Genomic DNA, 72,089 nt, shown 5'->3' on the forward strand with positions numbered 1-72,089 from the left:
ACACACTGGGGTGAGTACTAAAGAAATTTACTCTGTTACCTACAAGTCAGAAATTATGAAGCCAGAATAAAGTCCTCCGTCTTTTGCTTTGATGACTTGAGAACTGTAGTATTAAACTTAAAAATATAAAATATCCCTTTTTGTGATAGGTTGAACCCAGCCAGTAGCTAAGTCCCCACCAAGTCATTTGCTCACTCCCCCCAGTAGGATGGAGGAGAGATTTGGAAGGGCACAGGTAAAAAATGTTCATGGGTCAAGACTAAGACAGTTTAATAAGTGAAGAAAAAACAGACCCCACAGGTGATGCAAAAGCAATCAACTCTTCACCTCCCACCAGAGGCCAAATTATCACTTGTACGAGGGAAACACCCATCAGGAAAAAAAAAAAAAAAGCCCTCCAGGTGATGCCATCACTGTGCTCATGGGAACAGGCAGAACTGAGCTTATGTTTAAGTACGGAGTTGCTTGGTACTTGCAAGATGGAGATGATTCTAGACTGCCCATCAGTGAAACGGTAAGCACAGGTGGAAATTTCATGTTGAAATACCAAATGCCTGTGGGGATTGGATGCCTTTGGGGGTAGGGAATGACTGAGAGAGTGCAAGAATGTGGTTTTGGTTTCAAGAGTGAGTTCAGTGAGATATAGACACCCAAATGTTTTTCTTTGTCCCTGAGCCCTTAACCCCGTTATATATTATGTCTACCTGTAAAAAATGCAGCTATTTAATGAATAGCTGTTAGGCTGTAAGAAGGGAATTGAAAATCGTAAATTATGCACTGAAGTATTTCAGAGCCTTGCTAATTCTGAGGTTAAAATCCATTTCTGATCAGCCATGTTATTAAGTGTCTATTGTGGAGTGCTGATAAGGTACAAAAGATTACCTTTTGAATTACTGCATTTTAACCTATGAATACAGTTAACACCTGGGGACTTCTTCACTTTCTGTGGGAATGAAAAAGCCTGCCAATGAAATGATTGGTATTTCGAGCTAAACTCTGCAGAATTAATGCTCTCAATTTAATGAGGATACATATATAAAAAGGAGTGTTTAAGTCACTTCCTGCAGTGTGGTTCCAGCTGAAACAATGTTGTTGCAATCCTGGAAGCTTTTCTGTTTCTCTTTTTTTTTTTTTCTGTGAAAAGGCTGATGACCAGGACTTGCATATTAGGCTGTTTGCCACACAAGCTCTGATCCTGCAGGAGAATGTTCCCTGCCCCTAATGACAACAGCGGAGTAGCTGTTATTCTTCTTTCCACTGCACAAAATAGGTGTTAAGGCTGCATGAGTCTTCAGCTGCTTCCTAAGGAAAATCAGTTTCTTCCAGGCTCAAATCCAGTCTTAGATGTTATTACTTTTTTTTAATCCTGATTTCACAGGAAGGTATAGGAACTCTAAAGCTCTTCATTCTTTGTATGGTAATTAAGCTTGCTTCTTATTTGAAATTGCTGTAAGCACATGTAAGTAAAGGTGGTTTTGTGCTATATATACAAAAGGGGACTGAACTTTGAATTTTAGCACTATAATTATAAACTTGAGTGAAAAATAGTATTTTTCTATTTTATGAGAATTTAAATTTTTTCAAATGAAATCTGGGTTTCAGTCCTAACTCATTCATAGGCCATTTCTACCTACCCACTCTGACAGTCACTGGGGGAATGTAAGGATTTACTGTTTCAAAATAAAATGTCCCACAGCTGCCACTTTGTGCTATTAGTACAAGTTAAAACAGAAAAAAGTTATTGATTTAATCAGCTGCCTGTGAGTTTCCAGTCTGGAAACTCTAGTGTCTGGAATGTGGTGGAGGATATGACTGAACCCAATGGAGATGAGATTCAGAAATCCCCTGAGACCCTACCTTTGAGTGTGCAACTGAAAATTCACCTGTAATGGCTGAATAAAAGTGCATCTGATTCAGTTAAATGGCATTTTCTGGTGAAACATTTGTTTCACTTGCAGTTCTATTTCTTTTTTTCTAACCTAAATATATCACATGTGCATACCTAATAATGACAGAATTGTACAAGAATTCTTAAAACAAAACACCACCACCTGCCCTACCCATCAAAGAAAAGAAGAAAACACATGTAGATGCTAGAGAATGTTTGAGCTGTTTGAATTTTCCTGCATGACTACATAGTAAAAAAGTTATTTTGGTGAGCTTCAGTACAGTATATAGGGTGACAAGGTGTATCTGTGTTCCCCAGTTTTGTGGGTTGATCACAACCAGCAGCTAAGCCCCCACAGAACAATTTTCTCCTCACTACCCCACCTCCCCAGAAGGAAAGCAGAGAGAATAGGAACAGCAAAAGTCAGAAAACCTGTGGGTCAAGATAAGGACAGTTTATTAAAGTGAAGGAAATGCAGACAATAATAAAAAATTGCAAAAGCAACCACTCGCCACCTCCCGTAAAATCAGGGATGCCTTGCCAGTGTCTGAGCAGTGGCCACCTTGGAAGCTCAACCCCCCTCCATCCCCTTATTCCTCTACCCCATCTGAGCATGATTGTACATAGTATGAAGCATCCCTTTGGCTAAATCAGGTGAGCTATCCTAGCTGTGTCCCATTCTAGCTTCTTGCTCATATCAGTCTACTTGCTTGTGAAAATTTTCACATACATAAAGTTGATCATTTGGAGTTGTTATTACTTCTATTATACTCCCTTTGAGATTAAATGTAATTTAATGAAAATACTCTGGGGTTTTGGCTCTCAGATATGAAAAGCAGCAATTTGGCAATATGCTCTGAAAGGGTGGCTTGATATCTGCTTACACTGTGGTGTCTTTGCAGTTGTATCTTTTCTAACTGTTGTCAAAAAAAACCCAAAACAAAACACTAATAACAAACATCTTGACCTTTTATATCTGCCAACGTCTTTGTTTATAGATTTTGAATGATGAGTTCTGAAGAAAGTTGTTTGTCTCAAAAATGATTCTCCAAACGATTCTTGAGACATCAACAAAAACATCCAGTCTATTGGGTAAAATCTTTATTCCTGTGACTCTTTAAGGAAAAATGTTCATATAGCAGTGTACATAAAATATATAAAAGATATATTTTGCATAATTATTATTACACAACTTTGATGATGATTCTTTCTTATTATTGTTGGCATCCTCCTTCCACTTACTCTATAGATGCTCGGATAGTAGATCACAGCACTAGATCTCTGTTCTCTGAGACCGTAGACAGAGCAAGCCTAGAACTTGTGGTGAGTGCTGATCCTTATACAAATTTAGGAAAGTGAAAAGAACAAAGGTTATAGAAGTAGGTTTTTAAGGTGCATATTAAGGACATCTTGCCTGATAAAAAGGATTCTCAGTTTACTGCCTGGCAAGCTGTTGGCATTCTCATAAAACTGCATCTTGAAATGTCTTTGTTTTGACAGCCTATAGAGATGCTGTTGTGAGGTAGATGAGTTAAAAATGCATGTGTCAAATGTCTACTAGTCATTCTCTAGATCCCACATCAACAGCAGAATAACAGATTAGTGGGTATTTTTCACTTTTTCCTTAGGTAGATTTTAATGGCTGGGTTGTGCTGATGTTGCAGATCTGTAAAGGTTCTAAGTACAGAAGGGAAGAGAAATGATCCCAATATTCAGTGTATTATAGCCATTGTAAAATAACTCCTGCCAGTTAAGTCACTGGAGGTACAGTCAGTATCTCTAAAAATGAGTTTGAAAAATAAATTCCTGCAACTTCTCCCAAAATACTGTCGGTTTTTAGAACCAAGCTGCCAAGTTTTTCATCCCTCCATCTACATTTCATTCATCAATTTATAATAAAAGCTTCAGCCAACGCTTCCTCTGCATCTTTTCATTGTCATTTTCATTTGAATGATTAGCTGTCACACTGGAACTTTTAATTGTGGATGCTGGTTATATGTTTGTGTGTTTTGATGACTAGTAGAAGGTTGCCTGGTTTTCTGAGGTGAGTTGGATGTAATCTAGTAGTGAATGTTGTGTATGGCACATGTTGCAAAGGGCACTGGTAGGTGAGGTCTCTTTGGCACTATAATGGTTTGTGGATTATATGCTGTTATAATGTGATAATCTATTTTTTAGGCTACAGTGTTTGGTATGCTGTGCTGTTCTAAACAAGATTCTGGCTTTTATTAGGGAATTACAGAAATAAAATCTGAATCCGCATTAGCGGTTCTATTTATGAGTTGAATTTAAGAAATAAAATACTTTGATGGTTTTGAGGTATGATGGAGACATGTGATTATGCAAAAGTTGTACCTAAATGCACTTTACAGTGAAGGTGAAGCGATAGACTGCATGCCGCTCTGTTGCGGAGTAGCGTTAGGTTTGAGCTGCACCTCATTCTGCTCTAGAATATTGCTAACAGTCAGGGCTTTTTGCAGTAGATGAAGAAACTTGTTTTGTTTTTTTTTTGGGAAGGAACTCTTAATGCACTAACAAATGACAAAACAGCTCAAATAACCACCAAATGCTGATCATGAAAATGTGTAGTTTAAACCCTCTCAAAGTTTCTGGATTTGGCTTTCAGCAGGACAAAAAATATCATTGACTGCTGAATTCAGACTTTCCTCACATCACTTTGCAGGAAAATTAGTCTCTTACATAGATTGATTGCTTGCTACGTGACTCAGTTGCTACTGATATCTGTTATTGTTTTCTAAAGATGGAACACATCCACTGACACTAGCAGGGTTCTCAGCAATCGTTACACCTGAACCAGCACTACTACTGTCTCTCTGCCTCTGAGTAATCATTGTTAAATTCAGTACTTTTCTCTGTAAATTTCAGTACCTTCCTCTCTCTGAGGAATGGCATGTTTTAAATTAGAATTCACCAGACATGTTTAGTAAACCTTGTTACTAGTTGAAAGCAAAAGCTTTATTCTCCTGATTTGCCAGTGATCACAGCTACTAACTACTGAGATCTTTGCCCCATGATACCAGAAAGAATAGTTCCCGAAGAGCACCTCTTGTGCGATATTCTACAAGGAATTTAAAATTCACATGCTCAGTCTGAATGTGAATTTTATATAAATGCAAATTTTATTATGACAATGATTTTCTTTTCTGCCATTACATTTTTCTTCTTTTAATTTTGCAGCTTATCCTCTAGTATTTGAACTGTGCTGCCAGTCACATTTTAGTTAGTTCTTTATGTCTTTAGTTATTTGACTTTCCACATTTTTTTTTCTTTTTTAAATTTTTTATTTGAGAGTATATTTAGAACATGTAATTTCAGTGGTTTCTTTCTGGCTACACTGTAGGTTGGCATGTTATTATTAGTTATGGTATGTTATTACCAGTTATTCAGACAATTCAGTGACATGAAATTCATCTATAGATAGCTTTGGAAGATGTTCTTCAGGTGAGCTGTTAGGCCAATAAATATACCCTGGTGTTGTTAAATGATTGTTTAAAGCATTTTGAAAGAATATTATAGCAGTGCTGGAACAAAATAAAGGATACTGTATGAAAAACTAGCAAATAGATCACCATCCTGAACAGACACAGATTTAAAACCATAAACTATACCAGCTCTGCATTGCAGCTGAAATTGTATCTTTCATAAGCAAATCTCTGCCTGTACCTGTTATCTGTGTTTTCTGTCTTACTAGATGCTAGGGAAATGGCTATTACATGTGACCAGATTTTGCTGCCTAGAAACTGTAAGCTTGTAATTGAGAGACATCAGCCAATAAAAACCACCATTGGTCTATCAAGCTCAAGTCACCGTCTATCCCTTCGAGTTTCTTCCTAATTAGTCTCAGTGCTGTGCTTAACTTAAATAATTATCTGTTTCAGTCATTCACAGGGACTCTTCCATACCTTTCCTTAGTTCAAAGGGCCATCCATAGACTTTTGATCATGTGTGTAATTGTTCAGCATAGTTCTCTGGGGATTTTGTGTGTTTTATCATAGAGAAGAAAATGCTGAGGTCCAAGTATAGATCTGTGGAAAGGAAAGGACGTGGCCGTTAGCTTCACCATTCATTATCTTTCACCTGTGACGTGCAGTTTCATTCCTCCTTCTGCAACAGATGTCTGCCAGGACTGGGTCTGATTTCACTGCAGCACAGTGGAGCCTACTTAGTGCCTACCCTGCCATGGATCAGCAGTGATCAAGACCATCCTACTGCCTTTCTGCTACCATCTTCCTCTTGAGACTGGTAACCCTACTTCACTATTTGAGCCATGTTAATTAGTAGGTAGCTTTTCAATGCTTTCTTCCTTCTACAGTAAATAATTTTCATTGATGCAAATTATTGCATTGGCCAAATATTAAGGTCTGTTTTGCTAGTAAGGGAAGAAAGTGGGGCATGAAAGCAGAGTAGGAATATTGATCCACGGAACAGTAAAAATATACAGAATTTAGCATCATGTACAGCTTCACTTCTCTATACCCTCAGAAGGGGGAAAAAAAAAAAAGAAGATAAAAAGAAAACCAGCAGTTAATATATTGCATTTTTAGTGTAAAAATCTCCAAGAGTAGTGTAAACATGAGGTGGGGATTTAATCTGCATTGTGAATGAATCTTTTAAATCTGCATCTTAGCCTGAAAACTGTAATGACTTCATTCTGCAGCACTCTACTGCTTCTACTGTAAGATTTCATTAGGGTTTTTTTTAAGAAGCTGAGAGACAAGGCCATATTAGATTTTAGAAATTGAATTTGGATGAACCCATATTTCAGAAAGCTGACTATTTAATGCAATTTCCAGACTGCCTGTTTGACTGTGAGCCAAAGACATTGTTCTTTGTGGACACTAAACCGAAAGTTGAAAAGGAATTTGTAGTTAATCACTCAGTTCACCTTCATAGTCTAAGAAATGACATATGCAACTTGTTAAGATCAAAACCCTAAGCAGCCAAACTTTGGAAAACCATAAGAGAAAATTTGTTTATGCAAACTTCTTCTGGTCTAGTTGCTAAGATGGGCCAAATAATTGCAATTTTTTTTCAAAAGCTACTGATCCACTTTTTTTTTTTTTTTTTTTTGCAAAAGCTACTGTTAAATGATGCAGTAATTTTTCCTGCTAGACAAAGATTTTAGGATTTTATCTCTAGGCTGCTTTAACAATAATGTACAAAGTTCTAGATAAGAGATGGGAGAGTTAATAGGAGAAATATTTCTTTGGAATTTCATAATACATAACAAATTAAGATATTTAGATCCATGGAATGTAGCTGTTCCTTTAATTTAGAGAAGGGAGAAAAAAAAAAAAGCAGCAAGCCCCTAGAGGTGATGTAACATATGCTTCAGCTGTTTATTATCAGTTGACAAATAGGCATTCTCAGGAATTTTGAATGCAAACTCAGTTAGAAGTTGGATCTAATTATCTAGCTAGAGATGGGTTTACTATTGTGCAGTCATTTGTCTCATATTTCTTTCACTTCTGTACATGCCTCCTTTCCTGTCTTTTCTTTCTGAGTTCACCAGTTGCTGTCTCTATAGCCCTTGCTCTTTGATGCCTGCAACTTAATCCTTCTACATACTTCCATCTCGTTCATTAGACAGACTCTTCACGTATGCAGCCAGAGCATCATGAGGGAAACTGTGGAAAGTGCATCCTTTTTCTGATGTTCAGTGATTGGCATCAGCAGAGAGAGACCATTGATGGAGGGTCTCCATGGATCCAACACAGGCCATTGACAAGGGCCTCTTTGGTCTCCACGAGCCTGAGTTGGAACATTCATAAGATGGAGGGGGAACACTCTAGGAATATGCAGAGAAGCTGGAGCATACTGTGTATGAATAAAATCAGAGGTCTCTTTAAGAAGTGTGTGCTGCGCACGTGTGAGTGTAAACCTTCTTTATAAGTTGCTTGTAAGTTGCTGATGTTTTATAAGGATGGATAAAGGTGCAAATATATACCAGTTCCCTTCTTGCAAAAGTCTGACATTTTGTCCGCTCAGTAGAAGGCTAAAATCTTAATAACAAAGAAGTTAGAAGCTTATTTTATTCAGAGCCTAATTTTAACTGAATGAAATAAGGCTCACGATGTTATACTCTCTTCCTGTTATTTTTCTCATAGTCAACAAGATATAAGAAAAAAGTCCCAAAGTATGGATACAGACTCAAAAAGAAGAGTTCAAAGTTGAATATTTCAGTCTGAAGAGTAAAATGTTGCCAGAGATATAGGAAACTGCAAACCCAATCTCAGAGTGGAAGTAGACAGGCATTGTGGTGCACACAAACTACCTGATAGCCAACTTACAACCTGATAGCTTTTTGTGCTGCACTATCCTGCAGTATTTTACTGTCTTTCTGCCTCCTTTATCTGGCATGTTATCTTCTGACTTTCTCTGAAGTTTTTTTTTTTTTAATAGTTGCTCTCCTTTATGTAGTTTTCTTGCTGGTTTTCTCCTCTCTCTGCATTTCCCCTGCCCTAGTCTCTACAGGGATGTATTAAGTTTGGGACTGTTCCAGTTGGTCTGCTCAAAGGAGAATGGCTATTTCTGAAAACTCATTTGTTATGAGGGGTGGAGTTTTCCAAAGTGCCTATTCAGCTTAAGGGACAAATAGTTGGCTTGCTACCAATCCTAAATGCATAATTGAGCAATTGCCCTAGACAAAGCCAGGATGTTGAGAAACTTCATGATGAGCTGAAAGCTGTGTATTTCCTCTTTTTATTTACTAATAATCTCCTTATAGTTTAGTTAGCAACATAAAGCATAAGTTAGATTGTTGTGAAGATAGTATTTGGTATAAGAGACTTATTACAACCCTGAGGGGAAAAAAAAAAAGAAAACAATTATTCTTTTTCTCCATGAGATTACTCTTTGCCTCTGTATTTGAGTGAATTACTGACAAATAAATAATCATGGAGTTTTTTCTTGAATGGAATTCTCTAGATATCTCTAGGCATTATCATGAATTGCACTAGCACAACCTTAAGCTACCAGGTCTGTGAATAATAGAAACAGGCAACTAAAATGCTATCATTATTCATAACACAGAAAAAAGGCCCCTTACTGATAGTGATTACAAGTGACAGTTTCTTTCATGTAGTCCATAAGCTGGGGTTCGAACTTGTAGTAGTGCCACATCTCATTATGCAAAGTGACTGTGGCAAGGGAGAGCAAAACAAACAAAAAATAATATTCACATAACATTGATGAGCACTCAGTTGAATAGAAATGTTTAACTTGCACTCAGGAGCATGTTGCGACAAAGACCACAAACAGGTGTCTGATATAAATCAAATCTGTGTGAAAAGCTCAGCTGACACGAGCATACACTTTTAGTCCCTATAGTGTAAGAAATGGCAGCAGAAGTATTAGGTCAAGAAAGCCTGAACTATATAGTCTTTCAAACAAAGTTATAGTCTCAAAAAATAACCAAACAGGAGAAATCAATTGATCAGAAAAATTAATAAAAGGAACTCTACATTCTGCAGTGTAGTAAGATTCTGAACCTCAGCATCGAACACGGGGATAATCAAAATCCAAATGTGTCTCAATGAAAATTTTTTGCCCCTTTTTTTTTTTTTTTTTAACCTTTCAGTTCTAGTAGATTCTCCTATAACGTGACCAAGCATGCTGAAAGCTAGCTCTGAAATCAGTTATGCTTTCCATGTGCTCTAGCTAGTAAAATGGGTTTGTTCTTGCTCACTTTCCATTTGACCTCAAGACTCTATCTGGCATCACTCCAGTTTGATTTCAGGAAAAGTATTCCACTTGTTGACCTTGCCTGATACATAACATTTGTAACTTCAGTGGCAATTCTGGTGGGTTTCAGCCTGGACCTCATTTTTATGTTCTTGGAGGAAAAGGTTTTTTGTCCTTTAGATGATCAGGCAAAAGATCAATCTTTTCCATGTCAAGAAAATACATGCTACTTTATTTTCTCACACAAAGAGAATGATGGATAATGTAGTACTGTTAGGGACCAAAAGAGAAGTGGGGAAGCATCTCTTGCCTGGGTCTCCATTTGAAGGCCCTCAGAAACACCCACTAAACACCACTGGTTGTAGATGAAATATGGAGCTTCAAGGTTTTAGACAACACCCTTTGACAGGAGGCAAGGTTTATTGCCTCTATTCATTCATACCAAATATATTCTGATTATTGAAGTAAAAGTGCACCTCAGAAAAATGCATCATGCTGTGCTCATGTATATTGTGTTCCATTCATTGTTTAAAAATACACTTTCATCTGCTGCAGACAGGCTAAGAAATTCTGAAATGTATATCTCTATGAAATTTCATATCACACTGTGGATTTATCCATAGTGTTTGTCTGAAGAGCAAGCAATCAGGCTTTGATATCCACCTTACTTTAAAAATTCTTTTGGTATCATCTCGGATGGTCATCAGCAAGAATTGGAGTTTATCATGAAATTAATCTGTTTGTCGGGCTAGGCTGTTGACAAAAAGTTTGTTTGCAAACTGAAAATATGGCAGTTACTCATCTCCTAGTATGTGGCATTGTTTTTTTGAGGTTCTCTATCCTTTAACACCATAAGGGAGAAGTGCACTAGAATGAGCCTTACGATTCTTGTAGTTCTTTTGTTTTGTGAGTGTGTGTGTATAAATATTTGAAGCAAATCTGTGCAAAGGAAAATTTTTACTTAAAAAATAAAAAAATGGATCCATCACATACTCTTGTCAGAAACGCTACAGAATATTCTGAAACTCTGATATTATGAGAACTTTGGTCTACTTCATAACTGTGTAGTTTAGACTAGATAAATTTTATAATTGTCTATATAGAAAAAATGTAGTTCTGTCTTAGTATATATTTTCTCTAGTTCACCATTCACAGACAAAAGTGATTGCTAGAAATATCTTCAGAAATTTTTTCAATCTATTTTTGAAATAGACATTTTTGAAATGAAGACATTTGATATCTATGAATATATATATTTTTGTATATACTGGCTGGATGGTTGCACTCAGAGAGTGGTGGTCAATGGCTTAATGTCTGAGTGGAGACCAGTAACAAGCAGCGTTCCTCAGGGGTTGGTGTTGGGACCTGTGTGATGCAGTTGACACGCTGGAGGGAAGGGATGCCATCCAGAGGGACCTGGACAGGCTGGGGAGATGGGGCCATGGCAACCTCATGGAGTTCAACAAGGCCAAGTGCAAGGTCCTGCACCTGGGTCGGGGCAATCCCAAGCACAAGTACAGGCTCAGTGGAGAATGGATGGTGAGCAGCTCTGAGGAGAAGGACTTGGGGGTACTGGTGGATGAAAAGCTGAACATGAGCCAGCAGTGTGTGCTGGCAGCCCAGAAAGCCAACCGTATCCTGGCCTGTATCAGGAGAAGTGTGGCCAGCAGGTCGAGGGAGGGGATTCTCCCTCTCTGCTCTGCTCTTGTGAGACCCCACCTGGAGTGCTGCGTCCAGCTGTGGGGCTCCCCCCTTAAGAAGGATATTGACTGGTTAGAACAAATCCAGAGGAGACCACAAAGATGATCAGAGGGCTGGAGCACCTCCCCTGTGATGAAAGGCTGAGAGAGTTGGGCTTGTTCAGCCTGGAGAAGAGAAGGCTCCGGGGAGACCTTATTGCAGCCTTCCAGTACCTGAAGGGGCTACAAGGAAGTTGGGGTGGGGGGACTTTTTACAGGGGTCTGTTATGATAGGACAAGGGACAATGGGTTTCAATTAAAAGGAGGTAGATTTATATTGGATATCAGGAAAAAATTCTTCCTGGATAGGGTGGTGATGTACTGGAAGATATTCCTCAGAGAGGTTGTGGATGCCCCATCCCTGGCCATCTTCAAGGCCAGGCTGGATGAGGCTTTGAGCAACCTGGTCTAGGGGAAGGTGTCCCTGCCCATGGCAGGGGGGGTGGAACTAGATGGTCTTTAAGGTCCCTTCCAACCCAAACCATTCTATGATTCTAATTTCTCCTTTCTTATTTACACAAACTATATTGCTTTTCAGCTCACAGTTTCATGAGTATTTTAAAGAAGTAGGAAAATAATACTCGCTGGTTTTATTTAGATTAATATTCATTGATCTGTATTATAAAAACTATAGTACAATCAATGCAGTATCAATCTGATTTCTGCAGCAAAACCCTGAGGCTAACTGGAAAATTAATTGATCAGCTCTAATAAGGTATGAATCATGCAAAACCCAAGTTATGGGTTTCAACTTGAGTTACGTACACTATAGTTCAGATCATTAATGAGTATCTGCTCTGTATTTTGAAAGGACTAACTTAGCAATTAGAAAGCAATTATAAAGCCGTTCAGGTGGAAGACAATTTAAATAGGGTGATATTAATTGGGAGCAGTTTATAAACATTTAATTAGATGCCCCCAAAAACCCCAACTCTATAATCAGAAAGGAAAGCCATGGTGTTTATAAAAGAAACTATCCTATATAGAGAATGAAGCTTATTTATAAAACACATCCCAGAGAAGAGGTGGAAGAGAGGGTAACTGGATAAGAACCAGTATAATCTTAAATTCCTAATTTCATTTAGAAGGTAGGAACTGGAGGAAAAACAACAGAAACAAACAAAAAAAATTAGTGACCAGTGAAGCAAGGGCCAACGTCTTACTTTCTAAAGTATAATACCATCATATCTACCCATTTTATTCCATCTGTAGCTGCAAGCTGTAGTAATCTCCACCATAGCCACCAAATACAGACTTTTTTCAAGAGCTATTATTGGTTGTCGTGGTTTAACTCTGGCTAGCAAAATACCACGAAGCCGCTCTCACAAATCCCCCTCCCCTCCTCTATGGTGCCGCGGGCAAGTCACTGGCACATGTGCTCCAGGAAGGTGTCGGCCATTGGTTAATGGTTAATTGGTTAATCCAGCACATTGGTTAATGTTTGTGGGTGGGAGCCAGATACTTCCTTAAGTCCTGATGAAGAAGCAGCAGTTTCTTCTCAGTTAAAACTACTGTGAATGAGAAATGACAGCTAGATGAATTTTAAATAGGAGAATGATTTTTTAATTTTATTTTTGTCAGAAGAATAACAAAATTCCTGTATACCTGATCTTTTTGGCTTGCTAAATAAGGGTAAGTGTTAATGGTGACACTTTAATATTAATTTCTTGGTGCAAACCTTTCAAAATTCCACAATATATCGGTCTGTCTAAAGGGCATAAGAGGCTGCAGTAGAGTGTGACATATTTTCTGACGCGTTTCTGATAATGGTGGGAAATGGAGAGAATTGTGTTTTCTCATGTTTCCAAGTAGTTTTCTTGAGAATTTTAGTATAGTATTTACTTTCCTGTTTTCATGTGAAATCTTGAGAGACAGAAAGGTCAGTGGAGTTGTTAAATGCTGTAGAAAAGGTAAACAGACAAGAGGAATTGTTAAGTTAGAAAAGGTCATGTTTGGATGGATTGAATTTGAGATAAGACTGTTTCTAAAATGTGATGTCTGAGAGGGAGAAAGGAAAAACTCAAAGGCAACCCCTGAAGATCATCCTTACAGGTTTCTATCTGAACTACATGGGATGTGATGATGAAAGGAAGCCATCTTCATACTTACAGTAAGTCAATGGCTTTTCAGCTTTCCATGCTCTGTCAGAGGGGAGGTGCATCAGAAGCTGGGAGGGATGATAGCCAGGACAGCTGACCCAGACTGGTCAAAGGGACATTCCATACCATATGACATCATACACAGTATATAACCTAGGGGTAGTTGGCCGGGAAGTAGTGACCACAGACAGACTGGGCATTGGTCAACGGGTGGTGAGCAATTGTTTTTTTAGTCTTTTATCATAAATACAATTACTATTTTCTCTTTTCTTGATGTCCTAATAAACTGTTTTTATCTCAACTCATTAATTTTACCCCTTTTCTGATTCCTGATTCTGAGTGAGCAACTGGCTGCACAGTGCTGAGTTGCCAGATAGAATTAATCCATGACATAGCCCTAATGATTTTTTTAATCTCTTTATTTAGGAGGATGGGTTGGAAGATCTTTCTATTAAAAAGGTTTCCACACTCCCTCCTAGCCAAATCCGAAGTCTTTTTCTTATTACTGTAAAAAGTTTTAATGAACCATCACACTGATGCATGTCCTTTGGGCAGCTCTGAAATTCACAGCCATTCTGATTCAGAGTCTACTCCAAGATTTCCTAATTCCTGTACATTCCCTGAGAAAGTAGCAATGCATATTGCATTATCCCTGTTACAATCAATTAGTTCGCAAGCTTTCTATAGAAAGTTTTCTATGTCAATAATTTTTCTGCAAAAATTTTCCAGGAGTATAAACCTATGACGTTACCAGGCCTAGGTATTTGCATGGAATGTTCTCTCTCATTGTTGGAGTTGAAGTCAAAGGCAAGATGAGGCTTTGAGCAGCCTGGTCTAGTGGAAGGTGTCCCTGCCCATGGCAGGGGGGTTGGAACTAGATGATCTTTAAGGTCCCTTCTAATCCAAACCATTCTGTGATTAAAAGTGATGATTTCTGGGGGGTTGGTTTCAAACCTTGTATCAGCATTTGACTGATGAATACAATCACTAATAGAAGTGTTTGCTTTACATGTGTCGTGTCTGATTACCCTGCATTGCCTGTCTCAAACTTCTGAGCTGGCCTAACAGGAGTATCTAAAGTGAAGAATATGAAAGTATTAAGAAGCAGGTATTCAAAAATTGCTCAGCTCTGACTAGCCGAAAATCTGCTTTAGGAAAGCTGTAGCTGCTCGTTTTACTAAGGAAAGCAATATGACAAAGAACAGAAGCTTGAGGGATGGAATTGCCAAAGCAGAAAGGAGAGAGGAAGATAGGTAGGAAAGTCCCAGGGTAGGCCAGCTGGACCCAGCCTTTACCAATGTTTTTGTTTCTAAACACAATTGTGTACCTGTCCTTGTCTTTTCTGTCTTTTTCTTTTTGTTTGTTGTTCTATTGTTTAACAACTTGATTACATCTATTTGTTGTTTGTATGACATCCTGAATACTTTTCTCTGGGGAAGAGTCCTCACAATACCTGAAGCAGGTTGTTTTTAAAAGCCTTATTGTTTTCAGGTTACGCCTGAATAACTCCTTCTTGACATATTTACCTTGATAAACAACCTTTTTTTGAGTCCTGAAAAATATTTCCCAGTAGACCAGACAGGAGCTCAGGATGTTCCCTGAAGATTGCTTTGTTTAATGTCAACTTCTCCTCAGTTATCCATCTTCATTTATGAATTAATCAAGGAGCACAATTTTTATATCCTTACCTACCCTGATTCATGGCTTGGTAATACCGACAGTGGGACTTTGGGCATTGTTTCCAGCTGATGAATGTGACAGGTTTAATACTAATGAGCATATTCCACCATGCTTTTCATAGAAGAATTAGTCCTGATTAAAGATAGAATATTGCCTCAAATGGAACCCACTTTAGAATAGCAGTAACTGTAAATAAGCTCCTTAATATCAGTCCAATATCCTTACAGCAAGATAATGCAGATAGAACTGGTGGCTACCCTGAAAGGAGTGAGGCTTACCCATGAAGTGCCCCGTGAAGGGGGCAGGTGCTTTGTTTGGGTTGCTCAGAGAATGAAGAAAACCATAGCACATCATGTCTGTGCTGTTCTTTGCTATTCCTACCTGCCTGCCAAGTTGATGCTCAGCTTGCAGGGTTTTCAAACCCGGTGCTATGCAATCTTGGAGGGTAGAGGTGGCAAACTGAATAAGAGGAAGAGGACACTCCTGCCCCAAAGACCTTTTGTTTTCTTGTATAGGAGTTCTCTGCACATTTTACCCCATGGCGAATGTGGGAAGAAAACCTTGTAGGCTTCATGCACACAGAGAAATGGCTCTCAATGTTAGAATGTCTTGTTTTATTTATATTATGATATTCTGGACAGGGCCTATTAAGGGAGAAGAGCAGCTTGACTGAAAGACAACAGGAAAAGTTAATGGAGAAAGGGATAGAGTGGGGTACTGGAGACATAAGTTTGGGTTTTTATGGATATTCTTTTTGTTGGCAGTTTGGATTTTGTTCATTCTGGTTTTGTGTGGTTATTTTAATTCTAGATTTGTTGTCCTGTTCATTGGTGGTCATAAAGCAGCTCTGCATTTACTAAGGGTGTGAGGCAAGAATGAATGTCTGGGACAGACAGCATGGCAAGGCAATGAAAGGGGACATGAAAAAGGACTGGCACCTCTAAGGAGAGCAATGTCCATAGTGTTCTAGTCTGAGATCTAGGAAAGGAGTATTTAGGATGGACACAGTAAGCACTGGGTGGAGAGCATCCATATTGTGGCTTGTGGAAAGAGGTATGGCAGCATCTGAATGGCATAGTTCCTGAGAAATGCTGTTGATCCTTTCCTAAATATCAGAAATATCTCCTGTTTCTGTTCTGTTGACATGCTTTTCCTTTAAATAAATAAAAAGAACTCTGGTTGTTTATTTATTTATTTATTAATAATGATGCATGCTTATTTTCTAGCAAAATAATTTTATCTTTTCTCTTCCAGATATTTTCTTTGTGGTCTTCTGTTGGGGGCATTTGGGTAATTGATGAAATAATTGGAAGTGAGCCTCATTATTTGTTAATTGTTTTATTTTGCCCTTTAGATCATACTTCATGCCAAAATTACTTTTCTTAGAGTGATTATATCTTTTGTTAACACACAACAAAAGGTTTCATAGCTCATGTTTCAGGTATTCTTTGCCTGCTTTTAAACACTGATCAATAGATTAATCAGTTATTTCCAGTATCTGTGTAACCAGCCAGGTATGTCACCATTTACAAAGATAGAAGAGGAAAACAAAGTAATCTCTGTAGATCAAAATGGACAGTCCCTAATTAGTGTCTTTCTCATGCATGTGGGCAGGAGATGTTCCTGCCATACAAGCCCAGCAAAGCGAGGGGCTTGGCTGACTGATGCTGAGTAGGAGGTTTCAGAGAGAAGCAAGTTTGCAAACCTGTGTTCAGGAAACTGACTTTTCTCTCTTTAATAGATGGGCTTTTTAACTAAATGTTAATTTAAATAGATCATTGTAACTTGTTATGAGTAAGACAATATAACTGTCAGGCACACAATATGGTCCTTCATCTCTGTCTTCAATTATTGTGCTTACAGAAGTGTGAGAAGTAAAATGTTGAGCTTTAAACATAATGTAACAACATTGGTATTTTGGCAGATATTCTTCTGATCTTCTGTATGAACAAAACTATGAAAAGCAATTTGCTTAATAGTTATGCACAAAGCATAAGACTATTTTAGTGCTTGTTGGAAGACAATGCTGAGGAACCTACTGGCACCCCTTCCCTACCTGCCTTTATCAGCAGAAGAGACAGAGAATCTGAGTTACTCTGTGCCTCATATTTTTCAGATACTCTGAGCCTCTTACTTTCCCTTTTGTTTGGAATAAAATTTGCATCATTTCAAATGCTATGAGCAGGGACAGATTAGCCACTGCAGCATGATGTGAAGCATTGCAGCCCCAGGACACTCATGTAAGATCAAGGTTTTTTGTGTCTGTGAAATTGCCTGAGTAAATGTTAAATGTCAGACTCTCCGCTCACCTGTGTGAGGACAAGCTCTTGTGCTGGTCATATGGAAGCTGTATAATAGCTAGAGTACTTTGGACAATACTTCTGCAATCTGTTTAATTCTTCTCCTCCAAAAGCATACTCAGCATAGCCCACCCTTGCTCAAGGTCTGCTAAAGGAAGAGTACTAGTGCTGTTTCTTGTGTTGCAGGACATGCAAAAACCAGGTGTGTGTAGCCTGGATAGAGGTTCATATGTCACCACAACAGCCCTCCCTCCTCCAGCAAGAGCCTGGCTTTGCCTGCCTTCTAGGCTGTGCTTTGAACACTTGTGCCAATGTTTTGTAAGCATCCAGGGGAGTCAATTATTCAGCTGTTCTCTGAACTGATCCTTTCTATTTCACATGTGATTTTGACTAAGTGTACTTTGGAACTGCATTTATTAAGGTAACTTGTATGAGGTAGTAGCACAGGGACTCTGGGAGTGGCTTTGCCCCCAGAATTAGTTCAGGATTATACATGCAATGCAAAAGAAGCTACTTCACTTTGAGATGCAGGATGGCTTTCCATGGAACCAGTTTAGTCTGGCACAGTTCATCCCACCTGGATGCAGCACCCAGAGTGGATGGATAGGGTTTGTATAGTATGTTGAATTAACAGAGTCTGTCAAAAAGCTCTATCTTCTAATGGAACTTGCTATTAGACTTTAATTCTATGGTCAGAGTATTAAAGTGTTCCATATAAACTTAAGAAAATTACTTTCATGGTAACACAAGGGCAAGTATATTTATTTTCCTATAATAAATCCTGAACTGCATCCGAATGAAAATTTTCTGACTTCTACTAACTGTGCCAAATAGAGGAATTTCAAAGGGTGATACTATCAGGTAACAGATTCAAAACTGCAAGTTAACTGCAAGTTAAAAAGAGAAGGCAGATGAACTGTAAGGAAATAAAGGTGTTCTCCATCTGTTTCCTGTGTTAAAACTGTTTGCAACGTGTTCCTTGACATATGCTGAGTACGTAGGTGGGTACTGATGTCCTTGGTTTAGCATAATGGACATTATGGAATTAGATGTTGTTGTTGAAGCCGAACAATGGTCTCTGAGCTTCATTCATAATCACTGAAAAGATCAGCATCATCAGTGAAAATTAAAGCAGTTCCATATTTAATTTATAAGTCTTAAATTATTTTTCCATTTTATAGGAGCCACCTGTTGACTGCTGAGATACTTGCTCAACAGATTCTGCTATTCAAAGCACCTCATATGTGATAAAGTGGATTCATTTAAAAAAAAAAAAAAAGAATTTGATCTTGTATTGTTTTAGCTTTACAACTTTTTTCAAGTGCTGAACTGTAGGCTTAAAAGCTTATACTTATTTTGTTTGAAGAGTTGTCTTCAAAAATTCATTGCACTCCCCTGTGAAAGTTGTTCTTGCTGGTGATCTGATATATGAGCACTCAGGTTCTTTCATAATATCTGGACCAACATCTTTCCCAGAAGAATAGATTAGCAAGTTTGAGGTCCTCCATAATTTCTTTAAGTTTCTCAAGTTATGATGTGCTGCTTCCTGGAAGTGCAAATGAACAGAGCTTAAAGGGAATATTTGGAAATTTCAGACTGTGTCACAATGGTCTGAAAGGGCTTGTTGCCTCCTAACACAAAATGTAAATGCATTTTATGAATAATACACTTTATTTATTACTCCCAGCAGGACATAAGTACAATTGAAAGCAAGTAAAATAACTTCTTAAATATCAGGCTGAGGAAGCCTACTGCCTTCGCCTCAAGATCAACCTGTACAGGCTAGTTCAGGAATAATTAAGGAAAATTTTATTCTCTAGTACATTCTCTGGGATGCCTGTTTTCTGTAACTATCTACTAATGAACCACAAGAGAATTCCAACAGAGCAGAGAAACAAATGTGATCCAATTTATTCTCAACAATTCTCACTTCTTTCATAGTAATATACTACATAATTAGCAAACTTCTTGTACTGGGATTTCATAACATTTAGACTGGAAAACTACAAACTGGTTTTACAGTATCCTTGATGAGATTTTAATGTAATATATTGAAAAAAATATTTGATTTCTGTGAAAACTAGGAGAGAGCTGCTTTTAGAGGTGAACTATTGCACTAGTTCTGTGACCAATGATAAATGCTAGCAGTATGAAAATAACACTTTTGTGAATTCCTTCAGTCTCTTGGACAGTCTTGAACACAGCCTTAATAAACACCCACAGGCATTATGGCATGCAGAAGCCCAGAGTATATAGTCCCCAAATTACATTAAAAGGTCCAAACTAGTAATGCCAAGTCTTTTAAATGATGAACTTTCTTGAATCCACTGAAACATTCCAGAAAAAGTGAGACTCTGGGGAGTAATGCATAAAATCAGTTGTATTTCAAGCAATTCAATCGCTTTAAAGAGAAAGTACTTCACTGAAAACGGATCATTGTCTAAACTGCAAGTAGTTTGATAGGACTCATTTCTATATCTATGTGTTATGTAAATCTCACTGGCATTATATTCTCAACTTGTAAAGATACTCTGTTTTTGCTGCTCTGCTGTATTTTTGCTGCTAAACAATACAGTGAAAGAGAAAAGCACACCCAAGTGTACAGATCAAAATTAAATGCTTGTGATGATATGCCTTTGAAGTTTAAGCCTATATAATAAGTATGATTTTGAAAAAAATAACCTTTTTGGAGCCTTAGGTTTTTTTAGAGTTCATAAAATTGTGAGTTTAACACTAGCCTTATAGTTATCAGAACGGTGGTAAAGTAGTAAAGGAAAGCATGTTATATTTTATCTGACGTAGTTATCAGAGTAACAAGATAGTGACCTTCAGGAAAATACCTGGACTTTGTCTGAACTGACAACTAGTGATATTATTAACTCACATATATGTCCAGCAGCTCTTCCAAGATCTTTGCTTCTATTTTTTCATCTTTAGCTGAAGGCATGATTAGTAGGGTCTAATAGCTGTCTGAAAGCATAATGCAACTTCCCTCACAAGAACTGTGTTAATTATTTATTTTTGCTTTACATCTTGCACTGCTTCAGGATTAACAGTGTCTTATTAGAGAGACACTGTGAACATGCTTTTCTTTCAAAATCGGCTATTTTTAAGATATACTTGCCTGATGGAATACCACTTAATTAACAGTTTCTAAAACACATTGGGTGTTTTGTATTTATGATTTTGCTTAATCATTCCATAGCAATGCTGAGTTTTGACCTCAAAACAATAATTCACCACTATAGTTAAATGTGAAGGGTACAATGAATGACTTTTCAGAGATTTCACAGATACACTTAATGAGGGATATTTTTGTTCTTTTTGTACCATCTTGGGTGAGCCATGAGACACAACAGATCTGCTCATGACTGATGTTTTCTTTCCATGACAGAGACCAACTTTATTTAGATTCTGGAACTGCTGTTAGAAAATCTTACTTAAAATCTGGGTTCTGGATACAGCTTCTGTCATTGTCTCCACAGCTGTGTTACTTGTTTTCACTTTGTTACTGTATGACAAAATTAATGTTGGTATGTGCTTTACTAGATAAATGAAATCGCTGATTCAGACACTGAAAAGGTAGGTTTCCAAATCTCACATGGAATATCCTCGTGTCAGGTTGGAAGAAGCTGTATAGTGGAGGAGGCTGCTCAGAAACATTCTGGTGACTGCATCAGTTAAACATCTCTAATAGTTCCTCTGTTGGCAAAAACTTGGAGTTGTCTCTTTTAGGTAGTTCTATTAAATTGCCTTGCAGGAGCTCAGAAAACCCTGTGTTTAGCTCCCACTATTTGTATCAAAGTCTATGGGACACCAGTTTCTGGGACTCCCAAATCAAGGTTCCTAAATAAGAAACAAATGTTACTCAAGGAGGGGGTCTTGAACAGGCAGAGGTGCGTAGCTGCTTTGTCAGACAGGCACACCAGGATTAGGTGCTTAAGCCCCAATCCTTTCTCAGTGTATAACTTTGATATTTCATATCTTCCTTATGTGAAATGATCAGCTTGTAAGCAACTCTTCTTAGCTACTGCTGCTCTCATGATCTCTGTAGGGAGCTGAGCGGCTAGCTCAAGACGTCTGGATTTCGTTTGATGATGAGCTGCCAGGCAGTTATTTGTTGTAAACCTGAAAAGGGAATAAAACCTAATTTATTTCTCATGCATAGGTTATATCAAGGAAGTGTGGTGGTAATTAATGTATTGTGCAGTGCTGTTTCTTGTTATCATAGTTTTTATTCAGTCATCTGGATTTAGCTAAGAATCATAGTGTAGAATAGATAAAGATGTTAAACAGTTTGTACCTGCTTAAACAGAAGTTAGTTTGTCTACATTTCAGAGCTTTAGATATTACATCCAGATAATTTTTCTCTATATTTGTCTTGTAGATAAGAAGAAATTTTCTTGCATAGTTTTCCAGCAAATGTTCTGCTGCTAGCCAAATTGTGAAGGTATTTCTGCTGGCAATGCTGCCATAAACAACTACCTCTGGGCAGGACACATTACGGAAAAAAAAAAAAAAATTGTGGCAGTAGAACTTTGAAAAGAAGTCAGTTCAAAAGGGGAGAGAGTTCACTGGTGGTGAGAGTGATATATATCTACAGATAAGAGACCAAAGTAGCTTAAATTTCATTTTTATGGTTTTGGGGATTTTTTTTTAAGTAGCTGTTGTAGGCAACCTAATCTTGGAAGTTAGGTTGTCTCATTTCCCCCTGCTGTCAATGAAGAGAGAGAGGCCCTTCTAGGAAGCACGTTGGTGCTGTAGCTGGGCTTACAAACCCTGAATGTGTCTCTGGGGAACCCTACCACTTTCCACTGACAATAGATAAAGAGTTATGGAGAGAGAGTATAAAAATTAATAGCCCAAATCAAACACTGGGATGATAGATGTCTTTCACCTTGTCTCAGCTGTGTTGTATACTATTTACTGCAGACTTTTTGGGCCATAACAGTCAATTCAGTCAGCCATTGACCTTTCTCAGTAGCCAGTTTGTATGCAATTGCTTGATCAAGGGGAGCTGATGAGAATTCTGTGTCAGGAGTTGGGCAATGGACCTGCTGATTCAGGAAGAACTCTGTCTGGTCTTCTTAATCATAAATGACTTAGCCTGAAGAGGAGCTGGAAATTAAAGATATTACATTCAAAGGGTAGCATGGGTGTTATAAGAGAAAATGTAACATAAAGGGAAAATCTAACTTCCACTCTCTCCTTAACAAAATGCTTAATAAATAACTTTCATAATCAGAGCTTACATGTTGAAACATATTCCTTGCAAATTAGATAGTAGACATATCTGTAGCACCAATACCACACAGAATTAGACTAGAGTGTTTTCCCACTCAAGCTCTTTGCACCTTGACATTTATTATCCTCATTATGATTGTACATTGAAAGAGTTCAGTATTTCCTTGTTTATGAAACTTGCTTGGACATAATTGTGGTATACATGTTCTCCTAGCTTTGTATCATAGTCTTATGTAGAAAGAAGGAAATTTATGGGATTTTTCTATTAAAAATGAGTTGGAATCATACTTTGGAAAGGCAGAACCAGTCTTCAGAAGTCTCCAATGGTAGAAACAATGTGTTGACAATCATTCCGTATTATTTTCTTACTAATTTTATCTCAAAATTATGTGGAATTTAACTATTAGTGTTTGTGTGTTGTTAATTACTTTTTCAGGATCCTGGGCCAGTTAAACACATTAAAATTGCTCTATTTCTCTTTGTCTTCTACTCATGTGGATTCTCGCCCCCCCCTTGGTTGCACTGAGATATCCCTGAAATAATTTTTCAGTTAAAAAAAGGAAAGTGTTTATCTTCTAAAAGAAACCAAACAAACAAAAAAACCCAACCCCAAAACAAGCAAACCAACCAAAAAAAACCCCCCTATTTTGAATCTCATGAAGCATTTAGATGATTAGCATAATATACATGCCTGAATTTAATTACAAAAATACATAGTTTTTTATCCTGAAATAATTTTCATAGTTACAGGGAAATCCTTGATAAATTTCATTACAGTTGTTCAAGTAGCTGTCCAGGTAGATTTTTAAAATATCTAAGGGTTTGTCATGTCATCATTTTTTCCAGTTGATGAAAAACTGGAAGACACTGACTGAGGAAACAAAGGAATCTTGAGAGCTGACAGCCTTTAAGAGCAAATTAGAAAACCATTGGTTAAGGTTCATGTGAGTGTTGTGATCCTGCCACGTAGTGAGGAAAGGACTTTGACCTCTTGATATTTCTTTTAGCCCTATGATTTTAAGAAATACAGCTAGATATTTGAATATACAGCATCAGATATTAAAGCATATGCCTTTTAGATCATAAGCACTTAATATTTGATTTAACAAAGGATAACAAACTAGACATCTAATTCCAGTCCTCTTGTGAAAAGCTTGGCTTAAGATAAATGGAAGTGTAACAGGAGATTATAGCTGTTGCTTTTTCAGAGTGAAAGGTCAAACCCTCAAAAGTTTATTTTTCAGCCAATTCTGCAGCAATATGAGCCTCACCTAATGAAGTTTTTTAGCTTGTTTTATTTCTGTACTACATTCTTTCTGTTTTCTCTGTATAGATATTTAAGTTTTAATTATAATTTTTTTGACTAATCATGTTTAAGGTGGTGTTCTTAGAGTATTTCCTACCATAAAGAAATTCAAACAATATGTGCAAAACTGACTTAATTATTTGGTGTGGTTGAAAGTCATTGAAATATGGCATAACAGCATAATAAAACTATTTTCTAATAGCATTAGAATTATTTTCTTTTTCTAGTAGCAAATAAGTCCAAACTTTTATGTAATCCTGTAGTCTGTCCTGTTTGTAACAAAAGACTTGAAATTGATGTTTTGTGTAATGGTTTTACAGTATGGCCCAAGACAGGGAGCTTTTGGCTCCCAGTTCCCATTGACTTTCAGAGGATCAGCAGGGAAATCACTGAACAGTCACATGGTAGCAGAGAAAACACTTCACTGTTTGTTGCCTCAGGTTAGTTGGAAGATGCCAAACTCTAAAATGTTCTCTGTCTTTTTGCTGCTTCTGGTGCCTGATGAACAGAGTAGAGGCCATCTCAGTTGATCACCTCTGTTATTGGGGTATGGTGTGAGAGGCTGTGCAGCCATACCACCTCAGCTGTACCCTATGAATCCAAGAAGTCACTGCATCTGTAGAGTTTAATGCCAGTCGGCAACTAAGCACCATGCAGCCACTTGCTTGCTCCTCCACCACCCTAGTGGGATTGGGAAGAGAATTGAAAAAACTTGTGGGTTGAGATAAAGATAGTTTATTAGGACATCAAAAGAAGAGAAAAAAATAATAATGATGATAATAATAGGATATACAAAACAAGTGATGCAATTGCCTACCACATGCTGACTGATGCCCAGCCTTTCCCCAAGCAGTGATCCCCGCAGTTTATATACTGAGCATGATGCCATATGTTATGGAATGTCCCTTTGGCCAGTCTGGGTCGGCTGTCCTGGCTGTGCTCCCTGCCAGCTTCTTGCGTACCTCCCTGCTGGCAAAGCATGGGAAGCTGAATTGACTTAGTATAAGCGCCGCTTAGCAACAACCAAAACATCAGTGTGTTATCAACATTATTCTCATACTAAATGCAAATCACAGCACTATATCAGCTACTAGGAAGTAAGTTAATACTACCCTGGCTGAAACCAGGGCAATCAGCTTTTCTAGTTTCCTCTCTCTCCTCCTAAAATTCTATTTCTACGATTCAAATACTACTGAAGTACATGATCATAGTAGCATGTTTCAATTTGCTTGGATTTCTTGTACTGTTTTCTTCTGGATTTAATAATCAATGCTGGAAATTAACTTTTTCATACATATTGGTTGCATGCTGGCAAGATCCCCTTTCTTACATCTCTGAAATTTTATGATCCTCAGCCTGCCTCAGTTTCTCTAACAGATTTTGGTGTGCAGTGGAGATAAGCTTCAATGTATTGAGATGCTTTGTAGATACCAGTACTCATTATTCATTTGTTCAAGTTGTTAATTTCCACAAAAGAGCAATTAAAAGTAGTACAGATTCAAAATCTGCAAAAGCCCATGTATGGGTTCTGGGGACACATTAGTCCACCTTGCGTGATTTCTAATATTGTCCTGAACATGGGTACGTGTTCTTCTTCCCTGTAGAAGCAGGTGCGTGCTGTCAGTTATTCTTGTCTGTATTTCCCCACGGGATGTTTGCTGTCTTAAGACTAATTAGTGGGATGCTGAAAGCAACTGCAGGCCTTCAAAATCATGAGCTAAGATAGTTAGCCTTCTGTTTTCTAGACATTTTCATCTATCCCTATGAATTCTTACATACTAGTGAGTTCCATGTTCTGTACAAAATATGGCTCTGTACAGAATCATCTTGAAATGTCTCTCTTGTCATTCTGAAGGAATAGAATGAAATCCAGCAGATGAAAATAATTTCTGGTATCAGCGTTCTTTAAAAAAGTTCCCTGGAAGTTACTGAAGGTGACTTTGCTTTTGAATGTTTTGTTTCTCACTAAATAATAAAGCTTGTGACAATATATATCTATCTATTTAAATTGGATTAACACTTCATGTAGTCCTACGAATACAAATGCATCTATTTACAGTAATCTGGAAGTTCTCCTTGTTTCAGAAAGAATAAACATTATTTTTTACATATCTCTGCTCTAAAAGGTGCTTGCACAAATATTTCATTAAAAGTATAATTTATTTTAAAAGTTTTGTTTGACCTTGTCCACCTAAAATGTATGTGCAGACACAAATCTTCAATGCAAGAAGATCTTAATTTTCTTTTTCATGTTCTCCCTGGTCCTAGGGAATTTCTGTCCATGAGGTCAACAACAAATTTATGATGGAGTTTCTGGTATTTTGTTGGTGTTTTATCCTGATATTTGCATGTACATATCCAGCTCATTAAGGGTTTGAGGTTTAAGGTTCCTATTCATGTAGCCCTCCCTGTTAAAGGATTTGTGATAAATCTAATAAACTGTTGTGACGGTATGTTATGATGTCAGAGAGAAAAAAGGAACTTAAGGGCAGGGGTTTTTTATTTAGTTGGTAAGCAAGGTGATAGGAATATGGACAGAAACACTCCCTATGCCACACTGTTTTTTAACCCAGCTAAAATGCTGATGGATGAAATATCTTCTCAGTACAACTCTCTTTTTCTTTTCTTTGCTATTAAAGTGGTCTAGACAATCCTCACAGTACACAGTTGCTTTTAGATGGTTGCACTTAGGAGAAATGAATCTTTCTGTAAGTGTTGCCATTTTTATTTTCTCTAAATATTTTGGACTTTCTTCTTAAGTGCATTATGGATTTTATTTACTGATTTTGTTAAGCATAGCAAAAGGTTGCCAGGAGAGCTTGTGAATATTGGTGGATATGTTCAAAACTCAACAGGAGAAGCCCTGTGCAGCCTGCTTGAGTCATTACTGTTTGAGCAGGAGATTGGACAGGACAATCTCCAGAGGTCCTTCCAACCTAAATTACTCTGTGATTCTATTAGCCAAGCAAAATCTATTCCCCATGGTATTTGTACTATTGCAAGTACTTGTTAACAAGGTTTTATCAGGTATTTTCCTATATAGAAGTAGGAGTAACTTGTGATGACTATAGGACTTAAAAAATACACTTAAAGACATGGAAAGAGAAAAAAAAGGAAATAATTCTCAATGTCATCCACTTAAAAGGTGTTAGGGTTTTTTTTGTTTGTTTTGTTTTTAATTTTCTCAGTTTTGTTTCATTAAACTAGAAACAAGCAAAGAGGGTATTACCATTGCTCTAGTGTCATTGAAAAGAGGTGGGTGTGTTGCTGTTTTGCACTCAAGCTCATCACACTGGACTCTGATATGATAACAGATGTGCATCCACCCAGGAAATTACCATTTTCAATAAGAAACAGAGCAGCAAATGGATTTTCATGCATGGAAAAATAATGTAATAAACTGAACAAAGCCCTGTCTTGATAAATTATATGGTCATAGAAGGGAAAAAATACAATTTGTTTAAATTTCTAAACCTTCAATAGAGCTATAAACCAGGAACACTTTCTACTCCCAGTAATAAAATGACAAGCAGAGGCTTACCTGGTAAATACATTTACAAGTCTGACTCTTCATATGGTTTTTATGAATTTCCCTATAGAAAATTTTATATTTAATGTGAAGTATTAAAAATAGTTGGCAAACATTTATTAATTTATTTTTATAGTACATTGCTCTTTCTCAGGAGACTCAAAATGGTGGGAAGAAGGAAAATATTTTTCAATCCTTTATTAATCTTTCTACTTCCTAATTCCTCACTGAAGTAAATGAAAAACTCTTCACTGAAGTCTGTCATAAGCATTTTAAATGAAAACTGATCTAAGTCTGAACAAAGAGAAAACATCAGAAAGACTTTTCATACACTTAAAATGATTTTAAGTGCTTTAAAATTAAAGGGCAAATAATTATTCAGAGAAGAACGTGATTTATAATCCTATTAGAATAAAATATAGTATTCTATATTAGAATATAATCAATTATGGCAATATTAACAATAATCAGAATAAAAATTATTATTTTAGATGTATGTAATAGAATAGATATGAAATACATTAATATTTATTATTTTCTTTTAGAAAATTAGTTTTTAGCTTACTTTTGTAGTTTGTACTATTATTTTTGCTATGTTCTTTCTTTGGTCCCTTGCCTAATTTTGTTGAAAAAATGCTAGTTATAATGTGTAACTCCATCTTAAACCTTGAATCTCCACTGACTCCTAAATAACTCTTCTTTTTTTTTCTTGATATCTTTATGAACCCACAAAGCACCCCTCACCTGTCTCCCAGTTCTGCCTTTATCTTTCCTACCAAAACCTTTTATACATGCATCCAACGGGATCTCTTCTCCTATATCCATCTCAAAATCCACATGCATTGCAGTCCTGAGGCATGGATGTACTTTCTTGCCTCTCTTCTCCTTCAGTTCCTTTCAAAAGACATCAAAAGTTTTACAAAGAAAAGGTTTACAAAGCAAAAGGTTTACGAAGACAAGAATATATATCTTTATATATTCAATATAAATATTTCTAAAAAATGCTTTAAAATCTTCTTCCTGAATCTAATATTTTCCTTTGCATCCCCCTTGCTGAATTGTTCCCTTGTTTATTTAAGATTGATCAGGTGTTGACAGTATACGGAATCCCATCCTTTCTCCTCCTGCAGTGCCATGCACATCGATATTTATGCACTGGTGAATGCTAACATTCATATTAAACATCTGCGGGTGTTCCCATGTTTAGAATCACGTGTTTCAATGCTGTGGTGGGATTTAGCCCACATTTTCAGGGCTGCTATGCTGACCTAACACAGAAACCCTCTGCCATGCTTTTTCTTTTGTCCAGGGAGTTCAGGTAATGAAAACATGGGCAGTTACTTTAATATCAAAATAATCAAACACTTTCTTTCAGTGCTGTCATGACAGTGTTGTAATTAAGTTGTCTTCAAGTACTACTGGCTACTTTCATGCAATTAAGATCCTTTCTTATTTTTGTGATAGTATGTGACATATGTTGTGTTGCAAACAAAGGGATTTTAAAAAAATTGAATTTGATGTAAGTAGACTCAAGTCAGATACAAGTGGGTTTTTCTGAAAGTCTTACTTAAATTAGATTCATACCTTACATAATTTTAAACTTTTCACTGATTTTCAATAGAATGTTAATACTGCTGTTTGCACTTTGAATTAACTATTCTAGGTAGAACTTTGTCTCAATTTGTTTTGTCTCATTTAATGTTCTGTCCATTGCATTGTGTTAAGATTTGATGTTGAATGCCATCACTGAATTGCCAGAATGCCACAAACTCATCACCAAAATATAGCTATTTAAATTTTATGTGCAAGATACCTGGTATGATTGATGTTGGTCATTTTCAATTTGGAATCAATTTAGTATATATGACATTCTTATGCCCATTAAAAAAAGAAAAAAAGAAAATAGCTGATTGGGCTATTGTGTTTTAAGTTTTTATGGGAAAATCCTGGTCTTTCTTTTTCATGAGGAATCACAGACTAAGTAGCAGATGTTTTCAAAGAGTATTGTCTGTAAGTAAGGGAAGTTTCCTGTAGAGACACATAGCTTGGACCTTGCCCTGGTCTTAAGACTTTAGTTCACCTCACTGCCTAGCAATTTTCTTTCCACTCTTCCATAACCAAACATTAGTAAATCAAGTATTCCACTGTCTTATTTCCCCTTTCATTTTGTAACTGTGAATGAAATGAGGATGGTTGTAATCCTTGTGACATAATGGGGTGAGAGCTTCTGACCAGTTCTTCAAGCTTGTAATGTTCTGCATAGCCTAGACAGCAACCATGAGGCCACCTTGGGCATGCTCAGCAATTTCTAAGCACGCTGTAATGTATTTCACTGTCATTGGTGAGGACAGTATAGAAAAAAGAATGAATATCAAGTGCCAAGGTATTTACCAGAGAGACTGGACAACATAAAATGGGTTGAATTTATTATTCAGTGGTGACCTTGGTTAATTAGGTCTTGTTGGGAAAGACTTGCCAGTAAAGTATGCCATGTGTACAACAACAGGTGTCTTCTGGACAGTGCTGAGTGAGATGTCTGAAGCTTCTCATCAGATGGAAAATGAGTTTCTCGTACTCTACTTCTGTTCTGACCACACAGTTTATTGCAGGGTCAGTAATTTCCTAATTTTCCCAAACCTATTCTCAGCACACTGCACAACTTACAGTAACTATGACCGTGAGTTAGGTCATGATTCTTGTTTATTATTGATATACTGAGAAAAATGTGCTAGCTGCTTCACAGTCTGTAAAACAGGGCTTCTGCTTCTGGAATTTTATAGTCTGTTCTATGGTTGACCTTTTGAAGGGGATAGCAGGAAAAACACTGAAAATGTTTTCTCAGCTTGTGTTTCTAAACAATTACGATATCATTCCTTTGTCATTCAGTGATTAACACAACACGTGTTGTCTAATACTAGTCCTTACAGCTGATGACAGAGTGATTGCTTGGGAGGTGGTATGATCCCAATAAGGTCAAAATGGCAGAATCACTCTGCCTTCCAGTCACTGAGGTGACATATGTTATGGCTCTCAGCCAAGCAGGGGACAGTACATCAAGAAAAATCTGTTAAACTTCACAAAGGAAACAGAATAAGTAATTATTTTAAAAAACCCTTACATTGCTATTTTAACATCTTATAATCAATAGAAGTCCTGAATTAGCTGAGTCATGCAGAAAATCCATTATGTTGAGTGTATTTATTAGAAGCTGCCACACCTAAACTGTTCACTTGGATGCCTTTGCAATCATTTAAAACCAAGAACTTAAAGCAAAATACGTTCAAACGATCCATCATATGGCTTAATCAATCACACTTTGGAGCTGTCTAGGGGATATCAATCCATGCTTTTGGGACACTGCTAACAATTAATTGCCGGAGAGAGCACACATTTTACAAACACAGCCTTTAATGTGTTTGCCAAAGTAATAACTGTAATGGAAGTTAGAAGCTTGGAAACTACCTTAAAAACTTGATCTCTATTTACATTAACTTAATTTGAATGAAAAAATGAATGACTTGATGGGTATCACAAACTGCATAAATAAAAAAGAAATTAAATATAATTTATGTCCCAGAAATTGCTCAGCAATTTGCAGAATTTAGAACTATCATATAGCTAGAGGGAGAAAAAAGACTGATAAGCTTTAGTAGTAAAAAAAATCAAAACTAATGAAAAGAAGTAGTTAATTTAAACTCCAAAAAGATACACATAGCACATACATAACTTCAAAAATTGGAACAGAGAAAAAAAAAGAAACAGATATCTTAGAAATAATTAATCACGTAAGTCCTCTTCATATATATTGAAGAAAAAAATCCTAGCAATTGTAAACAAACTATTAAATTTAACCACAGAAAAAAGACAGAGGAAAAAAGTGCTAGCATGAAATACAAATGCATAGTGCAACACAGGAGGCACAAATGAATGGATCATTGACAGAAACCAATTTATGTGTGATAAAGATGTTGAAAAATTAGGAAATGTCATGCCAACACTTAACCTGAAACAAATAAGGAAACTATTCTATTGTTTGTGTCAGGAACAGTGTGGCTAGCAGGACCAAGGAAGTGATTGTCCCCTGTACCTGGTACTTGTGAAGCTGCCCCGTGAATTCTGTGTTCAGTTTTGAGCCCCTTACTGTAAGACAGACATTGAGGTGCTGTAGCATGTCCAGAGAAGAGCAAGAGAGCTGGGGAAGGGTCCAGAGCACAAGGCCTGTGAGGAGCAGCTGAGGGAACTGGGGTGGTTTAGCCTAGAGAAGAGGAGGCTCAGGGTAGAGGAGGTTGCAGAGAGGTGGGTGTTGGTCTCTTCTCCCAGTTAACAAGTGATAGGACAAAAGAAAATGACCTCAAGTTGCACCAGAGAAGGTTTAGATTGGATATTAGGAAAAATTTCTTCACTGAAAGGTTTGTTAGACATTGGAACGGGCTGCCCTGGCAGGTGGTTGAGTCACTATCCCTGGAAGTATTTAAGACATGTGGATGAGGCACACAGGAACATGGTTTAGTGGTGGTATTGGCAGTGTGTTAAGTGTTGGACTTGATGATCTTAAAGGTCTTCTCCAACAGAAATGGTTCTATGATTCTATAATTTAAACATGGCAATTTTCTGCTGAAAATCCTTACAAGGTAATGTCTGTGTTGTATTCTGCCTCAGAAAAGCAAGATTTATAAATGATAGAGTTGAATGTCTCCAAACTGTCATCTTATTTCTGATAACACGAACATTTCCAAAGAGGAATTTTGAACTCGGATCAAAATCAACTTAATGGATATCAGACTTCCAATAAATTGTTTGTCATCTTTTGTAACTCTGTATCATTTTCTTCGCTTTCCTGTCTTCTGAAATTTTTGTATGAGCTGCTTCTCTCTGTTCTCACAGTTATCACTTCTTCCCTTCATCCATCTGAAATGAATCAAAGCTAAGTAATTTCTATGCATTACTACTTACAATATTCTTTTAATACAAAAATGCACACCAAAAGGTAAGTATAAAACATACTGCAAAATGTAGTTTGTTACTCACATGACTAGACTGTCTGGTTACCCTCCTTGCTGTTCACATGAAGTGAAATCATTGGATGATTTGGTCTTTCTGGAACACCTTGAGGAGGTGTAGCTGTGCAAATAAACCCGGAAGTTCAAAAGGATTTTTTTCCATGTATCTATCTATTAAAAAATGGCCTTTCTAAGACCTGTGTTACAAAGATGCCTTCCTCAAAGTCACTTTTATGGATGCTTCAAATACACTCTCCATCTCTATCTTACAAAGTGTTACCAGCCGTGTTGCCATGGTGATTGAATATTGCTTATTGCTTAAAACACAATAATTTTAAATACTCTAATATCCATTGGATTTTATTGGAAGTGATCTGAAATGTACATTAAAGACCTGAGAAATGAAAGATACAGACATGAGGCATGGGCATCTGCTCTGTTTTTTGGTGTATTCCAGGGAGCAAGAGGGAACAGGGGAAGGTTGAACACCAGAGAAATGTTTCAGACTGTTGTGTTTCTCCTGCAGTATGAAAGGTTCAGCAAGCACACTCACAGCACTGCCCTCTATGTCCAAAGAGAGTGGTGAGTCTCATCAGTTCTGCCTTTCACCTGCCTTCCCCCATGCACTGCTTTGGGGTGATGTATTTTGTCAGCATCAATTCTGAGCAAGGGAATCCCAGGCAAGTGGTGTTGAACATGTTTTTTTCATGCACTTTCTAAATTACTTTGTTTCAAGCTACTCAAAAAAAAACCAAACCAAAAAATCTGACTTTAAAATTTTACTGAGTCTGATGAGTCAATTTTTCTGTGGATACCAGGATCGATTCAAACCCTGGTGGTGTGTGTATCTTGACAGCTAGCCTACATTATACGCAGATTGCTAGGTGACACCTGGCAGTGTCTCTAATGATAACATCTAGCTGGTGTTTCACACAGGCTGTACGCTTTCAGTTTTGAAGTACAGGGCTGGGGTTTTTTTCATACTTAATTTCAATTGGCAGCATCTTAATAATGAGGTGTTGAAAGCAAGGCAACAGATTCTTCTGAAATAAATGCCAATAAATGATGTCATTTAAGTTGGTGCTGTTTCTGTCCCCAGATCTGTTAGATTGATCCTTACCTCTGGGAATAGGTGCTAGTTTTACAGGCTTGACTTTAGAGGCTGATTATATCTATTGTTCTTAATCTGTTTTGAGGAGTGCCTTAATTTTATCTTGAATTCCTTGTGATGAAAAAACTTTATATAAACTCTCAGCAAAAACAGTAAGAGTATACGTAGGTCCATCTTTCTTGGACTCTATACTATTTGCCTTGATCCTTTTGGACTGTTAAAAGGGTGAGTGAAAGCATCATGCTGAAGTGCCTATTGCTATGCTACTGTAGTGTAGTACAGAGCATTGTTAGGAAAAACCACCTGGAACGGATGAACAGTAGGTGAGCTGTTATGCTTGTTTAAATGTCTCCTGAATTTTGTAAAACAAATTGGTGATTCATACCAGCTCATCTTTCTGTTTAGGAGACTGAATTTAACACCTTTTTCACAGCCTTCCTATCCTTCGTATTCCTCATTTTTTTGTGGTAGAGAAGAATCTTTTTTTCTACCTCATCTGAACTTATCTCTGCATTCACACATGCCTTTCAGCAATCTTTTATCCAATCAATATTTTGGATAAAGATTGATGGAAATGCACATGGGAGAACATTTTCATTTTTGTACTCTAACTAGAAACACATTTGAACTGGGTCATGTCAATTTGCTTCACCTGAGCCCAGGCACACTGCAACAGGCATAGTTAAAAGGGTAAAATATTTAAGTTAGAAAGACACATGAAATACAGGACACCTCATCTTATAAGTGGATATAATGTTGTTGATGTGTGGAAATTGGTTTCTGGAAGCAGGTGTGTTGTTTCTTTTCAGTTTGCAAAAGGTCTTTTCTGCAGATGTGTATTCTCCTGGAACATTTTGTTGGAATTGGGAAGATACAATGCAGGCTTAAATTTAAGTCCTGAGATAGAATCTGGGAAAGGAAAGAATTTGCTTACTTATATGAATGACAAGGGACATTGAATGCTGAAATCACCAGATGTCCAGGATGACTAGAGTTTATTGGATGGGGCCTGAGTGATTGATTTCTTGATGTAGCCCAAATGCAAATTAAAATTATTTTAAATTGAGATTTCTGGATGATATTTAACCCAAAAGTAATCATTATAATTTTGCCTTACTAACTGAATCAATCTGACAGTATCATGCAAGTTTCAGTGATTTTTTTTTTCTAATAATGAGACTTTACAGTGTATTAAGTAAAACAGTAAAAGGAAAATTCAAAATTCAAAAGCTCTACTTATCAGTTATTCTACTTTGCACCTTCTTCAAGTGAAAATGAGCTGTTGTTTTATTCTTGTTATGCAAAATTTAGGAAGTGCTAAGCCAAGAAAAGGTGTAAATAGATTCCCTAATTTCAGGAAAAACATGCTCATGGTGGAATCCAGCTTGAATGGATGGTTAAATCCATACATGTCTTTACCTTTCCAGTTAAAACTACATAGTTTCACAAACTCCTGTCCCACACTACATGAAGGATAAAGAAATTGAATGTTTATAACTGAATGTTGTGGTTTAACTCCAGGCAGCAAAAATACCACAAAGCTGCTCTCACGCTACTCAGCCCTTCCTTCAATGGAGGGGAGAATGGGAGTAAAAAGACAAGGAAGCTCATAAAATTGAGATAAGAATTATTTACTAATTGAATCTAAATGAATAATATATATACACATATGAATATATACAAATACTACTAATAATAAGTAATTACAATAATAGAAAATAAAACATATGATACAATATGATATAATTGTGATACATTGCTCCCACTGAGCAATGCACAACCAGGTCCCAAGAAGTAAGAGTCAGAGACAGAGAACCTGAGAGCCACAGCCCAAGAGTGATCGCTGCAGAGTCCAAGCGAACCCTGTCAGTGACAACATGACCAGGAAAACTAAACAAACCAACCAAATCCCTCATGAATGAGCCAGCACAGAAGTTAGCAAAGCAGCTAACAAAGGAGTTAGAGAGCGTGTTAGCAAGTGTAATGGCTTCCAGACCCACTCCACCCTTACGTACTGAGTGTGATGTAGTATGGAATGAAGTATTCCTTTGGTCAGTTTGGGTCAGCTGTCCCCCGCACTGCCTGCAGCGAGAAAGTTAGGAATACAGCTGCAGTATCAGAAGCTGAGAAAGACCTTGAATTTGGTGCAAGCACTCCCCAGCACCAGCTAAAAAAACACCTTATCAGTACTTTTCTGATAAGTAAAGTAAGTAAATCCAGGAACACAGCTCCATACCAGTCACTGTAGAAAGAGTTAACTCTTTCCTAACTAAAATCAGCACACTGAACAAAAATAACAATTTAAAATTTAAGGCAAGTGTATTTTATTTAAGAGGTTTTTATTTAAGGGAAGTACAGTCGTGCACCTGGACAACTTCCATGAACCAGGACATACTGGGGGCCAAGTGGCTGGAATGCAACTTTGCAAAAAAAGACACGGTGATCCTGGAAGTTAAACATGAGCCATCAGTGTACCCTTATAACAAGAAAGGCATCTTGGGCTGACTTAGGAGAAGAGCTGCCAGCAGGTCAAGGGAGGTGACCCTTCTCCTCTACTCAGTGCTGATGAGACCACACCTGGAGTACTGCATCCAGTTCTGGGCTCTCAAGTACAAGAGACACATGGACATACTGGGGAGAGTGTGCAGCAGAGCTACTAAGGTGATGAAGGGCTTAGAGCATATCTCATATGCGAAAAGTCTGAGAGAAGAGAGCCTACAAAAGACAAGGGTCTGGGGAGGTCTCAAAAATATTTAGAAATATCTGAAGGAAGGGTGCAAAGAGAAAGGAACCAGGGTCATTTCAGTGGTGCCCAGTGTCGAGACCAGAGGCCATGGGCAAAAATTGAAATACAGGAGGTTCTGTCTGAACCTCCGGAAGTACTTTCTCACTGTGAGGGTAATTGAGCAGTGGCACAGGTTGCGCAGGGGAGACTGTGGGGTCTGCATTCTTAGAGATATTCAAAAACAATCTGAACGTGGTTCTTGGCAACCGGGTCTAGGTGGCCCTGTGTGAGCAGAGGCACTGGAGTGGATGACCTCCAGAGATGCCTTACAACCCACAGCCATTCTATGATTCTGTAAAAAAGATCATAAGAATTAATGTTATAGTAAAAGAAATGAGACAGAACATCCATCAGCAACTATGTACCTGGATTAGCCCTAGTTCTTACGGTTGCTAATTTCTGTATGAAATAGAAAACAGGTTCACCACAGTGCCCTTCGAATGCTTAAGATGGCAAATTTTGGTGATGTCCCCTGTACTTAAAATGGAACACCACAGATACAGCCAGCACTCTAGGGCTTGTATGAGGTTTCTGGAAGAGCTGACTGAGCTGCTCCTTTAAGTTTGGAAAAAAGAATGGTGCATATCTGTAATCAAATTTGAGAATGTGAGAAAGACCCACATACAGAGTGGATTTTCTGTCATTAACCTGTGAGCAGTTGGTAATCCTGATTACTGTAGCATAGCTTAATAAATTTCTTAAAGGCAAAAATGACCCCTTTTCTGCCTTTTTGAGCAAGATGCCATTTTAATTGCCTATTTCAGCCCTCCAACTTCTTTCTTGCTTAATCTATGTCCATGATTTTAATCAGCCATCTGTCACCAGGGGTGTTTTACCACATGTTGTAGCTATGAACCTTATTGTAACTGAAGAGGAGACACAACCAAAAGAAATATCTGAAGTAAAACCAAGTAATGAAATAACAGTGAAATAAATAAATACGTACATTTATGTAGAACCAGAATAGGTTCATTTTTTAAAAATTATGGTTGTTTATTGAGGATTGAACTTAACTACTGAAATTCTTCACAACCAGCATTCATTTCTGTTTTTATAAAACACTGAGGAAGACATAATAAACAATTCTATTTTAAGTGGATGAGGATTTGTGTAATCAGGATGGTATCTTTTAGAATCCAGTATGTGAGAATATTTTAGTAGAAGATTCAGAACCAGAGTGATTTTATATTTATTACTGTACTTACACGAATGAAAGTAAATATTTTCCAAGACCTTCTAAGAGGTGGCACTTAACATCTCACACTTTTTAGTTCATACAGGAGAAGCTCTAGCATCTCATATTCTCTTGCATGTTATAATTTTTGGCAAGTGCTGACACTGGCTATGAGGTCTTTGCTGCATCCAGTCTTGTTCTAATTACAGCACAGGTCTTAGTGCTTCCAGAGAGTACTGTTTTCTAAGCTTAAAAAAAATCTATGGAATAGTGACTGATACAGTTAGCGTAACTGTTTATGTAATTCTAGAGGTTCAGAGTCTAAAATTTTGGGGTTTTTTTGTCAATGGACAAGTTCAAAGAGGAAAACATAAAACAGCATTTTTATCATTATCGTTTTACTACTTCTTCATATATGAACTTTGAAACCTCTTAAAATGTATAAATAGAGGAAAACATAAATGCTGACAGTTTGTTCCCGTTCCCAGAATCCAAAGATTCAAATGCTCTGATGACAGTCTTGGTTGCTGGTTGAATAATTGTTTGTTATGGATACTAAAAAACAGCTGGAAAAATCTAAATGTAATTACAGAGAGCTGCATACATGAGACCTAAATCCAGACTTTACTTGACAGGACTACAACCAAAAACCACAAAATGCTTCTCTTGAACTAAAGAAAGAAATGGTTGTTTCATTTTTGACAGAGTAAAGCTGCAATTTTTTTAATGTAGGTGAAGTCAAAGAATAGTGATAAATGGCTTGATCTGAAGGTGAACTGATTGGTTACAGTAACACAGGATTAAATTACTTTGATACATGCAATAATGAGGTTTATGTAATTGGTGTTTGTTACATGAATTACAAGACACTTTTTTGATTTGGGGTTAAAGACAGATTCCTCAGCTTAAATTCTCCCAGTCTGAGGTGACTGATCAATGTAATTAATCTGTGTGATGATTACCTCAGAGGATAAGAGCTTGAAAATGTTCCTGGATCCACCAGGTAAAGATAATGAAGTGTGTCTGGGAAATAGCCAACTGCAGAATCAGTAAATTCTGCAGGAGCTGAGAATCCACAGAATAGCTTAAAGCAGAGCATTGTACATCTGCCAAGTGATGGACTGATATGAGAGCAGACTTAACTAATTAGTACAGCTTCTATCCTTCCCATCTGTAGATTAAACTCTGGTGTGTGTGCACAGGCTGAACATTATTAATCAGGAATTGAACTAGGTTGCCTATGACTCCTAGGCAGCGCTTCTATGAGGGAAGCCAAATCAGTTTCCTTTTGGCTAGGCAAAGAATAATAACGCCGTACAGTGACTCAGGGTTGGTTTTGTCTATTCTACATATGCTGAATCAAGAAACAAATGAGAAAATGCAGTATTGTAAGTCATAGTTTTCATAGCCATAAATATATATACTTTTCATTGTAATGCATTTACAGCTGTTTTTAAAAACAGAACATGTTTCTGGAGTGGTAAGTGGTTCTGAGTGGCTCCACCATCAATGATCATTCTAGTGCCTGTATCCAAGACTGCAACCCACAGAATCACCCTTACCAGTTAGTTGCTAGCTAGTCTGCAGGTGCTCAGTTTCAGTGTAGAGTTCCTTTGTAACTGAGTGGTTTTTTTCTAGACATGTCAAGAAACACCTCCAAATTGACAGGACTAAACATCTGCTCCACAACTAACCTATCACGGGATCCAAAATGAAACATTTTCTGCATAGGGCCCAGTAGATTAGGATCCCACAGCCCATAGCTACAGGAGGCAGCGCATCTTATTTCTTATCAAGCAGTTCAGAGGGAGATAGAGAAGTCTAAATCCATTTCCCTGAGGGGGACTCAGACCCATATATTTTATCTTCAGGGTGACATTTACTATCAAATGTTAAAACATTCATCATGCCAAGGAGTAAGGCAAAGTGCTGAGAGTATCCACCTGATTAAAAAAATGTTTACATTTCAGGCCTTGCAAGATATTTCCATAATTTATGTGATTTTTGTAATTGATATTAGCAAGCCATTAATTAAGCATAAACAATTATTTTAAGAGGCAATCATGACTCATGATTCTTTTGAGAGAAAAAATACTAGACTCTTTAAATCTTCCATATAAAAAAAAATTGTGTGTTATAATTTGAAAACTCAGGTTTTTCCCATTTTTCCTATTCTCATTCGTTGAACTTTCAAAAGTGGAAGGGTTGTTGCCAAACTGTAAAGCTGGAAGATAAGGGTGATATTTTAGATCTGTTTTTCACAGGAATAATAAGTACGAATTCAACATCTCACTAATGGGTTTCCTTTTAAGTGCTCCGTCAGAACAATGTGAATGCTCCGTTTTGATAAGCCAGTAATCAAAATGGAAAAAATAAAATTGATGCACAGAGAATAACATTTCTAGATCAAAGCTAAAACAAGGTAAAAGCAGGGTTTAAAAACTCAACATCATACAAGCCAATGAAAGATGTAATTATACACAGAGTGAAAGTGGTTGCATTAATACAACCTTATATTATAAAGTTACAGATTACTATTTCTCACTCTGACATTGTACTTTCTGAACTTGCTGATACAGTCATCTCCATGCATGCTTCTGTCTCCATGTTTCAAAACTTTTTTCTGAGTTGATTCAGGATTTTTTACAACACATCTGTGACTCTCAGAAATAAAGATCAACTCTTGTACTCTTTTATCTACTTGTACTCTCTTCTCCAGCTCTCTTATTCAGGATATGTGCTGTTTAGAGACAGAAGCTTGTCTTACTATAATGTTTGGAAAGCACACTCTAAATATGTGTAGCATAGTATCCATTACATTCTGTCCCATGGAAAACAGCATTTTATTCCTTGCACGTCAGTTATTCATGGAAATGCTTGTTAGGTTTAGCCAGGACAAAGGGTTTATAACTGGTTCCTTGCAGAAAGGTTCTTTGAGCTTTTGACCATTTACTTAGGGGCTAGGAAGTGATTGACCTGTTTAAGGAATTATGGGTTCAGTCAGGCAAATTACTCCTCTGCATCTCTCTGTCATGCCACTTTTATCTATCTAGTTTATCCATTTGTAAGGTCATTTATACAGTATTTGTCTCTACTATGTATGTGCATGCAGGGCTTTGCCAGTTATGTTTCTATCTTAATTGGGACTTTTGTCACGCTAGATACAGTGATCTGTAAAAAATATATGCATTGATGAAGGTGACTCATGTTGAGTAGATCCTGAAACCTCTTGACCTATGCAAAAAAGAAAAATCTGTGATTTAGCATGGTTTAGTGGGTGTTCTTCGTCCTCTCTTCAGCTTGAAAGCCATGGCAGATAATTTAATATGTGCCTTTCATGTCCTCTAATGTGTTTTCAGATGATGAGACTTTAAGTGAAATCCAAGCATGTTGTATGTTGACAGCTGTCAATTTAACCATGGTTAGTAGTAAAGTAAGAAACTAGCAGGGAGTATTAAAAATCTAGATGTATTGGTTGTAAATTTGAAAATAAACTTGTAATGTGTTTTATCCATTTTATGAAAGCAATTACTTTATAAGCCTTGGGATAGATTCTAGGATATTAGCTTATTGTTGTTTTATTTATCATTTGCTACAAATCTGTATCCTGTGTTACTGACAAGAGATCTGGTATATGACTCATTTATTTCTGGAAATGTTTTTTCAGTGTACACAGATGGTGTTCATAGCTCCGGTGTAAGGGGTGAGCTATTCAAGAACAGGAGATCTGCAGTGTCAAAGACTTGTCACAGATATTGTTCTTTTTTCTGAACAGAAGAAACATCCTTTCTAGTCTGGCTCTGAGGTGTTTGTATTCATAAAGCTCAAAAGACAGAGGCCATTTACTACTCTCTTGTCTGTTCTAACACATAGCTCATCCCTTACGTTGAATGCAGAATTCTCTTTTGTCAATACCCCTTGCCTCACCTGTTGTCATGGCAACAAGTGGCATCTTTGCTGAAATTCAACTCTAATATGATTTGGACATGGTGTGAAGCAATACACTGCTGAAATTTTAAGTGGCCCTACCAACCTTATTAGTCAAGTTCTGGCTTAAAAGCAAACGTGTTCTGTTGTTGCATCTAAGCAGCCCATGGTTAGATGGCACAACTACTAAGGTGTACGTTGCTTGTAAAAGCAACAAAAGCCATCACAGGTGCTAATTATAGGAGAGCAGTTACTGCAAATACACAGCAGTGTTTTTCTAAGGCTTGATATCCATATTTTACTGCATTCAGTAGATGTGATTCAGTGCATAAAAGTTTCCATGTCTTTTCTCTGTCATGCATTATTCTGCTTTTTAGCCATGGTACCATCAATATATTCTTTTCTCTCATATATGTATACATATATAATGCTGATATACTTAACATGCAGGTTGCAGGAAAATGACGTAGAGTGTTAAAACTGAGAAAATGTGCACTATAACATGCTTCCCTCAGACTAGAGAAATTAAAATGTGTGGTTTAATTGATGATTCTTTGTTGCTTTTTTATTTTCTACTGTGCAGGCTTTCTGATGTAGTACTGTTTACAAGCAGACATAAATTCCAGATGAACATTTATTGTTCTGAAAATAAATCTGAGAGGATACCAGAGAACAGTAATCATGTCACTGGTGAATTTTTTTAATAATTGTTTGAGAGATCATAAAAATATTCTGCTATTTCAAGGTTCACTCTATTTGATTTAGAATTGTGAAAATACAGCTATAATTTGCAATATATATTGCTTTGATCAGTGCAAATATAAATTTTTGAAAATTTAAAGTGAAATAGAAAGAGAAACTTACATGTTTAGGAAGTTTCTGTTAGCTTTTGGTAGTGTTCCTTTTCCGATATAGGGACCTGTAAGTTGTTCAGATTGTGTGTTCATGCCATTATACAGTCTTCTCTACTGAATTTTTAAATGGAACAATATGAAAGCTAGGACAGATTAATTCAGAATTTCAGGAAAAAGAACAGCAACTGCCCACTGTGCTTCATTCAATATGGTCCAAGTAAAATAACTTCTGCTGTTTTAGGAAAAAGTTGCACAACGTAACTTCATAGCATAGGTTGATTTAAGAGCCCAAGACAATTTTCTGTCTTTTTTCTCTTGACGTCCCCTCTTCCACTCTACTACCAGGTTAGTTTGCCAGTTTCCTACTGTTTTCATGAAACTGATTTAGAAGCAACAGTCTGTGAAGAGGTTGAAGGGAGAAGAGCAGAACCTCCTCTTTCAAGAGCAGCAGGCTATTACCTCACTTAAACTGGAACATCTGATGTCATCACTAATGAGCCCAGCTACCTCTTCTCACATAAAAAAGAAATGAAACATGTTTAGCAGATGACTTAGAAGAGTATTTAATTGCTGATGAGGACTTACTTCTTTAGCATTTCTTTCTGGAGCATACGATAATAAAAACTAACTAATCCTCAAATACCAAAAGTTACTGTCTTCCTGGACCAAATTGTGCAGAACTTCCTGATATAGACTGTGCAGATCAGGCCTGTACCTAATAGATCTAAAACCATTTGTGGAATTTATTTTTCAACAGCAGCCAAAGAGGGAGATGTCCAGGATATTATTAAGACGCAGACGAAGTTGGCTGTGACTCTGAGTAAGATTATTAAAAAATTTGAACAGGAATAGATGATACAGAATGTGCAGACAAATGGATTAGACTGGGAGAAAACATCCAAGTGAGAGCAGGAAGGGAGTAAGGGAATGGTTAAACTCTGCTTTGCCTAGTCATTATTTTGATGAAACCATAGCCAAATCCCCACAAATTTCAGAGAAAGTTTTCTGCAAATGGGATAATGTCAAATATCTACCTACTGAAGACAATGAGTTCCCTTAAGAATATGGAGGACATTCAGATCTAATGGATGAGAGGATAGTAGTTACCTTGCTGGAAAAAGTGATCAGATATCCTCAAACTATAAAATGCAGATGTGAGTGGGTTTTTTTATGCTCTGCAGTTTCTGGCTAAAACATTGGTGGTTAGCACTGAAACAGCAATTATTTCTTAGTTATGACTGAGGATGTTTCATAGTCCACTTTGAGCAGTTGTAAATATTCCATGAGAAGGCAGTAACAATGATAGTTTTTCCCTAAAACTACTTTTCAACCACAGAGGTAATGCTTGATATGATCAGCTCTGCCAGGAAGAAAATACTAATCTTTCATTATTTTAATATATTTTCTATATTTCCTGTTCTGAAGTTTTCTACTCCAATTAAATAACTTGAGTTTTCATGTTGAAAACCAAATTTTTACTCCAACTGTAATTATGTTCTTGAAGTTCTTTACAATAAGCAGCAGCATTTCTCCCTGTAGATAGTTTGTGACTGGACATTATTGAATTATACCAGAAGGCACACTGTACAAGTATGGCTTGTAGTTTTCACCCTTCAGTATCATTTCAATTTCTATAATCAAAACAAGACATGACAGGAAGGGGAAGGAAAACCACATAGCCCTCATAGCTGTTAAAATTGTATTGCTAGAAAGAATAAGCATTTTTTAAAAACTGTTTATGAGTTTTTTTTTTTTTTTTAAAAAGGTGTGTTGTTATCCTGGTCTGGTAAACTAGCTATGTTTTCAGAATTTTGCAGTTTCTGATGTAGATAATACCCTAGAAACCTGGTACTCTGTGTGCTTGTTGCAAGAAGTGGACATCAGAAGACCTTATCTGTCATATCTCCTATGCATCTGCCTATGCATCTAGGAGAAAGCAGATCTGATATCTTTCAGTCCATTTTCACTAAGTGGTGTGTCAGCCCAATATTATACCCAGCCTGAGAAGTCCCACCAGGAAACCTCATCCAGTGACTATGGAAATGTCATGGTTTAGCCTTATCTGGCAACTAAGTACCACACAGTTGTTTGATCACCTCCTTCTCTCCCCCAGTGCAGGAGGAGAGTCCAAGGAAAAGATAAGTAAAGCTCGTAAAGTCAAGAATTATTTAATAATATAAATGAAAATTATAGTCATACTAACAATACTACTACCAATAAGTAATTAAACCAATAGAAAATAGAACATATGATACAGTAGCTCACCATGTAGTGCCTGACACACACCCAGGTCCCAAAGCAGTATGCAGTTCCAGACCCAGAGAGTGGGGAGTGGAGATAAGGTGATTTCATGCTGTGCGTATTCCCCCAGGCTCGCACTCTTCCACTGTGTTACTGATTATAAAATTGCAGTACAAGTGCTGTTTGCCCAGTTTGGTTAAGATTTCCAACAGGTTTGAAAGAGTTTATGAGGGAACCAACAGACAAACACGTGAATGTTCCTACCTGCATGTGCATATACATAGGGATGAAACAGAAACCTTGATCCCTTAAGAAGATGTTGAAAAAAACCTTTCAGTTATTTGTGAAATGACAACCATGGCAATTCTTCGGTTACTATTTGCAACATAGCATTGTTTTTTTCTTCACTAAAATTATTAGATTTGCTTTGCCAATTAACCTAGAATCGATGTGGAAAGCAAGGCTATTACCATTGTTAAACAATAGGACTTCAGCCAAGATATTTTTACAGTGACTTTGGTAAGCCTGACTGCAATATATCCCTCCATTTCTTTAATTAAATGGAAAGGTAACATCCTCTAATGGAATATGGAATAGTGTTGTTTACCACTGGATAGTCTGCTTGTGCCTTGTACTAATGGTACACAATGGTAAGAGGTGAAGAAAGGACATGTTCCTTAGAGTTTGGCTCTGCTGAAATCTTTGTGATTGATCTGAGTCCTCGTTCAGCCTTGGTAATGTGAGCACAGCACTGGAAGAATGCAATTTTTCCTGAATCAAGAAATATCTGAGGAGCTCAAGGTGCAGCCAAAGCTTCCTTCTGTCCACCCATGTAGACAGACTCTCAGGCTTCTCAGAATGGGACCCAGTGGAGTTACTACTAGCATGTGTAACATTCATGAGTAGTCGGTGAGACAGGCTATGTTGATGGGTCCCAGAGACTGGTTTTGTTCTTAGGGTTACAGATGGAGTTCTCTACTCAGTTTTAAAATAATTGACCAGAACTCACTTTTTATTTTAGCCCCATCATTGACACAGACGTAGAAGATGAATATTCTGTGCCTTCCCTGACTGAGGTAAACCTCATATTTTCTCTTTCAGTAGAGTAACCTAACTGGGAAAAGTTGAGCTATCCTGGTTGGACTGAGTCTTTTGCAACAAATAATTTGATATTTGAGAGATAGGAAACATGACACTGAAGCCTAGTGACCACCCAATTTCTAGAGAGAAAGACAGACCTAGCTTCTGATCCTTTCTCCAATTCACATGAGGGAAACAGTTTCTGATGTATTCTATGATTGCATGCTAAGCATGGGTGACATTCATGAACAGGGGCTTTCAGACACCAGCTTCTGTTTAAGAGCCTTCTGCTGAAACTGCTTCAAGCAGCTAAACTTCTTTTTAGATATCCAAACGTGATGGGTGACATCCCAGTACCCGTGACACAAAGGTCAGGTTTTGTGCAGTTTCTTCACTGCCTGTAACTGACTCTGACAAGGGAGAAGCTAACCGACGTGGCACCACCTAACTTGCTGTATGTGGCATTGAGCCCTTCTAGAAAGGCCTTTCAAAGTAAAGCAGTCAATTTAGTAAAGCAGCTCTTAAGGAAGTGTAATTTAAGAAATGCTGTATTTTTCTTCTTTTTTCATTGCTTTCTGGTTTTTTTTTTCCCAAGTTCTTTTGTGAATTATTGTAGTAAAGCCCAGATCTTTTCCACTGTAATTGGATAATTGAATATATTGTATTCCTTAGCGACTAAAACATTTCTAGACACAGAGGAGACCAACATTAATGGCACTGTCCAAAAAGACAATGACTCAGCCTCCTCACTGAGGATGATTACTGCAACAGATTTTATTTACGATTATGTAAAAAGAAGATAATTACAAGGCTGTCAGATCTTAATATTATAAAAAAGATGAAAAGAATGGTCAAATATATCTAGTGTCTGATCTTTCTCACTCCCTTATCACCCAGAAGGTTTTAGCTTGTCTAACTTTCCCGTGCTTTTAATGCTGTTTTATAGGTAGTATGCTATTAAATACTTTAGAATTCAATACAGTATTCTCTGGAGTTTCATTTGACACTTCTATATATGTTTGCCCTGTGCTATTTAAAGGCTCACTGTTTGCTGTTTCACATTTTTTACTCTGCAGCATCTGGTACTTCCTGCTGTCTCCAGTAATGGCATATCAGCCTTTTCTCAGTGAGAAGTGAAATTGTAAAATTGTATGTTCTGGAATGATTTGAAACATGTTCTTGTTTTTAACAGAATTCTCAGCTACTGTAAGTGGTACTTAGTTTTATATTTTTAAACTTCTGTTATGGTTTAAACTTCAGTTTGTTTTCTTCCAAAGAGAAGACCTGTTCTAGGACATTTATTTACAGGTCAACCAAACAATGATATCATGAGGAAAGTAAATTTGGAGTTGCTAAAAGCAGCGTCTTGATCTAGTTTGGTTAGTATGCATCAAATTTGTGAAATAGATAAAGGTATCTCTTGAGCCTTGGAAGAAAGCTGACAAAATAGGTTATTTATAGAAATATGAAATCTCTAATTTAATACAAACAATTAGGACACAATATCATCAAAGTAACAGCTACCAGTGTTGTAAGAAACTATGTTGGTCTTTGCTGAGTTTGGAGTTGCATAGCTCAGTGCACCATGTAAATGCACACCATGGCTCACTCTAAATAGAAAAAAGTGGAATAAAAGCTGTAATATATTATGGCCATATTGAGATTTTCAGCATGGAAAGCTGAGACATGTCCACAAATATGCTGTGTTTTAGAAATGTAAGGACTTTGGAGATTTTTTTGAACAGAAAAAAAAATGGGAATAAACTCGTGCTGCTTGTACGCTGCACTAGCAAATAACGTAAGGATATGTCGCAGGGGTCTGCTATATGTTTTTCCACACAGTTCAATTGTTAGAAATTTAATGTGGTCCTGAACTTAGCTAGCGTGTTCTCAACCTCTGACCACCAGTACTTACATGAACTCTTCAAGTGTGACTGGGAGCTTTGACCTTTGGGGTACGGTAGGGTTGGATGGATGGGAAGATGACTAGTAGAAGATATGTGGTTTATGTATCCTGACAACATTTCCTCTTGTGTTTAATTTACAGGACCAAGGGGAATGATATATGGCTCTGGGTGACCTTTGCTGTTATCGGTAAGGATGTCTTCTACCTTTTCCATTATGAAAACAGGTTGTTAATTTTGTAAACCAAAACTTACTGACACTTTAAATTTATATCCTCACTTAAGGAGTGAGGGAGTAGCTGACTGGTGTAACAAGAGTTGTAGCCAGAGGTCTGTAAGTTCCTGGTGTGTATGGAAGCCACTGTAGTATGTAGGTGCATGCAAATTTAACAGTCTCAACCGTGTGGGTGGCTTGACCATGGGGCAGCTGTGGCAGCCCTCCATGGTCTGGTCCTCCAGGTATGGTACATACATTACGCTTCCATACCTGTTTCCACTAATTAGATACCCTGGTATTAAGTAAGTTCCCACCTATGTATCTCTTTTTCCATCTGTAAAACAAGGGTAATAATGACATTTATTGATGACATTCACTACCTCAGAGATGAATCTTGAGATTGATAGATGCTATAGAAGAATGATACTAATAACAGAGGGAGTTACTGCCACAGCTGTAAATCTGGATGAAAAGAATCACACTGAACAATTCTGACAAAACTGCATTTTTCTAAAGAAAACAGAAACATCTTGTGGGTCTGCATCACTTCTACACCGTTTTTGACAGGAATATGTCAAAATAAATTGTTCTACCTTTTCATTTAATTTCAGTTGTGTCAAAATATTTCATGTCAAATCATTCATTTTTCACTCTTTCTGCTATATGACTCCTTATGGGTAAATTGTATCTGTGAGTTCTCTTCTAGACTCTGTCCTGTTGGTTTTCTTACCAGGCTTAGCTTTCTAACCCAGGTAGATGACCTGATGGTAAGACTGCTTGTCCTCACAGTCTGTTTAGGGGTGAAAAAGACTGTACTCATTGTGATTGTTAAGAGAAGCAACAACCTGTAGATATCAGTCCGTACTGTACTCAAATCTTTCTGTGCGGATCCTCACAAATCTTTCAGTCTCGAAATTTACCTCTTTCATGTGTTTGAAAGGCTCTGATTGCAGGAGTGTTCAATGCAGTTAATGTTAGAAGAAACTTTTCTTCAGGAACCTTGAGAATGTGACTATTTAGAGACACATCTTTTAAACTGATGTACTATTTATTCATTCAAAAGTACATAGGATACATACAGGCTGGGGCTCACCTATTACGACACCTAGTCGAGATCTGAAGTCTTGGAAAATGACACTAGCTCCCTACCAGACCACTGCAGCAGTTTCTGTCTAACTTGGCACAGAGAGACAGACTTTCCCCCTCCTGAATACTGTGACTCTTTCAGTTGCACATTCCCCTCTACTTTCCTCCAGGCTGAGGTCCTTAACAGTTCAGTGGTCTTTCCAACCTTGAGAAATGGGCTGGTGAAAGATGTTTCTTAGTGACTGGTTCACCAATTATTTCCCCCAAGGCCTTCTAGTATTCTTACTGAAGAGATCCTAATGATGACATTACTTTGTTTTTTGCTTGTTATGGCTAGCAGCCCTCTTTGATTTAACTTCATACAGCCAACCAAAATAATGTGAAACATGTAGAAGGAGATACAGAAAATCCTCAGACATAAAATAAGGAGGAAAAAACACTTCCAAAAAACCAACTGCATAACATGTTGATGAGGGTTATAAGAACATACTTTCATACCTGGAATGTATTAATGAAATAACATTTCAGCTAGGCTAGCTATAATGAGAATTTGATATGCAAGGAAGCATTTGTGTTAAATTTTTAGTTCTTCTTTTATACTTTTTGCTTAGTTTTTATTTCTTCCCTCTCAATTTGTTTTCAACTAAGTCCTTCAATGCTAGATCAGAAATAGGAATTGTACAATGGCCAAAGGTAGACCTCCAGAGGACAGTTTGCTCTGTAAGGACAGTCAAGAACTACAGCAGAATTGTAGTTAGTTTGCAGTGTCTCCACTCTGCTGCTGAGGTAACGATTAACTGGGAATGCAGGAGAATGAAGAAAATGAATGGATGAGTTTTAAAATGATCACTTCTTTCTGTAGTTCATTGATCTGTTGTATTGGAAGGAACTATTCCCAAGTATTTATTTGATAGTTTGAAAGATCACTTTGCGAGATGATACAGTTAACTTTGGAAGAAAAGTACTTAAAGAAATGGGGAAATGGAAAATGATAGAATATCTAACATCATCACTTCCTTTGATAAGGACAGGCAGACAGAGTTTATGTGGTAGGTAGTCCTATGTGTGAGGAGTAAAATATATAGAATCATAGAACCATTTCTGTTGGAAAAGACCTTTAAGATCATCAAGTCCACCACTTACCCCTGCCAATACCACCACTAAACCATGTCCTTGGCCACCTTGTCCACACATCTCTTAAATACTTCCAGGGATGGTGACTCAACTACCTGTCGGGGCAGCCCATTCCAGTGCCTGATAAACCTTTCAGTGAAGAAGTTTTTCCTAATATTCAATCTAAACCTTCCCTGGTGCAACTTGAGACCAATTCCTCTTGTTCTATCACTTATCACTTGGGAGAAGAGACCAACACCCACCTCTCTGCAACCTTCTTTCAGGTAGGTGTAGAGATCAGTAAGGTCTCCCCTCAGCCTCCTCTTCTCCAGGGTAAACAATCCCAGTTCCCTCAGCTTCTCCTCACAGGACTTGTGCCCCAGACCCTTCACCAACTTCATTGCCTTTCCCTGGACATGGTCCAGCACCTCTGTGTTGTCTTGAAATGAGGGGCCCAAACCTGAACACAGTCTTTGGTGTGTAGCCTCACCAGTGGCTACTTCACTGCTCTGGTCCTGCTGGCCACACTGTTCCTGATGCAGGCCAGGATGCCGTTGGCCTTCTTGGCCACCTGGGCACACTGCTGGCTCATATTCAGCGGCTGTTCACCAACACCTCCAGGTCATTTTCCACCAGACAGCTTTCCAGCCATAATTGACTTGACACCTCGCTTTTATTGCGCGATTTCCAATTAGATGTCCTGATGATAAAGAAGGTGCCTTTTTCTGTGTTCTATTGCATTTTATTACTATTGTCTATTAACTTCACTCAGTTATTTACCAGGAATACATTCTGATACTTCTTTAAGCAGTCTGACATAGAAGGCAGAAAAACCTGTTTATATTTATTTATGCAAAAAGCTGTAACTCACAGACATCCCATTCATTGCCTGTGTCTTGTTATGACAGGCGGCACTGAATATGTAATACTGGTACATGAAGTGGAAAGTTGCCTTATGCTTGGTAGGTAAGAGAGCCTTAGCCTGCTGATGGTATATGCAAGCTTTTTTTATTGATGGAAAAAGCATCTCATAGTTGAAGGATGTATGATTCAAGTTTGGTGTACTCACTATATAAGTTAAATCTGGAAGATAAAAAAATATCACAGACGTCACAGTCAACAAATTTTGGCATTAAGTAGGACAATGAGGAAGGCAAAATGACCACAGATTTTCCCAAGACAGATCATCTCTATAATGGCCATTCAAACTTGTCTTTCACAGTAAGGAAAAACTTTAAAAGGCTGAAAACCAAAGAATAACCTCCATGTTTCATAATCTACATATCTCTTAGAATTAAACTCATTTAAATTTAGATACTGCTGAGAGGGAGCACTATCAAGTTTTGGGAACTCTGAACCCAGGGGGAAATCAGATAGACAAATTTAGCACAATGACTCACTTTTTTCAGTCATGTACATATATGTATTTCAAGTCAGATGGAATAACCTAAAGCTGAAAATTTAACATTACCATTTTAACACTTGCTAGACAAAGGGAACTAAATATTATGGCTAGATGAAGATTACTAGAAAATGTCAGGATTTTATATGTCCTATATTTCATTCTTCCATATTTCTGCTTTGTTTCCTTGCAGAAACAAATATATTTATATGAATTTAACAGTAAAGAATGAGGATGAAGTACAAAGACTCTTTTGCTTTTAGCTGTTCATTCAAAATTGATATTTCTTTTTCTGGAGCTACCAAATTTGTCAGAGTACTATTGCTTCTTTTAATGGGCTGAGCTTCTGAAAATACAGCACTCAGAATAGCATGTCAGAGTGTTGTCCAAGACAGCAGTGACGTTAGACATTTGCACACTGAGGAGAAACAATTGAATATATGAGCTGAAAGAGTGATGAACAGAAGATAGAAATTGAACTAAATTTAATTTTTATTCCCTTGAGTCACACACTGGTTGTTTCACCAATTTTGTATCCTAGTGTAACACAAAACCCCCCTTTCTTTTATAAAACTAATATTTTCCACTCTGAGGCATTCATGACAGAAGATAAAGGCTTGAGGTCTTTGCACTGGTGATTTATTTTCTATTTTCAGCATGTATTTTAGATGACCCATCACATTTATCTGACATTATTAGTAGTACATAAGTAAATCTAGCATGATCACACATGTTTTGGGGACTCCTGAGGCATTCATACTTCAAGATGGACAAAATAGCCAAGAACTCTGAATTCAACCTTTTTGAAATTATATAGGAAATTAGTCTTAGCTTATTATTAAAAACAAACAAACAAAAACCCAACTCAAAACCAAGCAATAAATTAGAATAGCCACTCTGTCAAGTGTCACTTCATCACTGTTTTACAGAATATGATGAAAAATCAGAGATATTTGATGCAGTGCCAAAGATCGTATTGAACTATAAGGATAGCTTCATAAACAAGTGCTGAAGTGCATTGCTACATCATAATCAAACTGAGCATTGAAAAATGTCTAGTATGTAAACAAAGCCCCTTTTCATTAAGTACAATTGATTAACATAATTATGACCTATCAAAGGAATAAATAACTAACTGAGTCTTAGGCAGAAGAGTTGGGAAATTCTAATAGAAGTGTTTAAAGGTTTGATATTTAAGTGATACTGTTAATGATGTTTCTGTCTATAATGATATTTTTTTTCCATAAAATTATACTTTTTTTTTTTTTCCCTAAAATAGACTAAGGACATCACTTGCTTCAAGGGCTGAAACTTATCAACAAAGATAACAAATGTTCTGCCAAATGAGTTCAAAAATGGGTTATTAGTATGATCATGCAGCAAATAGAGTTGTGGAGCACTGAAGCAGAAGTGAGGAGAAATGAACTCTTTTTCTTCATAGTGTGATATGACTACACAGTGTATGAAGAACAGATTTCCAAAGTTTCCCAGTAAGCTTGTCTTTCTCTAGAGATTAGAAAATGATATCTTATAAATATTGTCACCACTATAATGACTAGTATAGATGAGGGCTTTGAAGTGAAATGTCTGTGTTAGTTTTAAGGCACTTACCACTTTTCTTCCAGAAGTTGAATGAACAATTTTAATAATTTTGTGCAGCTAACATACAAAGGTTCTTGAAATAGAGAAACATAAGAAAATGTGAAAATGAAATACTGTAGAAAATTTCAAAGAATCTTGCAGTTGTAAACCAGCAAATGGAACATCTTGTGGACATCATACAACATTGTTGCAGTTGTCATAAAGAAATCAAGAGGGATTGTTGTGCTTTAACCTAGCAGGCAGCTAAACACCACACAGCCATTCACTCACTTCCCACCTCTCCAGTGGGATGGGGGAGAGAATTAGGCGGGGGGAAAAAAAAAAAAGTGGGTTGCAGTAAATACAATTTAATAGGACTGAAAAAGAAGGCATCATAATAATAATAATTATGAACAAGTGAAATACAATTGCTCACCACCCACTGACTGATACCCAGCCAGCTTTCCTCCTAGTTTTTATACTCACCATGGTATCATATGGTATAGAATATCAATTTCAGCTGTCCTGAGGGTTTCCCCTCCCAGCTTCTTGTGCCTTCCAAGTCTCCTTGCTGATATGGCAATATGAGAAGCTGAAAACTCCTTGATTTAGTGGAAATGCTGCTTAGCAATAACAAAAATATCTGTGTGTTATCAACATTATTCTCATGTTAAATAGAAAACACAGCACTATATCAGCAGTAGCTGAGGAGGAAAATGAAGTCTGTCCCAGCAGAAGGCAGGACAGGAATCTCTAAAGTACAGTAGGATTTGAATCATGTCCAGGTTTATTTAAATAAATTTGACTTTAAACCACTTTCTCACTAATCATAGGATTCTGGAAAGAACATAGATCAGTCAGAGGACCTTTCTGGTATGAACTGTGGAGTCAAAAAATGAAATGTAAGAAAAACAGTGCCCAAAATTTTTCTATATTTTCCAATAAAGATCTAGATGTCTCAAATGGGAAAGTGATTACTATGAAATTCATTAAGCATTTACACAGTAGAAAATTCATGGAAATACAAGCTCCATGGGAATGTGTACAGTTAACTACCCTAGGTTTCTTAAAAAATCCCAGCCTATATCTTGAATGCTATGTTATATGGAGAAGTAGTTCTTCAGCAATAATGTTTAATGGGTTCCTATTTCTTGCAAAAACCAGTAAATAACATGATCAAATATTAAAACATACCAACCTCTTTTTATTGTTCCCAAAGTCTAGACAAAGTAACTTACAATTTCATGGTAAAGTTACAATTATATGAGATATTCTCTGGACAATGGATGTCGTTGGTAAAATAGATCATTCTGATTTCATAACTTAATTTTTGTAATAGCCATGAGCTAATATTCCCTACTTGAAGAAAGCAAAGAGATAGCTCTCTTTGTGTGACTGCTCATGATTTTTTATGAACCAAGACTAGGGTAGGTATTATTTTTTAGTTTATAAAAACAAAGTAGGAGCTACCATTTTGTTTGAACTATAAGTTGTATTGTTCAAAAAGTGGACTGCTTTTCTCTTTTCAGCAATTTCTGGGGAGGGATATGATCTGGCAAATCTGTCAGACAGCTTCCTTCAGGCCCTATCAGTAGTGCACTAATGAGATTTTAAAGCTGCCATCTTTTCAACATCTATTGAAAAAAAAGCAAGACCTTATGAAACTGGGGACAGCAGGATCTTCCCTACATACAGGCAGATAATACAAATTAACTTTAATAACTGATTATACCAGGGCAGTATTTATTTATCATACTACTTATGATAAATTAAAAAAGACTGGTACTTCAGGGGTTGCTTTCAAAGGGACAGTCATCAGTGTCTAAATATGCTTAGCCCCAGAAGGAAGAGTGGAATTGTTGCATACCACTTACATTTAGGTTTTCAAGTCTAAACTTCAGGTGCAGCAGGCATTCTGACCACAAGCCTTGTTTCTCTGCCTATATATTTTTTACTCGAACAGAGCGTAAGCGGGAGGCACTCCAGTTTTGGAGTCACATTCAAACTCTTGTTGAATTCACACAATACTCTTGATTGTGTTAGACTAGACCTAAAACAGGGGAATCAAATTTTTAGAGAGCCAGAAAAATTTATATCTGAATCCAAGCCATTTTACTATGCCTTTTGGATTTCAGTCAAGTTTTCTGTGTAGCTATAAGCATTTCCGAAGAAATAAGAGTAAATGAAAAAAGAAAAAAGTGATGCCTGAAGCTTGTGATATGTTGAAAGAAATTATAACTGTACTCAATACAGGTCCTGGTATAATGTTTTATGAAAGTCTGACAAAGGTGAAATCAACCATGAGAGAGCTGCAACCCCCAGTCTTTGTCGGGGTTCATTCTGAGAAGTCTGCAACTGCAGTGACGTGAAAAATTAATCATGATTTGTTATTCGATTGAAGACTAAGCTACAGATCACATTCTGTTTTAGTTACGTACATTTAAACAATAACATCCAATAAGAAGATGCAGAAGGCAGCTCTTGTGAAATTCAACTACCTGAATGTAAATACTTCCACAAATGGCTTATAAATGATTCAAGTTGTACTCACTGGAAATCAGGAATATCTCTAAGATCAAGGTAGGATTTCTGAGAGTTGGGTTTTTTTTTTTTCCCTTCTTTCCTGAGACCTGCAAATAAAAGATGGATAGAAATAAAAAAAGAAGGTTATACCTAAGGTCAAACCTAGATATAATTTAGATGACTAGGCTCACAACTGTGCTGCAAAAAATCTGATCTTTCAAGTGGTTATGACAGGAGTGTTTGCTGAGCTGAGAGTGTCTTCTTGTCATAAGGGGATATGTCTACAGCTTGTCAGGTACGTATGCAGGCATGAAGCCTGGGAGCCGCCCTGTGCATTTCCTACTGGCTAGATGTGTGTGGGTCTGTACTTGTGGCTTGTTTGTGAATTTTATTGGGAGGCTCTGTTCTGTCTTTGAAAGCCTCTCCAAGGACCAGACAGGAAGCATTTAGAATTTTCATCCCTGGAATTGGAGGCAACTGAGTCCCTTCTGGAAGGCAGCCCTAACTGCTGGGTGGTATTGTGGAGCTAATACAAATGTCGTGTTTATGACATAGAGCATTGCTTTCCTTCTCATCTGTTCCAACATGTAAATGAGGAGACAACATTGCATATATCCTCCTTAATTGGAGAGGACTGTGGAGCAATCTTAGGTTGAAGATGGCATGGACCTTTAGCTGATAAAATATATACATACATATGTTAAGATATATTTATATATGTGCCTGTACGTGATGTATGTGTTTAATCTATTGTGCTAATGTACTTTAAAAAATAGCCCATCAGCTTTATAATTCAAGAACAATTAAATTGTTTTGATACTATATTTTTTTTTCTTAGAGTGATTACTTATGATCACTATAGTTTTCAAATATGTACAGTGGATTTGATTAACAATTTTGTGTATTAATTATGATAACTGGTATTAGACATGTTCTTGCACTATAGCCTCTGTAACAACAACAGCAGTTAAATTATTACGATGAGGAAAGCAATTCATAAATATTGCAGTAGCAGATGTGACTGAGGACATGGTTTGCAGTTCCAAGGCTATCACTTTGATTGATTGTAATGACAGTAGAGTTGCTGGAGGTTGTATTTTTCAAATTAGACTTGAATTTAAAAATAGAATACTAACTCCCTAATTTGCGTCAGATTCTGTTATTTATCTCTGATACATAAGAGATCATGATCTAGAAAAATAGACATTAGTTCATGTGAGACTTAAATCCATGATATTTAAGAGCAGCCTACCTAGAAATAGTTCACTTTAATTGACTTTATTGGATTTATAATGGTCCAGATAATATGTCCTGAGGAACAGGGTGAAACATTTATAGAACTATGACGTAAAACGGTGTGTGTAGTGGTTTCTATTTGTACATTTGAACAGCTCTACTTTTCCCATTGTATCAGCAGGCTATGCCAAAGTGTCATCCTGCATCATGAACTGGTTTCCAAAGACCTCTTTTTCCTGAGGCAGATCCCTCTTGCTCTAGTGCTGGGGCAGGAAAGCAATAAGCATCTATCTCATTAATACTTAGTACTGTTACTGTGGGTAACTTCTCAGAGTTCAGCAACCTCTGCTCATTAGAAACACTGTAAACCATTTGGTGTTGTAATCCCTCATGCCAGTTTCCTTTATGTATACATTTTTTTTAATCTTTCAGTCTGCACAGTAATATTTTTTTTCAGATACATACTTACCTATATATATGGAGTTTCTTTCAAGGTTATAGCTAATTTGATGCTACTTTACAATCTGACACTTGTAATGTCCATCCCATGTTTCTTTTTTGTTTGACTTCAATTTCTAGTCAGTAAATTTACAGTAAAATAGAAGAGTCACCAAAGTGGTGTGCAATACTTTGAATCCTGCATACCAAACATGGAAAGAATATATTTCAATTGCATAATACCAACACTGTAATGATTGGAAAAATACATACCAATTTTAGAAGAGATTCTAAGATATATTAGAATTCTACTTCAAAAAGCAATTCTTGGTAAAATCTGTCTCTTCCAATATTTTCTCTCACCCTTGAGAATGCTTGTCAAAAGTAACTGTAAATACCTTCGATAATCATATTAGTTACAATAAAGTACAAGTATTTTCTGGATGCCTATCTTTTAGGAATTCATTATACAGTTTCTGCTGACCTGCACCTAGAAGTAGGTATTTTTAATTGCTAGTGGCCATTCATGGAAGTTGATTTTGTACAGTAATGCCAGAAACTGTACCTTCCCAAGATGTGGGACATTAATGATAAACTTCTGCAGATTAAAATAAAATTCTAACTGTGTTTATTGAAAATATTGCTTCTTCATACTAAATTCATGCTCCTTTTATGTCCTATTACTGTCATGAATGAGCACTGATCTTATGCAGATGACACGAAGTGAGGTGAAGTGTCTGACACAGCAGAGGGTTGTGTTGCCATCCAGAGGGACCTTGACAGACTGGAGAAATGGGCTGACAGGCATCTCATGAAGTTCAACAAGGGGAAGTGCAAAGTTCTGCACCTGGGGAGGAACAACCCCAGGCACCCATGCTGGGAGCTGACCGGCTGGGAAGCAGCTTTGCAGAAAAGGAGCTGTGGGTCCTGGTGGTCACCAAGTTGAACATGAGCCACCAATCTGCCCTTGTGACAAGGAAGTCTGATGATATCCTGGGCTGTATTAGGAGTGTTGGCAATAAGATGAGAAAGCTGATTCTTTCTACGCTGCACTGGAGTGCTACATGCACTCTGGGCTGTCCAGTACAAAAGAAACATGGACATACTGGAGAAAGTGTCCAGCAAAGGGCCACTAAGGTGATGAAGGGCCTGGAGTAAAGGTTGGGAGAGCTGAGACTTTTTAGCAGAGGGAAGGCCTGGGGGCAGTCTCAGCAACATGTAGAAATACGTGAAGGGAGGGTGCAAAGATGACAGAGCCAGGGTTGTTTCAGTAGTGTCCAGTGACAGGACAAGAGGCAATGGGCACAAACTGAAACACAGAAGGTTTCCTCTGAACATCAGGGCAAAATTTTTTGCTGTGAAAAATATTCCAAATGGCCCTGCTTGAGCAGGGAGTTTGGGCACGGTGACCTCCGCAGGTCCCTTCCAGCCTCAACCATTCTGTGATTCTGTGACCTCTGATTTGTTGCTTATCACGTTTTAATTCTGTATCACCTTACATGTTTGGTATGCAAGAAGCAAAAACAGCTAGACAGACTATTGCAGGACTATATACACAGTAATCTCAAATGTTTAGATTCATTTTTCTAGCTTTAGCATTTTTTAATCATGAAAAACTGTGCTGTAACAGAGACAAGGTCTCCGAAATGTAGAGTTTAGTACATACTCTGACATTATCAGTGGAATTTAGCCTGGCATTTTGTTCCTCTTGCACTGTGAACTTTGCATGTATTTTCACACTGCTTTCCTTCAACAAGCTGTTCCTAGTAGGCGCGTACTGATTTAATCAAATCTTACAGCTGTAGCTGAGAAGTGTTCTGAATAATAATAAGGCCTTTGTACTGAATATAACTTAATTTAGAAAATACTGCTGATGCAAGGTGGCAGATTCATTAAAATGGATAATTGGTCAATGTGCTTATACTTCAGAAAATACTATTTTTTAAAGTCAGACCTGGTTATCTAATAATATTTTACATGTCTTGTTTTGTTTTACAGCAGTGCCTGAAAAACAGCTCTTGGGAACCAAAAAATTAAACCAATGATCCGGAATTAGCTTCAATAGACAGGTGAGACTTCCCAGTTTGGTGCCTTTCTGTGTGGGGAAGGTCGTGCAGCTTTTGCATGAAAACACAAGATTTAGTCCGTGGGTAAGTTTGCCTTTGTAAGTTGCAAAGCATCATGGGTGTTTACTTTTTAGTGTGGTGAAAAAGTTTGTTTGGACTATGACCATCCAACTTGCTTGTAGCATCCCTACTTTATTAGTGCAGATAGATGCAATAGAAATAGTTTTCTCTTTTTTCCTTTAATAGCTAGGCAAGGAGAGAAAAAGGGACAGCTAGACATTAAAGTACATTTGATCTCTTCGCTATACATTGAATTGAGCTTAGTTTATTAATACTTTTTGATGTTTAAATAACCACACTTTTAAAACTGCTGTCAGCAATTGATTGAGACAAATGAGTAAGTTTTTCAGTCTTCTTCATCTTAGTAAAATCACAGTGCAACCTTGATACATAGGTTGTGACGATTAGACTTTGTGTTTGAAAGTAAAACAAAAAGAAGATTTCTTTCTATCAGGTTATTTTAATTTTTAACTTGAGCCATTACTATTAGCTCTGGAAGAATGAAATTGTGAGAGTCTGCACTTAGTCTCTAATCCGTGGTTTGGTTGTCTGTAACAAGAAATGACTATTTATTCTTCTTTTAATGTCTTGTCATGTACTGATCTCATAAAATGAAAAGAGATTAATCATGCTCACTTCTCTGAGTAGACATTTCCCCCCGAAAATTCTATTGTGGTTTATTCAGATTATGATCCCTTTTCATGATACCAGTAAAATATTTTTGCTCACAAATAAACCTAAGTATTAAAATATCTTTCCCATCAGTCTATAAAATGAACTAAGAATTTTTGTCAGTGTTAAAACTGAAAATATTTGTGATATGTGGGGAGGGGGGAATGACAAGGCATTTGTCAGCTATGTGCTAAAATCAAGACACTAGAAATAGGCAATAATGGATTGAAAATCTCTGTCATCCTGGCTATTTAGAAGACAGTGGGACAGAACTTGCCTTAAGGATACAGTGCACAAGAGCATTGTAGCTTAGCTTGGTGGCATTTGGAGGTTATTCTAGATACACAATGGAACTTGAAACTGGCTCATTTACATTGCAGTAAGGAAAAATGTCCTACCTGCTATGTTTAGTTAGTATAATGGCTGATTACGTACACAGATCATATCTGGTCCTGGTTCTAGGGAAAATATGCTGGGAAAATCTAATTGCATAAGAAGTCATTTCTGATAAATAAAAGCAGCTACAAGGGAAGTGAGCGCTGTCCTTTCTGCTTGGAAAGGGACAGAAAAACTTATGTCACTGGGTGTTGTACAAGATATCCCTGGGTGTTTGTACCTGCTCCAGCATTAAACATCTAGTACAGGATGTATGATGACAGGGCTTCCAGGCTGTGTTGCAGCACATGTAAATGAAATTCACCCAGGCAGAACACAGAGGTAAAAGTTGGATTGGATGAAAAAGTTTTCTGATTTACATTAACAAGTCATATCAGATTATTTTTAATTTTTCCAAAAGGATTTTATTTTTTTCTCCTGATAGAAACTCTGAGATATTTTTGGGACAAATGCAAATTTCATAATATTAACCCGTAACTCCCATTTGGTAAACAGTCTGATCGACATTTTAGTCACAGTCAACTATGACTGAAGTGGGGAACCTATCAGAATTTCATTGATTTTTATTCAGCTATTAATCTTTTCATAGTTTTAGGAAACTGTCACTACTCATGTTTAGAAGAAAGAGGGAAGAAATTATTTTATTTTGTTTTAATTGATATTATTTTCCATAACTTAGGAACAGAAATCTTTAAACATATTGTTATTTAATCCTGCATTAACTGAAAAAAAACATTAGGTAAGTCTTAGCGTAAAGTTGTCTGAAATATTCTTTGGATGTGTGAGCTCTTTCACCCCTTTTTCCATAATATCATTTTACTACATCCCACCTGCATTTGTTTCAGCATGATTGCCTTTCCACACTCTAATATTGATATAAAATTTTGAAAGTTCTTCAAGTTCAATCATTTACTATTTTTATAATAGAGAGGCCTCTGGCATTACTAAATTAAAAATGAACAAACAAACCAAACCCAAACCCAAACCCAACAATGACATGAACATTATAGAGTGATATTGCAGGGTAGGAAAATCTTATGCATTCAAAATTTGCTGAAGAAATTAATTTATGAGGATTGATTTATTCTGAAAATATGTGTTTTCACTAATTTGTGTTTCTGGAACATGTTGTGACTTTAATGAGCTGAAAGTTTTATTGATGGAATATGCTACCACAATACCAGCAAATCAAAGCTTGTCATTGACAATTATTACTTCGCAGTGCATCCAAATACAGTACTTATACTAGTTAATTAGTTGCCTCTCATCCCAAAAACCTCAGAATTTAATCTGCAGTCATTGTAACAAAGAATATTGAAGATAAGATTGGTATGCATGTCTTGTTCAAATTCCATTCAGTGTACCACAGAAGAAAATCCAGTTTTAAAGAAAATGAGAAGATTCATGGCAGCTGTAGAAATTATTTTATACACAAACCCTTTCAAAACCAAAGAATAAAACCAATAAAATCAAGGATAAGTAATTAGTAGGCTTCTTTAGGAAATTTTCCAGGCAGTGATTGGAGTTTATTATTGTATCTTGCCTCATGTTTTGAATATCACTCTTCAGTGTCTGAACAATTCTATAGTGTTTAAAAGACTGAAATTAAGTAGTTTAAGACATACCAGTGGAGTCATCAGGTATGTCCACTAAGGATAACAATGTTAAGTTATCTGTTTAGACAAAAATCCTGTTTGCTATTGTTTAGCAATCTGTGACTAAAGACATTGTGGTATACAGTACCCCTGAATTTGTTCCATATACCACTTCTCAGTGAACAATGGATTGGAAAGGTGCCATGTTGTCACTACAGAAATCACCTTCATTATTCATTACTTGCAAAGCTCTAATAGGATTGAGAATTATCTGTTCTAGTCAGTATTTTCCATCTTCTTTCTTCTCCATCACTTAATCTGTGTAAGATAGTAGACACTCTCTTTACCTGTCCACTTGGGCTTCAAGTAATTACTCTTTTCTACTTTTTTAAAATTCCAAGTCATACGGCAGCGTAAGTTGCAGGGACTTGAAAGGTCAGACGCATGGATTAATTTATCTCAATATCCTTTTTCTCAAAACTGCAATACCCTGATCTTTCTTACTTCTCAGCTGTAGTTATTGTTATTTGATAAACAATAAATTGTATCTGTAATATAGGAGATCACATTCAAATATATATGGTAGCTGAGCATTTCTTTCTGCTTTTTAGATTCTAAAATTCATACTACTTTTTATATCTATTTGACCAATTGCGTGTTATCTTAAACACTTGCCTTATTGGAGGTATGTTTGCTCTCACCATCCATACATAGGAGATAGGAAACCTTATGAATAAAGATAGATAGTGTTGGTGTTTCTTTTCATAGTGATAATAGGATTTTGTACAAAAATTATACAAAAAGCTTACGTGAAATTTGATTTTCAGGATTAAAATGGACCAACACCTGAGTTTATTCACACTAGCGGAACTCCTAATGTTAAATACCTGGCATGAAAATAATTCTGTGAAGTTAATTTATACCCAGCCTTAATATTGCAATATTACCCAGCCTTAATTTATACCCAGTCTTAATGCTGCAATACCTGACTAGACAAATGACACCCCCACTGAGACGCACACTTGTCTTTTTGATGTATAAATAATGAGAACAGTTTCTTTGGAAGACATATACTGTTCTGAATTGGTTTCTTGTGCTATTTATCCAAGAACAGTATAATCTTCCATTGTACAAGATTTCCTGTACATCTGGATTGAAGCCAAGAGAGGAGTGAAATGCAAGGAATGAGAGAAACAGAATCTGGGAGCTCCTGGAAGATTTCTGAAGCCTTTCACTTTACTTTAGACAAAAAAAAATCAACATTCTAGATAAAATGGACTGAACATCTTGGTTTCTTTCCCAAGATCTTGTTAAGTAGATTTCTGCATGAAGTGATCCAAGACTGACTTTTTTAATCTTTTTGCTGTATTGCAGCTGAATGGCCTAGATTTGTTTCTGCTAAATTTAGCCATTTAAATGTAGGCATCTAATCTGATCATTGAAATTACCCAAAGGCCTTAGAAAGTCCTCTGAAGGCCTGTACCATGCTCTCATATGAAGGAAACTAGTTGGAAAGGACATACTGAATAATAACAAGTACTGTAAAAGTGATTTTTGTTAACTTAGGAATAACTTTTCTTGAAAAAAAGTGTCCTCTGTGGTTCAGTTTCTCTTGCTTTTCTCCAAAATTGATAAGCAGGCACTGCTGGAATAAGGGGCATTGGTACTCCCTCTGGTTTGAGGTTTTTCTCTGGTGCCCAGTTAATATGTCATCATATGCTCAGCATTAGAAAGATTTATGAATTTATTAGAGCTTTTACATGAAAGTGCATTGCACTTGCATATGTTCACACACACAAACCAATGTACACTTGATGGGATGTAGACCCATTGCTTAATCATGCACTGCTGAATGTTTTTTCAAAGAAAGTTAAACATACACTTTTAGAACAAATTCAGAAGAATAGTAAATTTGTTCTCCTTAAGATTTGGTACAGGAGATGGACATTTTCAGATTTTCTTGATTTTGTGAGAAATTGAGTTTATTTAATGTGGGTAACATTTTAAATGTTAGCTAATAGGTAAGATTACAGTTATAACTATACAGAAAATTTTACAGGTAATAGGGAAATACATGGTTTTCAGATGACCAAAGCCTGATGTTTTTGTTGAAATTTCTTGTCTTGCCAAGCTATGCCATCCTTTATTCAAGGAAATAACTGTTCTTAGTTGAGCAGCTCATGCAAATATCAGCACAATATGCATATGATCTTTTTGCAACAGGTTATGTTTTCACATGTAAAGTTTTTAATTAGTTACTGCAATAACATTTTTAAGATTGCATAGATCTAGAAATATTGCCACATAGATTAATTTACAAAACTTTCATTAGCACAGCAACAGCAGAAATTATTTATTCCCTTACTTATTTTGATTCCCAACTAAAAAAACCCACCAACCAACCAAAAAAGAAACAAAACAAAACAAACCCCAAAACCAAACTAAAACTGACTGAACCACAAAACAAAACTAGAAGAAGCAAGTATGAATTCACTTCCACAAACAGTGACACTACAGAAAGGTCATTACAATAATAAGATAAGTAAGTTTCATGCTGAAAGTGAAATTATCTGTCTATGAGTTCTGCTAATCAGGTCTTCAAATTAGTAATTGTAGTACAAGAAAGCTTGGAAAGAAATGATTGGGAGGACATAAAATAAAGGACTGAAATAGAAAAGAGCTAGCTATGATCAAGGGTAGTACTGGGCAGAAGATTGTAAGTAAACAAGAGAAACTGTTTTTGCAAAATGTATACGTATACTGTGGAATTCACTTGTAAAGCTGTGGAGGCTAAAAGAACAATTAGGCATAGTAGAGGGATTAAGCAAATTAATTAACAAGTGCAGGCCAGACATAGCCATAGTCTTATTTCTGGAACCTGGAAGGACACTGAGGTGAAGAAATCTTTCAATATTTTTCCTACTTCAGGCATTCATCTTGCAGTTATTCACTACTGGCTTCTTTCAGAAACAAGGCATGGGAATATTTGGACCTATCATTACAGTTATTGGACTACCTGGGAAATAAGAAACTAGAAGTGGATGTGCAAATTTAGGCAGTTTTTATACAAAGTCAGATTACAGGAATAGGTTCCTTCAACCTGGAAGGGAGATGATGGGAGTGAAAGTTGTACACCCGTGTAATGCCATCAATGATAAATGAAAAAATATGCTTTTCACCTCCTACAGGAAAAGAGGGCACAATGAGTAAATCAGACCTTAGTTTTGATACCCTGTGACACTATTAGATAACAGCTAATCCTAAAGAAATGGAAATGCTAAATCAGGCTTTCAGAAATATACCAAAACATTCTTGAAACCCCGGCTAGGTATTTGTCTATATGTTTTAGGACAAGGATTGCTATTTTTCTTATTCAAGCCCACCCTGCGCATTATGAGAATAGACTGGTATAAAACAGTAATTTTTATTGAGAAATGTCAGTAATACGATGATGTAGTAGAAAATTAATCTTTAAAACAACTTCCCAGAAAAGATAATCTGGACCACATCAAAAAAGCCTTTAAGAAAGAATCACCAAAAAATAAAGTAATCAAAGCTTGGGTTTTTTTTAAGAAACAAAGTTTATTCTGAAAAGCCAATTATCTACATGAGAAAATATGAGTTATATGATTTATCTAAGATGATCTCTAGCCACATTAAGGGTCTAGGTTTCACCTAATGAACATTTTCTTGTGGTGACAATAACCAAGCACTGAAATAGGACTGCACAGAAATGTTCTGGAATTTCAGCAACAGATGCACTTTAAAAACACACATGAAAAATGTTTGGAATGGTATTTTTAGACACGATCCTGGTTTGAAGGAATGGGATGGAATGTATGATCTTTCCCATTCCCTTTCAACTCTATTATTAGAAATTTTTATTATTTTATGATTTACTGAGAGTATCTGACATTTACTCAGCTTCAGTATTACACAGAGCCAGATCCCAAAAAAGGACTTTGCTAAAGGTTAGATAACAGAACCGAGATCTCTCAATCCCAAGAGGTAAGCCTGAAAATCCTTATTAATAGCTGCCAAGTCCTGCAGACATGTAAACACCATAGTCCTCTTGAGGATCACACAGGAGGTTTTCTGAAGGACTGTAAGATCCTCATCCACATGTGCTGCAACATTATGCAGCTGTGTAGGTATCAAGAATATAGGCATACAAGTAATTGCAGTGTGGCAGAGACATAGGCAAGCAAGCTGTGAATTAGAACTGGTCTAAATTACCATTGACAAAGTAGTTGCAGAAAAAGGGATTTTTACAGGCACTTTACTTTGCTTCTCAGAAGGCACAATTATGTCAGGAACACAAATGCTGTGACAACATTGTCAGACTTGACATGACTGAATATTGTTTTCTTCCCCATAAGACAAATCTGAATCTAAAACTTGGGTAGTTCTCAATCTCTCTCTCTTGAAAGACTCAAACAAGCAAATGTGTTCTGAAAATATCTTTTCTACAATCTCTGACCTGGGCTCATGATACACAGCAGGCATCTCACTTCAGGTCAGGGTAGACAAAGTGCCTCTTGTCTATTTATATATCCTTCAGATATCTGCAAAAGCGAAGAAAAGCATGTGAACTCAGTAAGTCTACACAGATATTCCCTTCTTAAAAATGTGGAGATTGAAAACTATTATCCTTTTACTTCAAATAGTGCCTTAGCTTGCAGGAAACCTGGGTAGAATACCATTTGCCCCTAAAAGTCTTCACATTTTTACCTCCCTAGATGATGCTGTAACTTCCAGATCATACACTATTCTTAAGCAGTACTTACTCTCAAATAAGCACTCAGCAGAGTGGAGAAGCAAAAATAACCTTGACTTGAGTGGTTGGGGGAATTCTATATACCTGTGTGTGTTTCAAGGACAGGGTACATTGATCAGTGAAGAAATGAGGAGAGAAATAAGTTTTAAATCATAGAATCATAAAATTGTTTAGGTTGGAAAAGACCTTAGAGATCATCAAGTCCAACCCTTAACCTAACTGACACTGGCAAGTTCACCACTAAAGCATGTCATTCAATACCTCATCCACATGTCTTTTGAATACCTGCAGGGATGGTGACTCAACCACTTGTCTGGGCAGGCTGTTCCAATGCCTGATAGCCCATTCCAATGCGAAGAAATCTTTCCTAATATCCAATCTAAACCTTCTCTCGTGCAACTTGATGCCATTTTCTTTTGTCCTATCACTTGTCAGTTGGGAGAAGAGAAAAACACCCACCTCTCTGCAACCTTCTCTGAGGTAGTTGTAGAGAGCGATAAGGTCTCCTCTGAGCCTCCCCCAGGCTAAACAACCCCAGCTCCCTCAGCTTCTCCTCAAAGCCCTTGTGCTCCAGACCATTCCCCAGCTCCATTGCCCTTCTCTGGACACGGTCCAGCACGTCAACGTCTTTCTTGTAGTGACGAGCCTAAAACTGAACAGAGTCTTTGATGTGTGGCCTCACCAGTTTTATACCCAGCAAACAATACAACATTTCTATGTGTAAGTGCTTGGCCCAGTGCCACAAGTACTGTGCAATACAATCAGCTGATTCTTATTTTTATTCTGAAGTCAGAAATTTTTACAGTAAGGCAGAATGAAGATATAATACTTCTCAGATTATTTTTCTGTTCTGTGTCTGAATCTTGGCAAGTCATCACTGAACATACTTACTATGTTTGCCTCGGAGACTCCTAGCTATATAAACAACGTAGGGAGCCAATGCACTTGACCCAGAGATCTGGAGTCTGCTGTGGAAGCCAGGCACATAGGAGCTTAGGCAGTACATACTCAACACTGTCAGCATCACTGAGCTTTATGGATACAGCTCACAGTCCACAGCTGGTGGGCTTGTTTTAAATGCTTCACTTTCCATGTAAGATATTGGTTTTATGTGTGGACATGTCAGTGGGAACTCTCAGCTCCCTACAGGTGAGCATTTAATAAGTCCACAGACTGACTCTGGAAATAGTTGGTCCTTGAAACAGACCTCATCCTACCCTTCCAGTATGCTCCTGAGAGCTAGCTAGTGTGATTTTTCTCCTCTAGAGAAAAATGTTGAAGAAGCAAATCTCAATCAAAGCTATGTTTATTTCACATGTTTATTTTTAAAGCTTCATAAGCTTTCCTTTCTGTTTTTTTGCCAAAACACCTATGCTTTCTTGAGAAGTAAGTTAATCTTTCACTGCTTGCTATTCTAATACTTCTATCTGATTATTTGAAGGATGTAACTTATGATATGGGAAGAAACACTCTGAATTGAACTTGACACCAGGAAAAAAGGCCTTGCGGTCAGATCAAGAAGGTTAGAATAGTCTTTTAATGGAAACAAAAATAATCTCTGTATCTTCAGTCACTCGAAATGGTACTAGGGAAAACATTCCGTCACTGCATTGACAGTTTGTGTGAGGATTTTGCTTAATTTGGTTGTTCTTCCTGTCGACCCAATGGTTTTCTGAGAAACTTTTCTGTAATAGGTTTCAGGACCTGACTGTTTTTCAGATTAAAAATAGAGAGTCTTGAATGTCTGAATTATATTTCTAATAATAGACACATATATTCAGTATGCAAAATTTCACAGGCATTTGTAGTGAAATTAATTGGGTAAATCTGTCTAACAGATCCTTTTTTTTGTTTTACTGACTTGAAGAGAAACAGTTCATCTATGGACACAAAGTGTTTGCACAAAAGGTTGTAGTATACCATTATAATACAGATTGTAAAGGTTTGGATGTGATTTTTTCAACGTTATTCTGTTAAGAAGATTAGGTCTGTCTGTCCTTTCAGTCTTAGGGAATGTAACCTATATTTACAGGTGTTAGGAGATTCACACTGATAGAGACAAGTGGTAGGAAATGGTAGGCATGAGCCATGGGCCAACAAGCCTGTGGCCTTCACATCATTAAAATACTTCCACATGTGGGATTCATAATGCCTATTTGTTTATTTCCACTACAGTTTGTTGTGCTACTTTCATGCTATCAATGAAAATACAAACATTCTCCTCAAAGCTCATAAGACTGTAGAATAAGTAAGGCTGGAAGGGACCTTTGGAGATTCTCTAGCCCTTGCACCAAGGCAGGGCCAACTACAACATCTGATCAGGTGGCTCAGGGCCTTGAGTTGCACTGATTCTAACGTGACAAGAAGGTGAGAAAGAGTAACAAAAGGCCTGAAAACTTACCTTTCCACTTGCCACCTGTGTCTTTTCTAGGGTAGCATCTTCACCTGTTTCTTTCAAGTCAGACTTTCAAAGGCTTTCTTAGCTGCACAAACTCGACACGGTCTTATTGGGATCCCTTTGAAAATTACGTTTTTTGTCACTTCTGGGGCCTGGTTATGGATCTGCACCTTGCTGTTAATGCGCTCCCCACCGTTTCAACGTGCGCTCCTATATGTTACTGCTTAATATTATTTTTTCCCATCTAACTGTACAATATTCTTCTCCCTACTCAGCTGTTCTCATTCCTCTCGTAGTTTATTGTATTACCGAAGCTGCTCCAAACAAGCAGGCATGCTTTCTTCCAGGAACAGAAACTCTTCTAGCGATTCCCACCTGACTGAGGGAAAAACAAGCAAAACAATGGAAACGACCCACACCTTTTTAAAAAAAGCATGCAGCTTATGATGCACCGAAAACAAGCAGGTACAATGCGATCACCACAGTGTTCTTAAGGAATATTTTCAAAGTGACTCAGGGATGTTAGTTTTCTAGGTATCCCAGCCATGGAGGAATTGTACCCAAAGCTAGTTTTGGAGAGAGAAGGTGAAAGCACAGGTTTATTCTCTTCTGAATGCCTGTACAGCTCCTGAGTCTCAAGCCTTCCCAGGCCCTGTTTTGGCAGCTACTTCTGACAACAAATACCGTTTGTTTCTTCACATGTGAATTGCCTGTGAGTTACTTCATGTAATTGACTGGTTAATCAAATTTACGTGAACGTTCTGGAGCATATTAATTACTTAGAAGCTTAGCTATAAAGTAATTATGTTCTCCATGAACATGATGTGAATTACTAAATTTCTTCAGGCTCAAATGAGATTATTTATGTTTTAATATTTTGTGCCCTTTTCATAAATGAAAACATAAGGAATACTACCCATCCCTCTGTTGTTTATCAAGAGAGATATTTGAATATCCAGTCTATTTAGCAAAAATTATTGTTGGCAGAGGACCAAATCCTTGCAAGTTTTTCACATATAAAGTTCATAATAATTTTCTTTAATAAGACCTCAACACGAGGAAGGCCAGCCAGATGGATTAAAAAGTAATTCTGTCTAAATCAGAATGGATTTAAAATATTGTAAGTATTTCTTGACTTTGATGAATCCTTTATGTTTTTCTTTCCAAATAAATTAACATTTCGTAATCTGAGATGAATACAGAAAGGTCTGAAATTAGGCATTCTGGGACTTGTAAAGTAACTCACGCAGATAAGAAAGCTATTTATTCATTTTAATTTTCTGCAAATCGAGTTTTTTAATATTTTCTCCTACTAGGAAAATTTTTTTGTGGGGCTTCATACTACCTAGATGATGGGTCACATTCTTTAAATCTGAACTTTTAGCTAGCCATATGAAGGAGAGGGATTAAATTTGCTTTTTTTTCCTCAAGCAAAGATCATGGCTGATTACACACACACATTTAATTGCCATCCTTTTCAAACAATAGATTTTTTTAATGTTCCCATAAGAACATATTTAGATTTTTTGTGGCTCTGATGAACACACTCTGACCTGGACCAGGTAATAAGCCTTGCAGTGACTTTTGACAGATGATTGCATTCTCATATTTTCCCTGCAAATATTTCTATATTTGCATTTTCATGCTAGATTTGATTTAAAGTCATGGCATGTATATAAGTTCTATTTTGAATTTTTTTTTCTATCTGATATGTAACCTGACAATAGATTCTATTTTATGGTTTCACAATTGTTCCTCTAATATTTCATATTAATGATTTTGGTTTATTTCTTTTGGTAACTGGAGTATATGTATAATATACTGTGTTGTGCATAAATACATATATACATATAAATATATATAAAATGTAAAAGTATAGTGTCATGGGTGTCTTCTGTGCATCTCCTATGGTGCCCTGAAAACATGTATGGTGTCACAAGACATAAAATTTAAATACAATAATTAATTTTGAATGAAAATAGTGAAATGGTGATACTGACGTGTAGGTTATCGGAGTTACTTTTTACAGTGCAACTATGTTATTTTGTGTTGCCTTTCTTCTAATAGCAAAATGTTTCGTTGCTGTTTTAATTTCTTAACGTGCATGGAAAATTATCTCCCCAAATAGGTATATTGAAATGTAAATATTGTACGTGATTAATGCTATAATATTGTTTTTGAATGATTCATTAGAAGTGATTAATAACTGGTTGGCATTTGCATATGTGAATATTGCATTCACCTGTTCAAGAGACAATGGAGGGACTGGCTGATGTGAGGTTGTGGCAGTAGGCACAACCAGGCAAGTCCCAGTGCTGGTTGAACTCTTACCCAACTGCTCTGCTCCGGTTCACATCCTCTAGGAAGCAAGTGCAACAGTTATATACAGAGTGTATGTGGTGCCTTACACTATGTCAGGTGCCTTTGCAACTCAGCCAATCAAGCCTTTTTTCATGAAAAGCAGAATAGTGCCCTATGCACCCACTGTCTTCTATAAAAGGGGCACCCCTCACTCACAACCTCTATTCTGAGTGTGCACAGCATTTGTCCTGCCTGTTGCTGTTGTCTGTCATTGATTGATCAATGACAATGTTACTGTCATCGATTCAGATGAGATCTGCAGCCAGGAAGCCTGCTACAGGCCATGTTCAACATCAGGTAGCTTAACAAAACGTACTGTTGCCTGCTCTGCCCTGAGGGAAAAGCACGTGCCTTCTGGTGAGCAAGGCTGCTTGTCCCTGCTCCCTCCTCACCCTCATAGCAAAACAGGTTATATACTTGTAGGATGGGTTGGATTCAAGTGTACAGGGCAACACATCTCCTTCAAGGAATCACATTTCTGGGGCAAGAAATAGCTGTCTTATGAAACCTGGCTATGCCAATTGTTGTCTGCAGAAAGTGAGCATGAGGAGAGGAATAAAATTTTTCACGAGAATATGAAGGAGAGAAGCAAGATATTAAATA

This window comes from Eurypyga helias, unplaced genomic scaffold, assembly GCF_000690775.1.
Source record: "Eurypyga helias isolate BGI_N326 unplaced genomic scaffold, ASM69077v1 scaffold2280, whole genome shotgun sequence".
Lineage (NCBI taxonomy): Eukaryota > Metazoa > Chordata > Aves > Eurypygiformes > Eurypygidae > Eurypyga > Eurypyga helias.